Here is a 72,089-nt window from a genome sequence, read left to right as displayed (position 1 = left end):
AGATGCCGCCGAGTCCGGTCCTCATCTGAGCTTAGCTGTTGGAGTACTTGGGCTTGAAGCGCAGCATGGCAGACGATGGCCGAGATGGTACTGCCCGGCTGCCGAGCTCCTAGGAGAATGGGCAGGCAGTTAGGTTAGGTGGTGCTCAGCAAGGTTTATGCTGACAGATGGGATAGTAGTGCCACGTGTTGAGAGGACACTGGGAGTAGATTTGGGGCGCAGAAGGTATATAAACACGTCTGCGCCCCCCATACGCAGACAGACGAACACTCTGTAAGGAATTTCTTACACTAAAACACTCTCCCTTCTCTCTATTCCCTCTAAGGTGTGTGCTAACTTGACCGTCGGAGGGTTTTCCGGCCACACACCGCCGGGTAGCTCACTGCTATTGTGCTCGCAGGTGATCGGACAGAAACGGAGCTTGGAAGAAAGTAGTACGGGCTTGCCGGAATATTTGCTCCCCGTACAATAAGCTACAAGTGCAACCATGTTAGTTTAATAACATTGGGATTATAATATAATCGGTTAGTTTGACAATTCAACAGCTAACAATGTTTTATGCAGGTGTGAAGGTGCATGTCATGCATGGAAAGATCACAATTACATTACACCTAAAAAAGATTAAAAAAAATAAATTAAAAAAATGCACAATTTTGACGCACTTTCAATGTTTGAATGCGTGGGATTGGTTGGCTCAATTTATTTGGTAAATAGACAACAATTTAGCATAAATGAAGTACCTTTGCATCATTGTGCCATAATCATAATCAGTCAGACCCTATGCAATTAGGCTATCATCGAATGAGTGATGTATCGGGGAATTTGTATAGAGATTAATAAAAAATAACTATACTTGGATCTTAATCTAAGGTAGCCTAGAGATGACTCTAACCTCACGACATAGTGCTGGTCAGGACAATCAGTCGTATTAAAGACTAAAGAGGATTAGAGCAACCAGTTCAGAGATGAAGTATTTCTTTTTCTTTTTTTTGTGGATAACAAAAGTATGTTATGAATGAGTTGTGATCAAGATAGAAAGAGAAATAAAAAAATCAGAAGACCTAAATGATAGAATCATATACCTTTGCTCTTCTTTGAAGTAATCTTTGATGCATGGAGTGGAGAGCATTTTCACTGGCATATAGTAAACTGGGAATCTTGCCCCAAGGTCCCAAGCATACGGCACGCTACTTCAAGCAATTTCCCTGAAACAAAACATTATAGAATCAATTATATTAGCCCTTTTTGAATCAGTGTGTGTATATCTAGGTTAGTACACCTTTCTTTAACTTCAATTAAAAAAAAAAAATTAAGAAGCACAAGCACGGGCACGATAACACAACAATTTTTTAGTAATACATAGCATGATAAGTGGGGGATACGTGCAAAATATATACTTTCATATATTTATGATAGGTCCTATATATAAATATTTCATTTAAAAACATAAAACAAATACAAATTTCTAAAGTACTAATTTCATTTAGAAATTATAAGCATGAATCTACACGTGTCGGGAAGTGTCCAACAACATCAGTTTCCAAAACAGACATGCATCCTCTCAGATCTCTCTTAGTTTAAAAAAAAAAAATTAAAAAAAAAAAGAAAAGAAACCGTGTTCACGATAGCCCATAGGCTTCTTGTTAATAAAAACATAATGCTAAACTATTTATAATCTTGATACATTTTCTACATATCCCAAAACACTTTTAACACATTACAATATACTTTCTATACATCAACCAACATTTTTTGTTAGCATTTTCCAAAAAAAAAATTATGGATCACCCAAAAGCAACCCAATAACTTCTATTAGTTTAAGAAAGTAACATCACTCCAATAAAACAAGTAGGACAAAACTGTCATTATAAAGCATGTATGAATGATGCTATACAATTAGCATCAAAATTAATTACAATAATAAGAGAACTCAATGGGTAGGCTTCCAGGCTTCTTCACAATCAGTCAGATCAGATGCTCTTCTGACAGCTAGAATTGGGAAGATGCTAGGGTACAGAGAGAAGATCAAATTATATATACAAAAATGTTACACCAATTCAATGATTTGGATCTTTAATAAGGCAGTTGCAATTTTTGTATTATAATATAAACTGGGTCCAAACTTCAGCATGGTGGCCATGAAACTATATACTTAATGTTGTTATATTAAAATAATAATGACAATGAAAACAAAACAAATCAAACCCATATGCGTATTATATAAAGCAAACTGTTAGCATAAGAAAGAAAGATAATAGCTTGGTAGTAGGAGGTGAGTCAATCAAGATCCCTGAACAAAACTCTATTCTATGATCTCATAGTGGTGGGACTTCTTGTATTGTTTCATCTTTTTGGCTTTATGTTTGCTTAATCCGAAAACAACCATTCAGCTAACATTTCTATCTCGCGCCGACACTCGACTACCTTACCATACTTGGCCGGTTTGGCTTTTCCAGAGGCAAAAGCATTCCTACCTACTGTATGTTATGACATGGACGACATGACTGCCTGGGTATCTTGTGAAATTTCTCAGTAAATTCCATGTCAAGATGGGGTGTCATTTTTTAAGTGCTCCTACTGTACCATAAAAGGTGAAATTTTCCGGGTGTAAACACAAAGAACGTCTTCATTTATGAGTTACAGATTCATAAGGACATTAAACAAAATTACTGAATGCCGTGTGTGAGGGGGCCAATGTCACAAAAAAATCTATAAATGAGGCTCGCATAAGTCTCACTCAAATGAGGAGTCTCAGATTTATTTGTGACATTACCATATACTACATTGAATAGTTGCTCCAACTACCAATTGATACTTCATGGTAGAGATCTCAAAACCTATCCCATCTAATACAACATCATCGAAAAGGAAACTTGGTAAAACCATGTCTTTTTCTGACTCCAACGCCTTTAGTCCCTAACCCTTTTCTCTTATCACAACAACCAAATAGATAATCACTACACATCAAGCAAAAATATCGTTCTTCCCCTAAATTACAAAAATAGGGCAAGAAGTGCCACTCAAGAACTCAATAACCTACTTTTAATCCTAAAAACTAACAATAATGCCATGGAGATATCAATTTTTTATTATGCATAACCCATAACAATAATGCATATTTTTTTAATTATAAAAAAAAAAATACGATTATTAAATCAATACATTGGCAACAAACAATTCAAATGATTCTAAAGGCCTTTTTTTTAGATGGGAAATGATATCTAAAATGAAACTTTTGAATTGTAGGATATTAAAAAAAGACACATTATTGTAAAACTAACATTTTTTATTATGCAAAACCCATAATGCATATTTTTTTAATTATGAAAAAAAATACGATTATTAAATCAATACATTGGCAACAAACAATTCAAATGATTCTAAAGGCCTTTTTTTTTAGATGGGAAATTATATCTAAATTGAAACTTTTAAATTGTAGGATATTAAAAAAAGACACATTATTGTAAAACTAACTCGAAATGTTTAGATGACCCCCCAAAAAAAATACTTCTTCAATTTTTGAGGACCTAAAAAAAGAATAAACAACCATCACGGGGCCAAAACTACTACCTACAAAAATGGAAAATATCATTTTAGTGAAAAATAGGGAAAATATTTACAAATTAATGAAAAACTTTGCTATATTAAAAGTCAAATTCATAAAAATAAAAAAAAAATTCATGAAATTGATATTTATTTTTTAACTTTTCACTTATTTTCCCTTGAAAAAAAAAAAAATTGACCACAAAAAGACAGTTTTATCCTCTGACCATTCCTGACCCACCGACAAACACAGTCCCACTCCATCCCCCCCCCCCTACCCATCACCGGCATTCCCAATTTCCACCGGCCAAACAGAAAATTCCGGCGTCACCCAGAACACAAAAATCAACAAACAGCCCTCAAATTTCAGTAATCAAGCAATGAAAAAGCTAAAAAACATACCTCTTCTAGGCTTGGCCACAACTTTAACAACAGTTTTCGATTGGATCTTCGTCTCCGGTTTCCCCTCCTCCGCCGGAAACAACACGCCGTCGATCCCCTGAACCGAAATCCGGCCGTCGATGTAAATATCTGGGTCGAACAAGTACGCCGAAGCATCACCATCTCCGAATTTCACAGACCCATCAGCCTCCTGAGCCACAACCTTGTGGGTTAATCTCAGGGTATCGTATTTCACCTTCGAGAACCTCCTCACCGCATTGTACATGCTCTCTTCGGTCTGGTACTCTGGGATTATGTGGTAGTACATGATCTGTTCCGGAGCACCTGGTTCGCTCAGCTGATCGGTTGTCAGCTTTGCCATAGCTTCGTCGTTCGGTGCCAAAACTGTTAGAACATAGCCTTCAGAGACGAGTTTACCCATTTCAGTGGCTAAGTTCGTCAGATTCACCAGAATGTCGGCCATTTCGTTGTACCCGCCATAGTGGAGGAGGGTCTGGATGAAGTCCTTGACCTGGGTTTCGCCGTCGAAGTGGTGGCGTGGTCCGCCGGGTCCAGGCGCCGGAGCAGGGGCCAAAGATGGTCCGGGAGCCATGGCGTCGTAAATCGGGAGAACCGGCGGCGAACCGGCCGGAACCGGCGGCGGAACCTTTTTCAGGCGGTGGGTCCGGGGGTCTACCTCCGGTGCACCCTCCGGTTTCACGGCGGAGATCGATTCCAAGCTCCGCCGCTTGTTGAAGTCTTGTTGTACGGAGTCTGGGATTAACAACCGTTCGATCCCGTGGATGAGTCCGTCTGGACGGACCAGATCGTCCGGGCGGACCACCCTTGCCGCGGATAACTCAACTGGGTGGTTCGCAAGCGTGTTGTGCTGGGTTGAGTCAGTAATTGAGTCCGGCCACTCGCTGAACCCAATCCTCTTGGGGACTATGTGATAGAGCAAGAGGGTCTGGAGAGATTTGAGATTCCTGGGTTCGAGCAAGAATCGCTTGAACTCTGGGTCAAGGTCGCGCTCGATGGCTTCGTTTTGAGGTGCGAAAATGGTGATATTGTAATGAGACACAGCTTGTTCCAAAGTCTGCAAAAGGAGGGCCTTTTCGACGAGCTCGGCGAGTTCGGTGTAGTGGGAGTCGAGGAGAGCGAGGAGGACTGAGTTGGAATTGATTTGGGGCTGTTTTTGGGCAAATGTAGGGGTGAGCTGAGGTGTAATGAAGAGGAGGAAGAGGAGAGAGAATAAGAGTTTGGGCGCCATGGAAGAGAACATTGTTGAAGCTGTTGGCGGTGGTCTGTTGTATTGAAGAAAAAAGAGGCTTTATTCACTTCCAAGGCACCGTGACAGTGTGGCGTTTTTTTATTTTATTTTTTATTTTTTGAGGCTGCTGTGCTGTGTATATTTAACGGCGTCGGTCGGTTGTTTGATGTGGTGAATAACAGGAAGGAAAGGCTAGGATTCGCACGTGTTAAGGATTGCAAAGCAACTCCTCTACCCAATGCTATTCGCCCTTTCCCTCCGCCCATGTATTGGTCTTATTTGTGATTATATATATTAATTAAAAACTTAAATAGTTATTAAATTATCAAATTATTTTTTCTAATTTTTTTATATATATTTTTCCGTAAAAAATTTAAAAATTATTAAAATAATTTATTTCTAAATAAAACCTAATTATATCAAATTTGATGTAATTTTTTCTTATAAGTTGAGATTTATAAAGGTCTATTTTAGAAAGATGGTTACAAGTTGACTTTTTAAATTTTTTTGATACTTTTTGAAAAAATATATAATAAATATGAGAGATGATATTATTCAAAATAAATTAAAAATTAATTTTTAACTTTTAACTGGCTTCCCAGAAGAAGCCTAAATGTGAGTTTCAATTTATATAAAAATATTTCCCTCGGATTCTTTAATGAAATTATGTGTATGTAGACAACTGTTTGTTGAGTCAAGAAGAGTAAAAACTGAGACTTTAGGCAAAAAAATTAACAAATTGATGGGCAAATAAATACAAATACACGAGGATTAGGATGAGGGGGGAAAAATATAAAATCATAGATGAATTTACATTTTTGTCTTTGTAGACACTCCATTTTTGACCGTTCTCAAGACTTGGACGCCACAGGTTGATTACTTGAGGACGAAGGCTATGTTGTACAAAGGTTCGATTTCTTTGGCAAGGAAAGCGTCAAATCCTAACCTTACACCCCATTTTTAGACCCAAAAAAATTTAGACCTTAAAACCCTCTCTTTCAAAATATTTTTGAAAAAAGTTTCTACGATGTTCTGAGGCTCGCATTTCGTTAAATGTTGCGCTTTTCGGTAAACCAAGCAAGGACAAAGTGGAAATAAATGAAAGAGATGTGAAATTTTTTAAAAATCTTTCAAAACACCTTATTTAAAGGTTTGGAGTTGAAGAAAATAAAAGGGGAGAGAAGAAACCAAGTTGGGGAAGAAGTTGAGCATAAATCGTTAAGAGAGAATCGAACAGCCCTCACTAAATCAGGTCTATCCTTTTGTACACTTGGATTTCAGCTATGATGCCATCACTGTTGGAAAGTAGACATCTGGGGCTTCATTTTACACTCAAAAATCTCCTAAAGCCGAGTTCGGATGAGGGAGATATGGCTGGTTGAAGTTTGGCATCAATCCGATTAGGACCGAAACTGAGTAGTCTTGACTAAAATGAGCATATCTTTTTTCACACTTGGAATTTTGATGTGAGGCTTCCACCATTGGAAAGAAGACTTCTGGGGCTTCAATTTAGGCTCAAGAATGACTTGCAAAGGAGTCCAGATGAAGAAGATATGCCCATTTAAAATTGGACCTAGAGAGCAAATTTTTGTGGTCGGCCACTTAATGGCTTGTCGGCCACGGGTGTGGCCGGTCAGCCACCAATGATGGCCGGTCGGCCACTGGTGCAAGGAAAGCTTAGATTTTGCAGATATTTACCTCCAGTTATCTCCCACAAGCTCCAGCTGTCTGTTTTGTTGATATTATTCTCTATTGTTTTGAAGGTTAGAAAGATTTGGGACCTCTCTCTCTACAATCCTCTCTCTCTACAATTCTCTCTCTCTAGATTTCTCTCTCTCTTGCCCTTTTGTGCATACAAGTAGAGATACACTTCTAGTTTGCCTATCAACCCTTAACCAAAGTTGCTTATCTTTGGGCTGAGATTCCTTGGGACCTCGTTTGAGCTTTAGAAGGTGATTTTAACTTGGTTTGGTGCATCATTTGTGCCTAAAGTGTGCTTGGTTTCAAGAGGTATAACTTTTACCTTTTAAGCTTGTTTTTCATACTTGTTTTTACCATCTTTTTGTACTGTTTTGGGGTGGTTTTGAACTGAAAAAACATCTATTTTTGTGGCTTAAAAGTGTTGGTTTAAGGCCATTTCAAGTTAGGGGATGGTTCACCCTTCTTACTCATTTGTTGTTAAAGCTTTTGTGCCATCTTTCCTCACCTTCAAATCAAACTTTTTGGGCCTTTAAACCACTGAAATTCAGAGGTTTATCAATGACAAAAATCCTATTTTGAAGTCCAAAATTAGAAGGGTTAGCCTCCCCTCCTTGTTGTCTTGCTTGCATGTCTAGTTGTCTTATGTGTTAACTTTTTTTTTATAGTTTAATTTAGCTTATTTTCAGCATGTTTTGCCTCTGATTTCGACTGCTTTAGCTCTGTTTTGGGCTGTTTGTGTTGTATGAGTAGTCTTTTGTATAGTTGTAGTGTAAAGGGCTTCACTAGCTTAGTGTTTTAGGCTTTTAAACATGAATTGCATGAGTTGCTTGCATGTTTTAGTGTCATTTTGCACTCCATTTCAGCACTGAAATCTCTGCCATCTCCCTCTATTCTTCACTCTTTCATTTATTTTGAAAATGGTTTTCAACCCCTTGTTGACTTGAGTGTGAAATTGAGTCATTCATGCTTAATGGTTTAATCCCCTCAGGGGTTCATTATCAACAACATGAGGTCTCTTTCATGCTTAAGGCACTTGTGGTTTAAGCCCACTTTCCATTAGAGGACACTCACCTTTTGGACTAATCAATTAAGGAATGGATTGGTAATCTAAAATGAGTAAACAAAAATCAACAAGTAAAAGAGGCAAGATTGAGCATCTTCGTGTTGCATTGCATGTGTTTAGATCGGACGTTAATTCGAACACGAGGAAAATGGGACGTTTCATACTCAAAGTGATGAAACGTGGCACTTTCCTTGGTCGCCATCACCCTTGATCATACATGATAGGGTTGTGGCTTTGTTGAGTCTTGTTTTGCACTCATCAAGCTTGTACAAGCTTGGCTCCTTAGTCATCTGCATGGAAAATGCTTGGTTGATGGTTTGAGGGCCTAGAGTTGCACTCCTTTGAACTTGTGTGATGATAAGGAGGATAACAGTACACACACTCCTTGAGAATACATTGTTTTGCCTCTGTTTGCTCTCTGTTGCAGTAAAATAGGAAGTTCAGGACAACAGTGACCGACAGCCACCAGCAGTAGCCGATCGGCCACCAATGGTAGCCGACCGGCCATCAATGAAAAAAGTTGCTCAGTGTGTTCCTAAGGTGGATCAGAATTGTTCTGGGAGTTGGCACAATTTTCAGTGATCAAACATGTGAAAACAGAGGCTGCAATGGCAAGGCGGTGACATTTTCAGGTGGAGAAGCCGAACATGCATGCATCCCTCGTCCCTCGAGGCCATTTAACTGCTTTATTTAGTTAATTAGTGGTAGCTAATTTACTTACTTTGTAACTAGATAGTTAAAGGGCCTGTTTGGTAACGTTTACGTTTTCAGTTTATATTTACAAAAAATTTATAAACTGGTTTTTGTTTATTTTTCGTTTATTTTTAGAAAAACATAAACTACAAATGCGTTTGGTTTAGACAAAATGTTTAAAAAAGTTTAAAAATATAAAAAAGAGTGAGAAATGGCAAGTGGTGGCGGCAGAAGACGGTGATGGAAAATGATGGCGATTGGTGGTGACAGAAGACGGTGGTGGAAAATGGTAGTGAATGGGTAGTGGTGGTGGTGGTGGGTGGATGGGTGACGGTGGCGGGTGATAGCGAGTGGGTGGTGGCGGGTGGTGGGTGGTGGTGGTAGGTGGGTGACGGATGGTGGTGGGTGGGTGGTGATGGTGGCGGGTAGGTAACGGGTGGTGGTAGTGGGTGGGTGGGTGACGGTGGCATGTAGTGGGTGGTAGCGAGTGGGTGGTGGTGGCAAGTGGGTGGCGGATGGTGAGTGGTGGTGGGTGGCGGATGGCGGATGGCGGGTGGTGGTGCATGGTGGCGAGTGGGTGGTGGTGGCGGGTAAGTAACGGGTGGTGGTGGTGGTGGTGGTGGTGGGTGGGTGGATGACTGTGGCGGGTGGTGGGTGGTAGCGAGTGGGTGGTAGTGGTGGATGGTGGTAGCGGGTGGGTGGCAAGTGGCTGGTGGTGGCAGGTGGTGGATGGTGGTGGCGAGTAGGTGGTGAGTGGTGGTGGCGAGTAGGTGGCGGGTGGTAGTGGCGGGCGGTGGATGGTAGTGGCCGGTGGTGGGTGGTGGTGAGTGGGTGGTGGCTGGTGGTGGTGGCGGCGAGGGGTGGGTGGTGGTGGCGAGGGGTGGGTGGTGGTGGCGAGTGGTGGTGGCGAGGGGTGGGTGGTGGTGGCGAGTGGGTGGTGGCTGGTGGCTGGTGGGTGACAGGTGGTTGGTGGTGGCGGGTGGTGGGTGGTGGTGAGTGGTGGTGGCAGGTGGGATTGGTGGGTGGTGGTGGCGGAAGACGGTGGTGGAAAATGGTGGCGGGTGGTGGCTAGTGTTAGGTAGTAAAAAAAAAAAAAAAAAACTCAAACTCAAAACGCAAACTCATTTTTTGAGTTTACATTTTTTGGCTAAATTTATAAACTGAAACCATTAATTTATAAATCAAAAATTTATCAAACAAGTTTTTATTTGAGTTTTTAAAATTTTTGTAAATATAAACTGAAAACATAAGTGTTACCAAACAGCACCAAAGTGTTTAGCTAATTAATTCGTTTTGTAATATTTAATTAGCTTAGAATAAGTTAGCTAAGTAGTTTCATTTTGTAATAGTTAGCTTAATTAGCGTAGCTAGTTAGTTAGCTTATCCATTCGGACCCTCCTTCGCAGGGCCTAATATTGTAATAAGTGTGCGTGCATGCGTGTGTGCATGTCTTCCAACCCCGCGTCTTTCTCCTTTTTATTTAATCGCTTTCGATGGTTAGATTAGAGACATTTTCAATTAGCATACCTTATGCTCGCATGTTTGCATCTATCCATTTGTTTTGCATGCACCGAGACTCGGCGCATCATTCAAACTGCATTGTCAATTTTAATACTTCTTTGAATACGTGTTTCAAAGTATGCTATAAAAGTGTTACAAATACCATGATTAGGTAACCGAGCCCATATAGTCGCATTATTACATATGTTCCATTAGTCATTTAACATAGTTAGGAATCATGCATTATTTTCTAACTCATGTTTTCCTAGCTTGGAGTACTAGGTGAGTTTTTACGCTTTAGCACAATCGCATGAAATGTGAATGATGCCATGTCTAGCATGTTTGCCATGAGACTATGTGCTTACTTGCTAAACTGCATGAATGCCTGTGGATGAAGACTTGTTGTTTGAATTGGGACAATTCAATGAATGTGAGTTTTAAGCTCACTTTGGTTGTGGCAAATCATGTTGTAAACCCATTATGTTTGGTGGCAAAACCACATCTTTAAGCCCACTTGTGGGTGGCAAATTCAAACCATTTTCGAAACAAACATGAGTTGAATTATTCCAAGTCTTGCGACTAGTCTATACTTGCTTGTGTGCGTCACATAGTAAATTTAGCTAATAACCGGAATAAGAACGCATAATGTTTATAAAAGAGCATATCATGATTAGTAGAGACCGATCTTTGATCGGGCGAGCGGGGGTGCTCATTTCAAAACCTTCCCCTCTCGTACCTAAGTTCTCGGGCCAAGGCAACTTTGGTGATGACGGACACGTGGCCTTCGGCACGAGTTAGGGTTTCCTAAATTTCTCTAGAAACAAAATATTTAGGTGGCGACTTTGTAATCTGGCAAAGCATTCTAATTTTAGCATTATTTGATTGAAAATCGTTTTTTCAAAACGATTTGCTGGATTTGGACTCTTTGGTGATTATCAGTTTCACATTGTACTTGTGAGACTAGATTCAGAACCATGGGAGTCCCAATTGTGAGGCCTTTCATTTCAAACCCTTTTCGAAAGGCGAGACGCGGAAAAAGGTGAGTCTACAGTCCCTCAAAACAAAAAAATTATCTCCTTCGTTCTTCATTTTTTCTCACTAATTTATTTATTTATTTTTGTCTCAAATCCCATTTTTTGGTAGTTCCCCCTTAAATCAAATAAAATTTTAATATATGTCTCAATTAAGTGAGATCCAACTATATAAAATTTTCCCATCACTGTCATTTATCAAATGTTATATAATTGGTTAAAATAATAATTAAAATTTTCATTATCCATATTTTTAAAGAACTATCGTAAAAACAAAAACATAGTAATTTACATTTATGAAAATTATTTTTTTAACAATTTTGTACTATAAAAAAACAAAAATTAACTTAAAAGTTTAATTGAATGATGAAAACAATTTGCAAATCAAAATCTTAACTTGGTCACCAACGCTCACTAATATCCTTTTTTTATATTTATTTTAATATCTTAGTAGCAAATTCTAATATGCATTCCCTTTAAAGGGGTGTATCATATGCACTTCTAGTTATGTCATTTTCTTTTTTAGTTATGACTAATTTTCTTCTTTAATTATGACATTATTTTATTTATAGTTCGTGATATCTTTAGTTATGCCACGTGTTATGTTTAGTTATGTCAATTTTTTTTTTTAATTATAACTCAAAAAGTATGAAATTATATCATATTCTTATTTAGTTATAAGATGCATATGGTACATACCATTTAAGGAGTGTGTACCATAATATTTCCTTTAAGTACACATATATTAAATAAATTTTAAAAATAAAAAATAATTAAAATATTAAAAATATTCTTAAAAATAAAAATACAAATTAAAATTTAAAAAATTATTTGTATAAACTCAAAATAAATTTCGGTAGTGTTTAGTTTAGTTTTGGAAACGTGATTCTAATAAAATTATTTCAAAACTCTTTTTTAAACTCATAATTAAATATACAATTCAAAATTCAATTTAAAAACTATTTCCAAAACACATAACCAAACACAACTCAAAGCTCAATTAAAAAATAGGTGGCGCTAATGCTACGCATGGAAAATATGAAGCCACACACATTTATTGTGCAGTAGCTTGAAATGACACTCTTATCCTCATATGACATCAGCTATAATTTGACAACTCATTCTTCACACAATTTTCCTAAACTGCCCCTTTGTGTGATTTTTTGTTTGCCCAACTACCTAGAATTTCTATCAGTCATTCACTTTTCCTTTTATTTTGTTAAATATATTTGTATATATCTGATAATATATTTGTATATATCTGTTATAGAATATATTCTCTGTATATACTTATCTTCTCTCCTATATAAAGGGGTGTGTACCTAATCATTCATAATATATTAAATACAAGAGTTTCTCTTTTTTCTTCTATTTTTACTCTCATAACATGGTATCAGAGCCTAGGGTTTTTTTTCGTAGCCTTCTCTTCTTTTTCATCATGTTTCTTTTTTGTCTGACAGATTGCTTTCCTCTCACGTTGGTTTCTGCGTATTTGATCCTTTCCTGTTTCAACGATTAGACCACACCAGCTTCTTCATCTCTTCAAGACGAAGCCAACGCCACCAGAATCATCTCCATACGACGTTCTACGCGCCTTCACGTGCTGCCAGAATATTGGACACGCGTTGTGCCATTTTCCTACTTGCCCTACGCGGCTCATATTCGTCTCGCATTATCGTGCACCGCGGCCTCATCTGCTAACGTGAGCCGCGTGTTTCTGACGTCAACTCTGGTTTCATACACCACAGCTGCTCCTCTTGCTATTGTGTGTCGCGCATCTCTGCTAACGTGCGCCGCGCTTGCTGACGTCATCCTTCTTGCTGGTTCCGTACGCCGCTGCTGCTCCTCTTGCTATCGTGTGCCGCGCGTGGTGACATCATCCTCCTTGTTGTGGCATTAGCCCTAGTTGACCAAATTGGTCAAACCACTTTGACTAGCCATTTCACTGCCTTTCTAGTCATGTTTTTGGCCCGTTCAGACTATGTCCCAACTGTTTTCGGCCTCCTGAATCTGCTAGTGTGTTCTGTTCTAGCAAAATTAGCCTCTACAAAACACTTTCTTGTTTTTTTGCCTAGTTTGAGCATCATAGATCGTTCTGACAACATCCATATGATGACCCCGCCACATATAATATTTTACATTTAATTAATTCTAATTCTGATTTAATTGTAGAATTCTCAATAAAAGTGAAATTATCGAATTGAATTATTTTAATTTCGAGTATCGAACTATATGAGAGTTTAATTAAATATCCGATTCAGTTTAGTAAAGTTGAAATTTTATTAATTGGGTCCGAATTGAAGTTGATTAAGTTATAAAAAGAAAACAAAATATATATATATATATATATAAATAAATAAATATGTAAAATAATATATTCAATTACATAGCTATATGTGCTAAATGTAATCTAATTTGACATTGGGTTATCAAATATGTGATTAATATATTATTTGAGGCCAAATGAATACAACTATGAGATTATGAGAATAGTTGGGCCAAATGGTAATATAGTGAAAGGTGTGCCATGAGTTGGACCCATATGAGATAAGCCATCTGTTAAGCCTATGAAATAAGTGGCATGAATCAGCAATTAGAGTGATTAATTATGGGGTGAGTCACCACTGTAAGCTCTAGTATAAAATGATGAATATGAAGCCACGAAACCAAAGAAAAAAAAGAGAGACAGAAAAGAGGAAGAAAATAGTATCGAGAAGCCAGCGTAAATAGTAGAGAAATAGTAAGAATTAACATTAAGGTGAGTTATATTATACCTTGAGTCATCATAATATATTTTACGTATGTTTTAAATTACCATAATTTATTTTATACAAGTTATGTTTTATAACTTATATTTATATTTCAATTACGTTAATTATTTTCTGAACTCTATTTGCTTATATTGAAACCCATGAATATGTTTGTTTAAATTTTAGAAATTATTTGATAATGATTTTGTAAGCAATTATTTTCTATAAATACCACCACGGGAGTTTCATACCTTAGGGGACTTAAATAACCATTGGCCTCTGTTTGGCTATTTTGTGATCCTCTATTTGTCATGAATCCATTGACCTCTATTCTGATTGTCACTTTGGTGACCTTTGTTCTATTTTGTTCGGTACCGTGATTATGATTATTAGCTCATATAATTTTCGCATTCTGCTTCTGATATTTAAAATTAGTTATGTATTTCAGTTACCAAACTAATCTCTGTTTAGCCAAATAATTATCCATAGTAATTTTTGTACCCTCATGCTCACTGTATAATATTTCTCACTCTACCATATGCTTATAGCTGTTAACCACTTTCAGGTAGCGTGTCAAGACCAGTGCATGGGGTAGGCACAAGGCATTTTGTAGTCATAGTACAACTCTGGTATTGCAATCGAATAGAAGCTCCAATATATACGTTGTTGTTATACTTAAATAAAGATTTTGGTACCCTTTTATTTTACTCCGCTGCATTATTAATTTATTATGACTTCAGTTATTATCTTGTCGCGACGCCGAACCTCTGGGTATCGGGTTTGGGTCGTAACAATCCATTCCATCTCTGTTACACTTGATGGGTCCAACTATGTTCTCTAGGCCCAAGCTCTTTCTGAATTCATCAAAGGGAAGCGGCTTTGGCGTATTATCACTAGTACTCTTTCTAAACCCATCCAGTAAAAAAAATAAACTACCTCTGCTTTCAATGAGCGTCTTGATGAATGGGAATGGAAAAACTACCAGATTCTCTCAGGGTTCAGGGCTACTTCTGTTCTTTCCATTAACCTTCAGTTTGGCTGCTTTCAGGATAATGATTCCATTGTCTCTCCAGCCAAGGCAATTTGGGATTTCTTGAAGGACCGCTATCAGACTACTGGACAAGCTCACCGATATCAACTCCTACAAACTCTTCATCACATGCGCCAAGAGCCTGGTTAGTCTATCAATGATTTTTTAATCCCAGAAGTCATCTGTCTAGGACAAGTTGACTCTTTTTAAACCTACTTGGACACATTCTGAGGATACACAGTTATTTATTGTTCATCGCAATCATCAGCGACTATTGCAGTTTCTTATGGCTCTTTATAGCACCTTTGAACCTGTGCGTGCTTCCTTGCTCCATCGTTTGCCTTTACCAACTTTGGAGCAAGCCATTACCGAACTCTTGTCTGAAGAAACTCATTTTGGGATGCCCAAAACTCCAAACTTGGATTCTGTTCTTGCTTCGCCATCATCACGGGGTTCTTCATCTTCACAGCCTCCTAGCTCATGCATTTATTGTCACAATCGTGGCCTACCTGCCAATCTTTCTTTACTTCAGTGCCAAGTTCGTGAATGCTTGACTTGCCACAAGATTGCTCCAGGTCATCTCCAAAGCAATTGTCCTCGAGCTCCCCTTGTTTTTTCATCTAAGAAAGGGTCTTCACGTTCTAGGCATCAGTCCAAATATGCTCCTGGTTCTCGTCTTGCTGCTACTGTTGTTGCACCAAAAAGTTCTTGCACTCACCACTCTACTGATCCTGTTACTCTATCATTTTCTACGGATGATGTTGAGTCCATTATCCAACAGGTGCTTGCCAAATCCGGTACTCTTCATTCTCCTGCTCTTTTAGTCACATCAGGTAATCCTTCATGGTATTTTGATTCCGCCTGTTGTAATCATATGACCTCTGATTCTACTATATTTTCTTCTATCTCATCTCCTCTTTTGTTCCCCCTATACGTATGCTGATGGTTTTCATATGTCTATTAGTCACATTGGTCAAATTTCTACTTCCACTGTATCTCTTTCTAATGTTTATCACATTCATGCTCTTAAATTAAACCTTATCTCTATTGGTCAATTGTGTGAACTTGGTCTCATTGTCACTTTTTCTGCTAATGGTTGTTTGGTGCAGAACCCTCAAATGAAACAGATCCTTGGGATAGGCCGTAGGCATGGATGTCTGTTCGAGCTTCTTCATCTTCTCCTTTTATCTACATCATCCATTGCTACTTCTGCTGCCTCTTCCGCTGCTTCTACTTCTATGTCTTCTTTTCACCTTTGGCATTGTCATTTAGGACATGTCTCTTTTAGTTGTTTAAAAATTTTGGTTTCTAGTGGTCAATTAGGTCGTGTTAGTTTTGAAAATGTTGATTATCAAATTGCTAAACAACCTACATTACCTTTTAATAAAAGTAATTCTCTTTCTATTGCCCTGTTTGCTCTTGTGTATTCAGATATCTGGGGACCTTTCCCCATCTCGACCATGGGGAGTCTTAATATTTTGTGATTTTTGTTGATGATTTTTCTCGTTGTACTTGAATTTTTCTTCTCAAAAATCGGTCTGAACTTAAACAAATTTATTATGATTTCTCTGCATGGTCCACACTCAGTTTTCTCAAACTATTAAAATCTTTCGTTCTAATAACACTATTGAATACTTGGATTTTGATTTTCTTTCCTTTCTTTGGGCACGTGGTACCCAAACTCATCGTTCTTATGCAGGCACGTCCCAACAAAATGGTTGCGCTGAAAGAAAACATCGTCATATTCTAGACACTACTCGGGCCCTTCTCATCTCCTCTTATTGTCCAGAAAAGTTCTGGGGAAAAGCTGCTCTCACTCCTGTCTACACCATAAATCATGTGCCTACTCCTCTCATAGCTAACCTCTCTCCTTATGAACGTTTGCATGGTTCTCCTCCTACATACACCACTCTTAAATTTTTGGGCTCTGCTTGTTTTGTTTTCCCTTAACCTCATGAACACATTAAACTAGAACCTCGTTCTTGTCTTTGTTGTTTTCTGGGGTATGGTATAGAACATAAAGGGTATCGTTGTTGGGATCCAGTCTCTAAACGTCTTCGTATTTCTCGTCAAGTGATTTTCTGGGAACACAAAATGTTCTCTACTTTGTCTAAGTTTCACCTACCAAAGTCCACCCATTCTCTATTTTTTATTGATCTTTCGATAGACTTGATGTCTCATGAATTTGATGCAGATTCTAGCCCTACACCTTCATAGCTGCCTATGCCTACCGTCAATCATGAGGTTTCTGTATCTAACAATGGTCCTATGCCTTCTCTATTACCTCCTGTGGAGCCTCCTTCATTCTCTCCAGTAGAGCTTTCTCTATCCCTACCACCATCTCCTTTAGCAGATCGTCATTCGACTTGAGTAAAATAACTTCATGTTATTCTCAATGATTATATTGTTTACTACTTTTTCCTCTCATGAGCCTACTTCCTATCATGAGGCTTGTTCTAACCCTCTTTAACAGCAAGCTATGACTAATGAACTGCAGGCTTTGGATAAAACTCATACTTTGGACGTGGTCGATCTTTCTCCTGGCAAGACTGTTGTTAGTTGTAAATGGGTTTATAAGATCAAAACTTATTCTGATGGTTCCGTTGAGCGTTACAAAGCCCGTCTTGTTGCTCAAAGATTCACTCAAGAGTGTGGGATTGATTATGAGGAAACATTTGCTCCTGTTGCTCGTCTTACCTCAGTTCGCAGCTTATTAGCCGTTGCTAGTGCTCACCACTGGAGTCTTTGTTAGATGGATGTCAAGAACTCCTTTCTTAATGGTGATCTCACTGAGGAAGTTTATATGCAACCTCCGCCTGGTTCCTCTGTTCCATCCATCAAAGTTTGCAAACTTCGTCGTGCTTTGTATGGGTTGAAACAAGCTCCTCGTGCCTGGTTTGCCAAGTTTAGTTCTACCATTCATGCCTTTGGCTTCTCCTCTAGTGCCTATGATTTTGCCTTATTTATACGGCAGACAGAGCATGGTATTATTATTCCTCTTCTCTATGTGGATGATATGACCATCACTGGCGATGACATAGTAGGTATCTCTAATCTCAAACAGTTTCTCAGTTACCAATTTGAGATGAAAGATTTGGGTTTACTTAGCTACTTCCTCGGCTTGGAAATTTCTCATGATCCTTCTGGTTACTTTCTCACCCAGGCCAAGTATATCTCTGATCTCTTGAATCATGCTGGTTTTACTGATAGCAAAACTATTACTACTCCAGTGGATCCTCAGACTCATCTCACACCTCTGGATGGTCACCTAATATCTGATGCTACTTTATATAGTCAGTTAGTTGGCAGTCTTGTCTATTTCACAGTTACTTGTCCAGACATTGCCTATATTGTTCACATTGTCAGTCAGTTCATGGTTGTTCCTCGCTCTCCACACTATGATGCTCTAGTTCACATTTTGCACTATCTAAAAGGCACTATGTTCCATGGTTTTCACTATTCAGCACACTCTTCTCTACAGTTACATGCTTTTTCTGTTGCCGATTGGGCAGGGGATCCTACTGATCGCCACTCTACTATAGGGTTCTCCTTCTTCTTGGGTAATTCTCTCATTGCATGGCGTAGTAAGAAGCAAATTCCTGTTGCTCGTTCTAGTACTGAGGCTTAGTTTCGTGCTCTTGCGGATCCTACTCAAGAGCTTGTGTGGCTTCGTTGGCTTCTTACTGATATGGAAATTCCCCATCTTGCTGCTTCTAACCTCTATTGTGACAATCAGAGTGCTATTCAAATTACACATAATGATATCTTCCATGATCGTGCCAAACATATTGAGATTGATTATCACTTCATCTGGCAACACGTTACTAGTGGCACTGTTCGTTTTATCTTTGTTACCTCTGCCGGTCAAACAGCTGACATGTTCACTAAGGCTCATCCTCCAGGACGATTTTCTAATTTACTTTTCAAGCTCAACTTAATATTTGCATTACCACCTTGAGCTTGAAGATAGGTGTTAAAATATATTTTTATATATCTGATAATTTATTTGTATATATCTGTTATAGAGCATATTCTCTATATATACTTATCTTCTCTCCTATATAAAGGAGTGTATACCTATTCATTCATAATATATTGAATACAAGAGTTTCTCTTTTCTCTTCTATTTTTAGTCTTATAACACATGTCATTTTGACGTGACAACTGTGACAACCCTCACCTCTGATTACTGCTAAACTGTGACTGAATATGATAAGTAACTGATTAGGAGGAAATCCTAAACTGATTGCATGAGTGTATTATTTGTAAATGCATTTCTATCTGTTTGACTATTAAATAATATGTTCATGTTTTATCTTTAAATTGCGAATTGAAGGTCCTATTGGCGACTGAATCAAAAATCGATTGGTATTTTATGTTAATTAGAATTTATGTGATTTTATGGTAGTTTTAACTTAAATTTGATTTGGAATGACTAAATTGGATTAAATAATGTAAATTACATTAGTTCAAGTAAATTACCAAAATGCCATTAGTGGGCCACTTTCATAAATCATCTTGAGACTTGATTATATGTCAATTTGTTCATCTTCTTGAGGGCAAAACCGTGAGCAAGAGAGGAAGAGTAAGAGGAAATTTAGTTTTTCAAGAATTTGGCTTGGAGACTTAGAAAATTTGAAGGTTGATTGCATATTTGAGCTTCTATACCTAAAATTGAAGACCTAAGGTAGGAAATTACCTTATTGATTGTGAATTCTAGTTGGTTTTTGCATGGTTCATGAGTCATTACTGATCTAAGTTAAGAATTGCTTTAAAGAGTTGATTTGAGTAGCTAAATCATGCATGCATGTACACATTGTTGAGTTTTGAGGTTGATTTCATAGAAATCCTCACATGCATGTCTACATTCTAGCTATGGTCCATGAATTCATCATGTTTTCGAGTGAATTGACTCATTTGATCAAGTATTTGAAGCTTTGATTTCAATTGAACACTTGCATGTTACATATACATTATGTTCATGAAGTTTTGTTTGGATTTGTATTTAATTGAACTCCCTTTAGGCCTTGATTTTGCAAATTGATCTTTGAAACATGTCATATTATGAGTTTCAAAGTGCTTTCCAGAAAATTGGGCCAAAAGAATCGAATTTGATGCTTTAAATGTTGAATTTGAGCTTGGAGGTTCAATCTAGAAGTTCCAAATTTTGGACCCACGCTCGAGCGTAAGACTTCACGCTCGAGCGTACACTCTGAGTACATGCATTCCGCTCGAGCGGGAAAAGTAACACTCGAGCGTGAAATGCGTGTATCCAGTACTTTTCATGTGTTTACAGTCCGCTCGAGCGAGGGAATGCACGCTCGAGCGAGGACTTGTGTCTCACGCTCGAGTGGAGGTCGAGCGCCCATCGAGCGTGAATTACATACAACCAGTACTTTTGCCTGAGTTTGCAGTCCGCTCGAGCGGGGAAAGTCACGCTTGAGCGGAGCTCCTTTGTCTGCATATCCGCTCGAGCGTAGGAAGCAACGCTCTAGCGGGACCCCCTGTTTTTTGAAAATTTTGAAAAGTGTTTTAAAGTGCATCTTTGAATCCTCTTTCCATCCTAGGCATTCCTAGGCCATGTTTAAGGCATCTTAATAAGGATATTGATGTAGAACCACACCGAGTCAAGTTAGGGGTTAAGTTATTAAACCCAAGTGTATAACTTAGTGTGTGTTCGTTCTATAACTGTAGGGTTGGCATCTGAGGACGCTCATTAGCTGCTTATAGCCCAGTGCTCTGTGAGTAACAATGTTGTAAAGATATGTTCAATTATGAATATTTTCTGAATGATCAACTGTTCTGTTTATTGAAACGTTATTGTTTAATGAACGAATGTTTGTCCTATTTGTAAACTATATTTGTGGCATTCTTAGCAACTTACTGTTACTGTACTGTTACTACTACTGTCACAGAGATCTCTGTCGGTTCCCAAGTTTGGAACCACTACTGTTACTGTTATGATGGCCATCAACTGACTGTTCGGTCTGTTAAGACCTACTGTACTGTTTTGCTATGGGATGTACCACATATGACCGCTATGGTTTCTAAACGACTGATATGACTGTTTAATTACTGAAAGGACATTCATTCTTAACCTTTTTATACAACTGTTATTAACTGGGTTTTAGCTCACTGTTTATATATATATGTAGGTGTCCAGGCACCGGACCGGAGCTAGGAGCGTCGGGTTAGCTCTCGTTCTGTCAAGCCAACCGTTGTGCCTTACTGCGAGGTTCCAAGTCGTTTTAAGCCAAGGCTGGTTTGGGGTGTTTTAGATTTCCCCTTTTGCCTTTGTTCTGTAATAAATGTTAAGACTTGCACTGTACTGTTGTGGTAGGGATTTGGTCCCTAACCTGGATGTTATGTGCACCCATTATGTATATACTATATTGGTTTGAATGTGAATATGTTCAGGAAAGTCTTTTTGCATTTAGAATGTCATAACTCATTGGACACCTATTATTTACTATTTTGGCTTCCGCTAGCCCCTGTACTCTGTATTACTGTCTTGACTGTCAAGCAGGCCTTCAGTAATCACGAATTACTGGCCGGTTACGGTACTAAACCCATAGGGGCAGGTTTAGGTTGTGACAATAACATAACCATTCAAAATAAAAAAAATCAAAACTCATCCAATTTTTTTGAAGTGTCCAACCTTGGTAAAAATATCGTCGTATAAAAAACATATATGGTAATAATATACAAACATAAGCTTTATATATATATTTTTTATACAAAATGAAATGATTTGTTGTTGTTATTTTCTTTTTAATTAAAACACTCACCATTGTTCTCATATGTATGAACTTTTTATTTGTAAATAACTTTCTAAATATAAATTGACAAACACAATTTTAAAATTAAAAAAAAAAATTCAATGTTAGGAGATTAACAATACTAGCAAGGAAATTTATACACCAAAAAAGTATTTTAATAAATGTTTTGAACATAAATTGTATAATATGTATATTCAAACTTAACGTGATGTGGGTCACACTCAAAATAAATTTGGTTCACATATTTTATTTTTAGATTTTTTTTTTAAAGTAAATAGTATTATTATACTAGTAGAAGATAATGATGATAATTATAAAATGGTGCATTTTAGTCACACATCATATCACTTAGTAAATTAATTCTCTTCTAACATGGTACTTGAAAAACTCTTGTAGGAAAATCACCATTAAACAAAAAACAATACCTCAACACTTATTCTTAACGAATCATACCAAAAAAAGACTGACTTTTATAACATGTTTAATTCACTTCCATCCAAACTAGATTGACATCCTTATAAACAATCAAAAGCACAACTTAAAAAAGAAATTGCAAAGCTAAAAGATGTAGTCCTCAAATGGTCTGCAAATGTTGATAATTTCTAGTCTCAGGAAAAAAAAAAAAAAAAAACAAACAAACAAACAAAAGACAAAAAACCCTAATAATATCTTCAAAAGATGTCAAACATTCATCCTTATAAAACATATACTTGTCCAGTTGTCCTAGTGCATAATAAGATACCTACCATCATCATATGCACAAACAAGAATTACATATATATAGAAAAGATTTTAGTGAAGTACTCAAACAATTAAATAATTTCTCATGAAAATGTAATATTTACAATGAATTTAGATAATAATTTTAAATTCAGTCAATTAAGAGTAAGAAATAAACTTGCCTTTAAGTCATCAATTCAACCAAAAGCAATCGATTGTAGTAGACACTGTGTTTAGGTTGACCACATCTATGTTGCTTTGATCATCATTTAGGTTAACCACATGATTTGGATTAACCTCTCTTCCCTTCGTTTTGGCTTGACATGTTCGACTGTTATGACCTACACCTTTACAAGTGCTACACTTCCTTGTTGGTCCTACAAACTCAAATTTTGAAGCATTCCGCCTTGTGGAACTAGATTCTTTCCCTTTTTTGGTCCCTGATGGACGTCCTCTATGAGGTTGAACATTTGGCTCAAGAAGCAATGGAAGTGATGGATTTACAAGTTGAGAAATTCTCTCCTGAGCATCTTCCTTCTGAATTATAGGCCACTCTTGATATTTATCTTCTAACTCATGAATTAGCCTTTGGAATTCACCCCCATCATTTTTTTCACCAGTAGACAAAGTCAAGGATCTTATATTAATCCTCCATCATGAATGTACTGCATCAAGAGGTAATGCCTTACCTTTCCAATTCATCATCTTATGTGCACAAGAAAGACCCATACTTGCCATGAAGTGTCCTGTGCATGTTGGATGCATTGTACCATTTGTTACCATTTCATACTTGTTAGGTCCCTTGATTGTCAAATCCGGATACAAAACCTTGAGTTGTAAAAATTATTTATTTTCTGTGTTTTTGTTCTTCCCGCTCGAGCGGGGACATTGACGCTCGAGCGGAGTTTGTGGTCTCTCAGTATATTGACAGGTCTGTAAAAGTACTGGAGTGCTTAATTTTGCGCTCGAGCGGGTCATGAAGCGCTCGAGCGGATCACTGTGTTTTTACACGTGTATTTTGTTGAAGCCGCTCGAGCGGGATGTTGGGCGCTCGAGCGGAGATCGCGGATTCAGGATTCCTATTTATATCTTTTTAGGTTGTTTTTAGGACTACTTTTTCTAGATCTTATTCAAGAGTCCTAGGGTTTTGTTTGGGGGGTTCTTCTGGAGTTTTGGTGAGTTTTCCTTGATGTCTTGAGAAGAGTTCTTCACTCATGATCTAAAATACATACATCAAGGAGTTGGTTTCTTTAAATTCAAGAGAGAGTTCTCTTCGGTGGATTCCGAAGATTTAAGCGTATAGTTTCAAAGGCGTTTGATCTTATACGTGGTCGTTCATTCGACAAGTGAGGTTGTGGAGTCAACTTCAGGATTGATCAGTTCCGAGACGAAGTCGTGGAGAAAGAGTTACAGAAGATTCGAAGACAAATTGACTGAGTTGGGTAATTTGTATGATATCTTTGTAATCTTTTTTACTTCAGTAGTGGATTGATTAGTGGCGTTTCGCCCGTGATTTTTTAATCACAGTTGGAGGTGTCCAATTGTGGTTTTTTCCACGTAAAAATCGTTTGTGTCGATTTATTAATTATTCTGAAAAAACAAACAGTCTAAATCACTTTCGTAAGTGCTTGTTGATTTAGATTGTGTGTTTTGGATTTCTGGGATTTGGAATATTTTAATCTTGATCTAATCACGAATCACTTAGGATTTTCAATTGGTATCAGAGCGGGTCACTCTTTTTTTAAAACAAATATAGGAGTGTGATTTTGTGTGACTAGTGATATGGATTCTATTCGTGAAGGTAACTCGACCCATAGACCGCCTTTACTCGATGGTACAAACTACTCGTATTGGAAAGCTCGTATGAGAGCATTTTTAAAATCCATCGATGAGAAAGTTTGGCACAACGTAATCTATGGGTGGAGTGAACCTACTGTCATCGTTGATGGTGTTAATATTCCTAAACCCCTTGATAAATGGGACACGAATGATTACCAAAACTCGAGTTGGAACAGCAAGGCTCTCAATTCCCTGTTTTGCTCCGTCACACCTGAAGAATTTCGTCGTATCTGCACGTGTGAGGTAGCAAAAGAGGCTTGGGACATTTTAGAAACGATTCACGAAGGTACTACTTCTGTCAAAAGGTCAAAACTTCAACGTCTCACATCCTCCTTTGAAACCCTTTTTATGTGCGATGAGGAGACGTTTGATGATTTCTATGCAAAACTTAGTGATATCGTGAATTCCTGTTTCACACTCGGGGAAAAAATCCCGGAAGCTAAAATTGTTGGAAAAATTTTGAGGTCTTTACCCAAGAGGTTCCAACCAAAAGTGACAGCCATTGAGGAGGCTCAGGATGTTGATACCCTCAAGCTTGATCAATTGATTGGAAACTTGCAGACTTATGAAGCCCACCAGATTTCAAAGAAAAAACAAAAAGAAAGTATGGCTTTCACTAGTGCTCATGAGTCTGCAAAAACTCCGGAGGTTGAATTTGATTTAGAGTCTGAAATGACGGCTATGTTTACTAAACAATTTAAAAAAAATTTGAAGAAAAAGAAGCCTAATTTCAGAGACCCTATTTCTAAAGACAAGAGTAATGAAAAACCCAAAACTTTTCCACCAAAACTTGCTCCAAAAACTGAAAAGAAGATTGTAAAGGGGCAAGGGGTCAAGTGCTATGAATGTCAAGGGTTTGGCCACATTGCCCTTGAATGCCCTTCGAAAAAGAATCGAAAGAAAATCTACACTGTAACTTGGGATGATGAAAGCGGGTCGGAGCAAGAACCCGAAGAACCTGAATCTGGAGAAGACGGGGATAGTGCTTTTATGGCATTTTGGTCCACTTTCACTCAAACTCTTCCAAAGCCAGCAGAGTTAGCTCGTGGTCAGAACCTGCATCATGCTCCTACTTTTGATGGGAGTAACTACCTGTTTTGGAAAATCAGAATGAGGGCTTTTCTGAGAGCTTTTGATCCAGAAGGCTGGCAGGCCATTGAAGAAGATACAGACAGGGCTGACAATCCGAGCAATTTGATAGCCCTTATCACTATTCGTAGAGCAATTTCTGCTGAAGAACAGCAACGGATTGTTCGTTGCACAAAGGCTAAAGAGGCATGGGAAATTTTGAGCCAATTCCTTGAAGGAGGAAATTCACTTTCACCACCATCCAGCAACCTTTCAGTCTTAGTTGCTAGATTGGAAGAGGCAAAGGAGAATGAAGAGCAAAAAGAGGATGATGAAACATCTGATGACAATGATGAGATCAATGGCGATGAACTACAACAAGCTTACGAAAAGCTATACGAGGAATCTCTGAATTTATCCAAAACCAACGACAAACTCTCTCTCAAGATCAAAACATGTGAGAGTGAGAATGTCAGGCTGAAAGGAGAACTTGTAGCAGCAAAGCAGAATATCGTCAAGATCTCGAGTGACAGGCAAGACTTATGTGGAAAACTACTATCCTGTGAAACTGAAAGGAATGAACTTCTGAAGGTGTATTCCACATACGAAGAAAAGCTTGAAAGTCTTGAGCTGTCACAAGCCAGATTGGAAGAGATAGTTTGTCAAAAAGATGAAGAGCTCCGTGTTGCTAGAGCCACTATTGCCATGTGGAACAAAGGTTCCAAATCTTTAGAAGACATCCTCGGGTCTTAACAAATGGGTTGCGACAAAAGCGGGTTAGGCTATGGTGCAACAGCTCACAAGGGACAGGCCTCTACTTCACATGACAAGAAGACTCAAGCAAAGGGAAAATTGCAGGTAGACCTGGCTGATCTCTCTCTTCACCTACCCAAAGAGGAAAGATCAACAAAAAGGAGGTAAAACCGGTTTTTATTTGTCATCACTGTGGTAGGTATGGCCACATTCGTCCTTATTGCTATGAATTGTTTGGTAAGGTGTCTCAAAAGAGTAGAAATTCAAATACTTTTTGGGCTAGGAGACAACCTTACATGTCTAGGCGGAATACCAAGACTAAAAAGATGTGGGTGAGAAAAGATGATTTGACTTGTTTAGTTGTTCACACTGCTTTAAAAGCACGTGATTCACACATGTGGTATCTTGATAGTGGGTGTTCTCGTCATATGTCCGGTAACAAATCCTACTTCACCTCTCTTGAAAAATATGAAGGAGGAATTGTTACCTTTGGAGATGGCGGCACTTCGAGAGTCATTGGTAAGGGCTCTATAAGTGTTGCTGGTCTTCCCAAGCTAGATAATGTTCTACTAGTTGATGGTCTTAAAGCAAATCTTTTAAGCATTAGTCAAATGTGTGATTCCCATCATGAAGTATTGTTTTCAAAAAATAAATGTGAAATTTTGGATAAAAAGGGAAATACTGTCTTACATGGGGTTCGCACATCTGATAACTGCTATGGGATTGTTACTACTAATGATCTCACTTGTCACTCTGTCATCATTAGTAACATTGACCTGTGGCATTAAAGATTAGGTCACATGAATTTCAATGACCTAACTAAGATAGCCAACAAAGAGCTTGTGAGGGGAATACCTAAACTGGGTAAGAATTTGAGCCATGTGTGTGGACCATGTCAACTTGGAAAGCAAACCCATGCCCCTCATCAAAAGGTGAATAGCTTTACAACCAAACGTCCTCTCGAATTGGTTCACATGGATTTAATGGGTCCTACTCGCACTGAAAGCATCGGAGGTAAAAGATACATTTTTTTTAACTGTTGATGATTTTACTCGATTTTCATGGGTAAATTTTTTAAAGGAAAAATCTAATACGTTTGATGCTTTCCAGGCCTTAGTCTTTAAAATCCAGAATGAACAAGGTATTTCCATTGATCGTATCATAAGAATCCGAACCGATCATGGTCGTGAGTTTGAAAATAGTTCGTTTTCGGATTTTTGTGATATACATGGAATTAAGCATGAATTTTCTGCACCCATTACTCCACAACAAAATGGAGTTGTTGAGAGGAAGAACAGGGTTGTTCAAGAAATGGCTAGGGTCATGCTCCTTAGTAAGAAACTTCCTCCAAAATTTTGGGCCGAAGCCATAAATACTGCTGTTTATGTCATAAATCGCGTGTATTTAAGGCCCGGCACTTTACAAACTCCATATGAATTGTGGAAGGGCTTGAAACCTAATGTAAAATACTTCAAAACTTTTGGGAGTAAGTGTTACATCTTCAAAGATAGAGAGCCTTTGGGCAAATTTGACTCCCGAAGTGATGAAGGTATTTTTCTAGGGTATTCAACCACTAGTAGGGCTTTTAGAGTCTATAACCTGCGAACTTCATCTTTAATGGAATCTATCAATGTGGTTATAGATGACACAGGTGCACCTGCTCCAGCAACAAATAAGGATGATAATGATGAGTCTCCAATCTTGGATACGGAATCACAAAATCAAGGAGAAGGTGCAGACCCATCACAAGAAATGGTTACCGAACCATTCTCACAGGTAAGGTCAAGTCCAAAGAGTGCTCCAAGGGACATCACTCCTGTTGCCCCTGTCACCACAAGTCCTGAGCTTAAACCATCAGCTAGGGTGAAACTGAATCATCTAGCTCAACAGGTGATTGGAAGTGTCTCGGATCAAATGAAAACCCGAAGATAGATTCGGGATGAGGTATCATATATGTGTTATGTTTCTTTAATTGAACCTAAGAATTTTAAAGAGGCCTTGCTAGATGATAGTTGGGTCAATGCTATGCATGAAGAATTAGGTCAATTTGAACGTAACAAAGTTTGGACTCTAGTTCCCAGACCTAGAGACATGAATGTGATAGGTACCAAGTGGATCTTTAAAAATAAATCTGATGAGAATGGTACAGTTGTTAGGAACAAAGCTAGGTTGGTTGCTCAAGGCTACACACAAGTAGAGGGTGTTAACTATGATGAGACGTTTGCCCCAGTTGCACGTCTCGAATCCATTCGAATTTTACTTGGTGTTGCATGTTTTCTTGGCTTTAAATTGTTTCAAATGGATGTGAAAAGTGCTTTTCTGAATGGGTACTTGAAAGAAGAGGCATATGTTGAGCAACCAAAAGGGTTTGAGGACCCTAAATGTCCTAATCATGTCTACAAGTTAGACAAGGCTTTGTATGGTTTGAAACAAGCCCCTCGAGCTTGGTATGATAGACTCACTACATTTCTTCTTGATAATGATTTTCAAAGGGGTAGTATGGATAAGACTTTATTTGTGAAACATACTAAGTCTCATATTCTTGTTGCTCAGATTTATGTTGATGATATTGTGTTTGGATCCACTGCTGAACATCTTGTGAAATATTTTTCGGATTGCATGACACATGAATTTGAGATGAGCATGATGGGAGAGTTGTCTTATTTTTTGGGTCTTCAAATTAAACAGTCTCCTTCAGGTATTTTTGTGTCTCAGTCTAAGTATGCGAAAAATCTGGTGTCTAAGTTTGGTCTTGAGTCTGCCAAGCATGCATGTACTCCCATGAGCACCAGTCTTCACCTCTCCAAAGATTCCTTTGGTTTTGATGTTGATCCTACCCTTTATAGGAGTATGATAGGGAGTCTTTTGTAACTCACAGCCAGTCGACCTGATATTGCTTTCAGTGTAGGAGTTTGTGCCCGTTACCAAGCTAGTCCTAAAGAGTCTCATCTTCTTGCTGTCAAACGCATCATTAAATATGTTAATGGGACTTTGGGGTATGGGGTTTGGTTTTCTACTGATACTACAGCTGAGATTACTGGTTTTTCTGATGCCGACTGGGCAGGGTGTGCTGATGATAGGAAAAGTACATCCGGGGGGTGTTTTTACCTTGGGAATAATCTGGTTTCCTGGCATAGTAAAAAGCAAAATGCCATCTCTCTTTCAACTGCTGAGGCTGAGTACATTGCTGCAGGGAGTTGTTGTGCACAGATGCTGTGGATGAAGCAAATGCTTCATGATTATGGAATAGAACAGAACACTCTTACTCTTTTTTGTGATAACACAAGTGCCATAAACATTTCAAAAAATCTTGTCCAGCACTCTTGCACCAAACACATTGACATTCGTCATCATTTTATTCGAGAGTTAGTGGAAGAGGGCCTTATTGTTCTTGAGCATATTCCCACTGAGCACCAAAAAGCTGATATTTTTACAAAACCCCTTGATCTTCTTCGGTTTGAGTTCCTTAGAAAGACCTTGGGTGTCATGCTCGATCACTAGACTGTTACTTGTTACTTGAGTAGGTGTAAGTGTTTTGCCCTTTGTATGCTTGGATGTCATAATCTCATTGTCATTGATATCTGTTGTACTTGCATCCAACTTTTTATGTACACTACTCATGCTGCTTACAAGATTTCATTGTTCATTGGTCATAGCTCATTTTGAATGCCCATGCTCATTAACCTCATGATCTCATTCTGTACACATCCTTGAGATTAATTGTTGCAAGGGATTCCGCACATGTGATCAAAGTTCTCTATGGACCACTAACAGTGTTTCTTGTACTTTTACAGTGAAATTGACCGATACTAGCATATCATGAGTGATGTTGAGACTCTTAACCATCTATCATCTGTTTTCACTTCCACGGTTTCTCCCTCAGTTCCTTGAAGTCCGGGCATTAGGAAAAGGCTACCTCAGAGGCACCAACCAGGCCATCCTTTATGATTCCATTCTTCTCTGGTTTGGTTTCCATACTCTTGGGAGTGAAAGCCACCAGTGAGTGCCCACAAGAAAAATAAATAAATAAAAAAAAGAAAAAAAAAAGGATTCATTGATTGAGGGGGAGCCTCCGCTTTTACTCAACAAATACCCCGTGATTCCTAGTGGTTTGACTTTTCTCTGTATTGTTGAGTTGCTCTTGATGGAGGTCCAGCCATCCGATCACTACTAGGATTAACTCTAGCTCAGTGACCTCTCATGGATTGCACACACACACATTTTTTTGTGAGCTCTCATGTTGGATTTTGAGTTGTACATTCTCATGTAGCTTATGATCATTGATTATCTTTTATCTGCTTTGCTCATGATGTTCAGTGTCATTTTGTTTTCACAACTGCAAGTTTCCAGACTTCATGAATTGCGGATTATCTCATCTTAGTATTCAATTCTGGCTGAATGTGCGCATCTACTTTTGTTTCGGGTCTCATCTCTTGTTATTGAGTATTTTGTTTTTATTTAAAAAGAAAAAAAAGAAAAAAAAAAAGGTCCCGCTCGAGCGGAACTTTGTACGCTCGAGCGTATTTTTTCGTCCTGCAGTAGTTTGCTCTTTGCTTTACAGTTCTGAGAGAGGTATTTTTACGCTCGAGCGTCCTTATTCGAGCTCGAGCGGGTGTCAGCTTGCCTTGAATCACGCTCGAGCGTTCATTACTACGCTCGAGCGGACTGATTTTATATAAAACTCCCTCCCTTGACTCTTCAGGTCATTTTTTTCTATCTCCTCTTCAGTTGCTCTGACCTAGGGTTTTGCTCGTGGGCTTTGCGTGGTCGATTTCACCTTTCTTCCTCCTCTTCCTTACTGATTTCCCTTTTGGTAAGTTTTGCCCTCTCTTCTCCTCTGTTTTGTCTGTTATTTCGGCATTTTTGGGGATTGTATTTCGGTTTTTTGTTTTCTTTTGTGTTTCTTTGTTGTTCCCCTTTCTCTCACACACACTTTCACTACATGGTCTGGTCTTCCTCATGTTGCATTTCATGTTTATGTGTATGCAGTCAGTGTTGTCCATTCAACCTAGGGTTCAGTGTTCACCATGTTTGAAGTTTTGTGTTTGTGCTACCTGTTTGAGCCCCTGTTTTTGTCCACAAGATGGAGAAGTGTTGCCATATGCAGTTCTATTTGTTTTTATATCAGTGTTTAGCTTCACTTGGTCATTGATTTTCTGCCATTGGCATTCTGCACATTTTTGCATTCTGCATTTCCTTGAACTTTGTCATCCATGATTATGCATTTTGTGTTCAATGTTACTAATGATCTCTGTCTTGTCCCTGTTTTTGCTCTTTGGGTTTGGTTTCTTTTTGGCTTTGTTGGGTTTTCTGGTATTAGTCATTTCTCATCTCATCATGTCTGCCCCTAAACGCCGAAAGGCAACTGTGTCTCGTCCTACCTTTAATTCTGAGAGGTTTCAAAATGCTAAGCAAGACAAGTTGTTTCATAAATCTTTTGAGGCTCGCACTGTTCACCTAAAACGGACTGTCCAGCCTAACACTTTCGAGTCCATCCCTATCCGCCATTTGTTTGATCCTCTAGGTGGTGATTTGGTATTGTCATTTTCTGGGCGTCAAAATCTCGACTGGATCCGAGAATTTTACTGTAATATTGAGCAAATTAGTGATGTTGAGCCTTCATTTACTACTTGGGTTCGATCCAAATCCATTTCCGTCACCCCAGCTCTCATTCGCCATCTTCTTAAGATTGATCAAGTGTACCCTCAACACTATCCTTTTCCTGTCCCCGGTCGTCCTACCTGTGATTTCAATCATGTGACTGAGGTACTTTGTGGTTCTTCACGTCCTTGGCCTACAGGCGCTTTGATTAAACAGTTTAAACTTCTTCCGAGTTTAGACTGCTTAATCTGATTGTTTGTGCCAACATCCTTGTGACCACTCACTCCTCCGAAATTAATCAAGACCAAGGTTTTGTGTTATTCTGTATCGCCCGTCATATGTCTATTGATCTCGCTTCCTTGATTATTCGGAAAATGATAGGTGTCTCTGGGAATAGACAGTTAGGGCTTCCTTATGGGTGTTTGATTAATCGTCTTTTGTCTGACCTTGGGGTTCGGGTGTTCGAGAATGATGAGTTTGCCTTCCCCTCCCGACCATTCACAAAGAAAACTGTCTCACAGAGTCGGGCTCATGTTAAGGGGGAGTCTTCTCGGGCTGATCCTTCTGCAGGTACCACTGCTGGCCTTGCTGAGGAGGCTAAATATAATGCTGCCGCCGCCGGGGGTGAGGAGGATCCTACTCCACCAGTTCCACCTCGCACTTTTCCTGATCAGCTTCAGCACTTTGAGGAGGCTATGACCCGGAGGTTAGACTTTCTCGATGCCCGTTTTGATGCCTTTGATGGTCGTCTTGGTCAGATGGAGCAGACTGCCGCTCACACTACTTCGCAGCTGGATCACATCATTTCCTTGCTGACGCTTCAGCCGCCCCCTTCTCCACCTGGTGCTTGATTTCTTGCTTTCTTCATTCCCGGTCAAAAAGGGGGAGAGTTTGGTTCTTGCTGTGATATTGATGGTATATTTGCTGTGATATTGATGGTATATTGTATTGATGGTACTCTGGTGATTCTATTTTGTTTTGTTCATATGGATATTTTGTTCTCTTGGTTATGTCACATGGATATTTTGTTCATATGAATATTTTGTTCCTTTGGTTCTATTGGATGGATACATTTTGATATATTCTTATATAGTTCCACAAGTTTTGGTTTTTCTGGTATGTTGCTAGTCTTTTCACAGGTGAATGTTGGATGAAGAATTGGATTGATGGACCGATATATGGCAAGATTGGAAAGATTGTTTGTTTATAGAGTTGTTTTGAGTATTTTTAGTATTTGTTTTTAATCTTGTCTAGTGCGTGTGTTTAAGGACATTTGTTTAGAAAGGTTTTGTCCGGGAATTGACAAAGGGGGAGATTGTTAGGTCCCTTGATTGTCAAATCCGGATACAAAACCTTGAGTTGTAAAAATTATTTATTTTCTGTGTTTTTGTTCTTCCCGCTCGAGCGGGGACATTGACGCTCGAGCGGAGTTTGTGGTCTCTCAGTATATTGACAGGTCTGTAAAAGTACTGGAGTGCGTAATTTTGCGCTCGAGCGGATCATGAAGCGCTCGAGCGGATCACTGTGTTTTTACACGCGTATTTTGTTGAAGCCGCTCGAGCGGGATGTTGGGCGCTCGAGCGGAGATCGCGGATTCAGGATTCCTATTTATATCTTTTTAGGTTGTTTTTAGGACTACTTTTTCTAGATCTTATTCAAGAGTCCTAGGGTTTTGTTTGGGGGGTTCTTCTGGAGTTTTGGTGAGTTTTCCTTGATGTCTTGAGAAGAGTTCTTCACTCATGATCTAAAATACATACATCAAGGAGTTGGTTTCTTTAAATTCAAGAGAGAGTTCTCTTCGGTGGATTCCGAAGATTTAAGCGTATAGTTTCAAAAGGCGTTTGATCTTATACGTGGTCGTTCATTCGACAAGTGAGGTTGTGGAGTCAACTTCAGGATTGATCAGTTCCGAGACGAAGTCGTGGAGAAAGAGTTACAGAAGATTCGAAGACAAATTGACTGAGTTGGGTAATTTGTATGATATCTTTGTAATCTTTTTTACTTCAGTAGTGGATTGATTAGTGGCGTTTCGCCCGTGGTTTTTTAATCACAGTTGGAGGTGTCCAATTGTGATTTTTTCCACGTAAAAATTGTTTGTGTCGATTTATTAATTATTCTGAAAAATCAAACAGTCTAAATCACTTTCGTAAGTGCTTGTTGATTTAGATTGTGTGTTTTGGATTTCTGGGATTTGGAATATTTTAATCTTGATCTAATCACGAATCACTTAGGATTTTCAATACTGTTTAAGTAGCTCTTCCATGGCAAATGCTGACACAGTATTGATAAGGTCCTTGAAGAAATGAGCATTGCATTTGTGAGGTATTTGGATCCTTTCACTTGAGAGTTGTGCCTTTATCTCTTTATATTCATTTTCAATTGCAAGGCATATCTTGTTCTTCACTCGATGAAGATCACTAGTTGAAACTTGTAAATATTTCTTGAGTTTTCCATGTGCACCTTCAACCCTTGAAGAAACCCGATTTCCAAAATGAGCAAACTTTTCAGTCCATCCATTCACAAACCGTTCTTTAAATGGAAGCTACGTCTTTTGAATATAACATAAAACTTCTTTCTTCTCTTTATACAATAGCTCAAAAAACTTCCAAACTTCTTCATATGTTGCTTCATCTTGAGAGTCTATAACTTGTCTCCAAGTACACAAAAATGTGCTCCAATCTTCTTGAGTTTCAAAGTAAGACTTGCAATTCGCCAAAATATTTTTCTCAATGTGCCACACACATAAAAGATTCTTAGTTGTTGGAAAGACAACTTGTATAGCATTCATTAATGCCAATTCCTTATCAGATACGCTGACAGAAAGATGACCAATGGGACCCAATAGCTTACTAAACATTTTGTAAAGCCCAAACATAATATTTTTCTCCCTCTTTATCCAAAAAAGCAAAACAAGAGTAAAATGAAGTGTTGAAACTTGAAACACCAATTATGTCAAGAAGTGGCATCTTGTATTTGTTAGTCTTATAAGTGCAATCCATCACAAAAACATTCGAGTAACTCCTTGTCAACATGATTGAAAAAGGGTGTGCAAAAAATAGATGTGTCAAATGACCATCTTGATTATGTGCAACATTAAAAGTAAAATCACCTTGACGAAGTTCTTCAAACAATGCTTGTATCATAGTTCGCCCTGCCAAGTTATCCTTGTGAAGTTTAGCCTTCATATTGTATATAGTCCTTGATACCGCTTGAAGCTTCAGATTCCTTTGTTTAAGTGAAGGAAGAATTTGGTGTGGTGGTATCCCCGATCTCATCATTTCTTCAATGCTCAAAACTTCTTCTTTGGATAAACGACGACAAGAAGGATGTCCGGACTTGTCACTAGAAAGCTCATGATTATGTGAGCTATTTTTTACTTCAAGCACCCAAAACCCATCACTTTGTCTCTTACTTTGAATTTCAAAGAAACAATTAATAAGGCGAGTAGCCATTTGCCTTTGTCGATGCTCCATAGGAACATGCCACTTATTTCGATAACAACCACCTCTATCACAATCAATGGTCACATATCTATCTTTTTTGGAGTTTTTAATAGATATTGCATACCCTTGCATTAAGAAAAATACGTGGACGGTATCCAGGAGCTCTTCACGAGAATGAAATTTCCAACCAATATTTCCAAGTATCTCATTTTGTCCATTTTCTTCCCTTCCCTGACTTTGTATGTTTATTCCATCTTGTTCAATTTGATCACTTAACCTTTCATTGACACACTTAATTGATTGTTCAATATTCATGATTCTTCCTTACGAGATCTACATTATAAAGAAATACACAACCAATTGTCACATATTCATGTTATAAAATTGATTAAAATAATTCTATAAATAAATAATTAAAAATCAACTATTTACGATATGTTTGGTTTATTATAATGCAATGAAAAAGATAATGATCATCAATATTCATTCCTACGTTTGGTTAACTAAAAAAAATAGAAAATACATTATATAAATGGAATCATCATTCACTATTGAAAGGGAATAGTCACTTCATAAGGATGCTAAAGAATGATAATTCCATTTCAATCCATCTTCTTTCATTGAACCAAACACTACCTTAGAGTTAAAAGGTAACCTCAAATTAATGTTTTTTTTTTTTTTTTTAATTTCATTTTATTGTTAATCATCTCATGAACCCAAAAAAAAATCTTAAATCATGTAAGCCTAAAAATTATATAGTTCATTCGTATATCTTCATAGAAAATTCTAAAACTCCCATAAAATAAATCATAATAAAAAACTAAATCAATTCTAAATATTTAAATACAAATAGATAGTAGAGTATATATACATGAAGGTGGTGTTTGTTTTGAGCGATTGAGGGGTGAGATTGGACTATTAATCTATTCGGACTAATAGTCCGTTGTTTGGTTCAAAAATTTTGCACTGGACTATTAGTCCCAAATCCATTGGACTATTATGTCCCATAGGGGGATGGGACACAAATGGAGGGATAAAGGGATATGAGATTAGGTAGTAAAATGACCATTTTGACCATCTACTATTTAATTATGAATTATATTTAGTAAAATTCAATAAAATTTAAATGTCTCAATTTAAAAATAAAATAATTTAATTTAATTTTCATTGATGTTTTATTTATTTAATTTTTAAAATAATTTTTTATAGATATTTTATTGATGTTTTATTTTAAAATTTTGTTTATATTTTATTTAATTTTATTATTTAAATTTTAATAGATGTTTTATTTAATTATTATTATTTTTTAAAATGAATTTATTTAAAATTTTAATTAAAAAATGACATATATTTTTGTTGATATCTTATTTATTTGATTTTTAAAAAATAAATTTAATTAATTGTGTAAAAAATAAAATAAAATAAATTTTTATTTAATCTAGTTAAAAATAATTAAAATATTAAAGATATGTTTAATATTGCAAGTAATTGAAAATGGTAATATTTGAACATTTATCATTCTCCAGAATATCCCAAACAATCATAGGATTCATATCATATCCAATCAAATAGTCATTTTCTGACATTTATTCCCATGACTAAACAAACATGGGATACAAATCCAGTTCAATTAAATAGTCCGGGAACAATATATCCTAAGACTAACAGTCCGGTGAATTCCAATCCCCCTTATCCAATCTGTCTAAACAAACACACCCGAGAGGTGGGAGAGAGACCAATTTTCTTGAGTCGGAAAATGATTGTCACGTCAAATTGGGATGAAAGGAAAAGTGAATGAGTGATAAAATTCTGGATAGTTAGGCAAACAAAAAGTCACACAAAGGGATAGTTTAAGAAAATTGTGTAAAGAATGAATAGTCAAATTATAACTGATGTCATATGAAGATAAGAGTGTTATTTCAAGCTACTGCATAATAAACGTGCGTGGTTCCATACTTTCCATGTGTAGCATTAGTGCCACCTTTAAAAATTCTTTTCAAAACTATAAGCAAACTCTTTTTAAAACTCTATTTAAATATTTTTTTTTTGTTTTGGTCTTAAAATTATTTTTTATTTTATATTTTTTTGAAAAAATATAAAATTTCAAAAAACATTTTGTTTATTTTTATTTTTGAAGAAAAATATTTTTTTATTTTTTTAAATTTTTTCAAAAAAAATATTTTGTGATTTTTTAAAGTATTGTCCAAATAATTTATTATAATTTAGATATATATGGGCGATTCAAAAAAATTTAAAATTTTAAAAAATAATAAATATTTAAAATATTAAAAAAATCTTAAAAAATAGTTAAAATATTAAAAAAAATTTTAAAAAATTAAAAAGAAAATAAAAATTATACATTTAAAATAAAAAAAAATACAACCCATTTTAAATTTTTAAATATTTTTAAAAAATACAGTGCACATGTAATAAATACAACACATTTTAAAAAATAAATATTAACAATAAAAAATATTTACCCAAAAAATATAAAATTTATAAAATTTAAAAATAAATAAATCTAAAAAATTTCAAAATATAACTAATTTTTTTTTTTCAAAATTTATAACTAAATAAATTTAATCTAATTTTTAAACTTAAATAACAATACTGAGCCTATGTTTGGGAAGTGAGTTTTGTGATTTTTTTAGTTAAAATAATTACAAAAAATAAAATAAATTTTTTAGTCTAATAAGATAAAACATCACATTCAATCTATAATTATTACATTATTTTTTTTTACAAAAAATCAAAAAAATTAAAAAAATTAAAAACTCTTTTTAAACCAAACTTTTTAATCTTAAACTTAAAAAAAAAAAAAAAACCAAGTCATTTTCCAAACGAACCAATGAACTTTTTCCTTTCAAGTCTCATTACTCAAAACACAATTACACGCTCAAATCAGGGTTCTAAAAGACAATTCCAACTCCACACTCCTTCCTCGTTTCTCTCGTTTTTCTCTCAATCGGTATACAATCCAAACGCAGTGTGAGTTTATTCTCTCGATCGCGTAGATTTGCAGAATCCCTCTCTCTCTCTCTCCGATTCGCCGATCGTTCGGTCAGTCACCTCCATCGATGTCTCTCGCGAAGTCTCCACCATCACAAACTGCTACCACAGTCAATGACTGTACAACAACGCGGTTCACATGGAAAATTGAAAATTTTTCAAGGTTGAATACTAAGAAGCACTACTCCGAAATTTTCACTATTGAAGGATACAAATGGTACTAGTTTGATCCCTAAATTCTTCTTCTTAGATCAGTGAACTTAATTTGGATCTCAATTTACAGATCAATCTTTAAAACACTACTTATATGTATATATATTTGTTTGTATTGATGCGTTGAGAACAGGCGAGTACTTGTGTTCCCAAAGGGGAACAACGTCGAGCATTTGTCGATCTATCTGGATGTTGCGGATTCGAAATCGTTGCCCCATCAATGGAGTAAATTCGCCCAATTCAGCATAGGTGTGATCAATCAAATCCATGACAAGTCTACTATCTGGAAATGTAAGCTTTTGTGGTGTTTATACATTAAACTAATTCTGGGTTCTGTTTTGTTGTCGTTTTTAATAAAAGTGTACTGTCATGTATTGTCATGCTATTAGCCATTTTACCTATCTAAAAAATTATTATTCTTAGTGCATTAGAGTTGAAAAAAAAAAATTATAGTATGCATTTTAACTAACGGACATTATATACCAAGCTGGTTGGAGATTGCCCAAACACATTATTCTTAAAAAATTCAGCTATGAAAAATATTAACCATTTGATTTGTCAAACATAATTTTGAAACTTTTTTTTAGGGTTAATTATATTGACCTCCTTAGAGATTTGGAAAAAAATATAGCAAGTTTTACAGTTTTGACATAATTACATTATACTCTTTTAAGATTTTAATTCACATAACTATTATCCCTTTTTATCGCTAATTCGTTAGTCATGTCGATAGAAATTGATGTTGTCATCTATTTTATCTCTGTATTTTCACTTTATTTGTATTAATTTTGATCACTTTAACTTTACTAAAAAAGTAGTTAATGTAGTTATATCAAATTGTGGGGCTACTTGCAGTTTCTCCAAAATTCAGTATAATTTACCCTTTTTTTAAAGTATCCTGCCCATGAAGGCTCCGTTTGGCAAGGAAGGTTGGGGCTAAAATAGCCATGAAAGACAAAATAGGCTATTTTAGCCACAACAAACAAAACATCACATTCAACCCATAATCATTACACTCTTCTCTCACAAAAAAAAGTCAAAAAAGCCGAAAAGCAAAAAAGTCCTTCCCAAACCAAACTTTTTAGCCCAGGCTAAAATAGCCAAAAAAGCCAAAAAGCCAAAAAGCCAACCTACTTCCCAAACGGAGGCTTATTGAATGACCTCGGTTTTTGGTATATGTAATATCTATGGTGAAACACATCAAATATTGATAGCACGTCTTTACCAAGTAATAGTTGTTGCTGATACGTTTGTAGTTCAATGACATAATGGGGGTGTTTGGTAGAATTTTTTTAAGCCTCCGTTTGGGAAGTGGGTTGGCTTTTTGGTTTTTTGGTTTTCTTGACTATATGAGCCTGGGCTCAAAAGCTTAGTTTGGGAAGGGCTTTTGGCTTTTTGGCTTTTTTGATTTTTTTGTGAGAGAAGAGTGTAATGATTATGGGGTTGGATTGGATGTTTTGTCTGTTGTGGCTCATGAGCCTATTCTGTCTTTTATGGCTCATTGAGCCAAAAAAGCTCAATGAGCCCTTGCCAAACCAACCCCTTATGGTTTCTAACTTTTAAAAAGTTATTTTGGACTGTTTGGTTAAACTTATTTTAAACAGCTTCTGATTCTAACAACTTATTTTAAGTCAAAAAAGTTGATTCTGAGAAGTTGCTCACCCCTTGCTTCTGATTATCAGTTTCTGCTGTGGACATGTTAATTTACGGTTATACTCTTAGATTTTTTTATTTTTTATTTTTTTAAAAATAAAAAAAGACCCAAATGGACTATTAAATATTATTATTATTTTTTATGAAAAATGTAGACAAATAGTGAATAATAAAAATAAAAATTAATTGAAAAAGCCACTTCACAGCTTATTTAACAAACATTATTCAGCAACTTAAATCTATAATTCAGCAGCTATACCAGACAGATTAACAGCTTCTGATTAAAGTTATAATCTATAATCTGTTAAGTTATAATCTATAATTTATAATCTGTTTTAACAGGTACACCAAACAGTACCAATGTTATCACTACTTGGGTAGTTTAGGACTTGAGTTCAACTCCATTAGGGGTGAATGAAGTTGTGATTGTTGCCCTTGTTGTATGGTACTTACTATGTGGGTGTTTGGGAAGTGACTATTTTATAAGTTTTTAAACTTTTTGGCTATTTTAGTTGGCTATTTTAGTTTTTGTGTTTGGAAAGATGGGATGGATTTTTATTTGAGTTGGTGTATTAAAAAATGTGTTGAAATGATATTTGAAATTAAAATGACAAATTTGTCCCTAATTTTACTTTTTTTCAAAATTGATGTAAAGGGGCAAAAGTGTAATTTACTCCAGTGGGACAGTCAGAATGGTGACAGTGGTAGGCTGCAGTGTTTGATGAATGTAGGCTGCAGAGCTACAATTTATTTATTTATTTATTTTAAATATAAATCAATGTTTCACCTACTGTTCAAGGCTAAAAGGCTAAAATAAAACTTGACGCTAAAATAGCCTGTACTCCCACGCCCCCGTTTGTTTGGAGTTGTGGAGGGGATTGGGTTTGATAGTGAGGAGGGGATTGAAAATGAAGTGTTTGTTTTGGGAGATGGGAGGGGATTAGTAATCCCTTGGTATTAGTAAGGAGGAGGAAAGGAGATTGGTAAGGAGGAGGTAGAGATGGTATTAGAAAAATAGTGAGGGGATTAGAATTTTTTTTATTTTTTATATATTGGGAATTTTTTTTAAAATATAATGTTTATTTTTTTTTATTTGTTTTATTATTTTATATAAAAATAATTTAACAATTTCTCACTATTAATCCCCTCACTATCAATCCCCTCACTATTAATTCCCTCACTATCAATCTCCTCCATTCTATCTCCCAAAACAAACGGGCCCAGTTCCCAAACACCACCTATGTGTTTAGTTAAATGTTCAGTTTGAAGTAGTTCTCATAATATATATATGTCTAGTCATGTTCCTGTGTCCTTTGAGCTTGAGATTGGATAATTTCAATTAGGGGTGAGCAGCGGATATACCGATCCGTCAAAATCGACCGAACCGAACCGATCTGCCGCATTTTGAACGGATGCATGATGACGAACGGACGGTTGCGGATTGATTTTCTCCAATCCGCCAATTTGGCGGACGGATGGCGGATTTGAGATTCCTTTGGCCGCAACCGAACCGCCAAACCGCGAGCACCTCTAATAATTTACAAGGCTTTATGTTTTCAATTTATTTAAATATTTTGTTTGTGTTTTCAATTGAAAAAGAGTTTAAATATTCTATTGAAAAAAAAATTTCAACTTGAATATATTTTTTGAATTGAAAAAAATAAACGTATTATTTATCTATATTTTTTGATTTTTAAATTTAACTCTAAAAATGATAAATAGAAAATATGATATATGCTGGTTGATTTTTGTTTTTAAAAACATATATAAATGTAACAATACAGAGATATATTATTGCCCTGTTCATGGTTTTGGTGGTTTGAATTGTTATTATATTTTAAGAATCACAGATTGTAATACTTTATGTGGATGAATCATACTGTGATTGTAATATGTGCATGAGCCATGCAGTGATTGTGATATTCTAAAATTTCAAACTTTCTTTTTTTGGATGAGATATACAATGATTGTAATAGTTTTTTAAGTCATTGACAGTAATATTTTTATTATTTTTTTTTTGAAGAAGTGCACAAGTTGAATTTTGTTGAAAATTTATAAAATCTTAAACCGCCAAACCGATTCGCATCCATCCGTCAAACCGCCAATCCGCTCAATCCACATCCGCTGGATTGGCGGACGGATGCGGATAGATTTTCTCCAATCCGCCAATCTAGCGGACGGATGACGGATTAAAGGTTTCATGGCCGCAACCGATCCGCGCCCATCCCTAATTCCAATGCTTGGTCACTACCCAGTCTGATACATGTATTTGAGTACATGCACATGAGGATTTTTAAATTGGCATGCTGTTGGGCCCGTGGGGGCCACCACGGGTCCCGTTTTGATAATCTGAACCGTTCAATGGGTAGAACTTGTCGAGTACTATATGCTTGTAAAAAATCACGTTGATCGGATATCGATAGCTATCTGAACAAAATAGTTTTGTATCATCTGTTAATTGTTTTACAGTCTATTTTTTTTTATACAAAACTGATTTGATCACATAGCTATTGATATCCGATCAACGTGATTTTTTACAGGCATGTAGTACTCGACGATTTCTACACATTGAACGGTTCGGATTATCAAAATGGGCCCAAAAAAGGGCCCCATGGGCCGAACTGGATGGTTCCAGTCTTGATCTTAACTTGAGACAAGCTGGACCCTTTTAAATTATATAAATCTGCCAATGAGATTCTAATTTTTTATTTTTTTATTTATTTTATTATTATTTTTTATTTTTTATTTTTTTATGTTGTCACCTAACAATTGTTGGTTTACTGCCTAGTGTAAAATTAAATCTACAAGTGGAAGACTAAGAGAGCATGTTGCATAGTATGGCACAAGCAATGTTTAACCCATCCATGAAAGGGTCTTTGGCACCAAGGTGTCATAAAGGCATTGCATTGATTAGAGGTAGATGACACTTATAAATTCCCACTAAATTTTGTTCATCCCAAGTTCATGACACTGGTTGATTTCCTATCCATTTCGGCTCCCTCCGTAGTATTGTTTTTGCCACTATGTCTCTACGGGGATTTTTTTAATCTATCTTTGTTGAGTTGCACTATTGATCTTATTTCCAAGGTTTCTTGTTTTACAAATTCACTCTGTATCAGCTGAAGAGGCATAAAACTCCTATGGGGTGAAAACATTATTTATTTGTTCTTCGAATGTATAAGCTCAATGCTATGTTCTTTTTTGTCCATGATGCTGTTGCATTGTAGTCACTAGATGACAACTCTCCCTCTCTCTCTCTCTCTCTCTCTCTATGAGGGAATGGAGTTTGCGCTTTGGGCAAATTTTGCTGCAAGACCTTGTTTTTATGGCATTGGAAGTTTAAGTTCATATTTATGTGATTTTTTAAAGTTTTAAGTTCAAAATATGTTCTTTATTCATGATTACCCAAGGGTGGGTGGGGGAGTATGGGGTAATTTCAGCAGAAAAACAGTTGGTTTTGCTGATGGAAAACTTAAACTTTCAATTGAATAAAATGCTTGAAATGTTGGTTTGGTTTGGAACTTTGCTTAATGTTAAACAGATAGAAATTTGTGCAAACTTGTATCTTATGCTTCCTTGCTGCTTTGTAGATTTAACATGCAGGCAAGTGCCTATGTGTGGACGCCCACCGACCTCTCCTAGGTGTAGTGAATTACTGGTCTGGTGCTAATTGTGATGCTCTTTGTTTTACAGACACACAACACCACTTCAATGAAAGAGAAATTGATTGGGGTTTCACTTCTTTCATGCCTCTTAGCGAACTACATGATTCTTGTAAAGGTTACTTGGTAAATGATACTGTTATAGTTGAAGCTGATGTTTCCGTCCGCTGCTCACAAGACTCGAAAAAGGAGACTGGTTCAGTGGGACTTAAAAACCACAAAGCTGAGCAGGAGGGCCACAAGGAGTCATCTCAGTCTCCATCACAGGAGAATAACTCAAAAAATGTGGTAGACAATGCTCCTCCCGGCAAAATCAGATTTTTGTCATACTGGGTCTCTCCCGAGGCATCCTTGGTACTTGAAAGGATTCACAACCGTTACAAGGGCACGTTTGCCAAATTCTCCATGACTAGTGTTCTTGTACAAACAGTGTTTCTTGAATCATTTGCTTCATTCATTGAGTCGATGTCAACTACTAGGATCTGTGAGGTGAATAAGGAAGCACTGTGTGTGGCTGTCAAGGACTTTGAGCATGTCGGGCTGGACTTGTCCTGGCTGAAGCAGAGACTGGACCAAGCGAAGATGGTGAACAAACGCTCGGAGTTGCTTGCCTCTATTGATTCCTATGAAAAAACTATTGAACATACTCGAGCTAAGCTTCGTGAGCTCAAAGAAGGGCTTGCCAAGGCTAAGGCAGAAGTGGAGGTTTCAGTGAGAGACTTGCCCAAATCACTTGGAGTAAACGATTCTTTTTTTGAGGGTCTTTTGTCATTTCCCAAATCTTAAATCCAAACAGAGTCTAAGGATAGTATAATGCTTGATACAATGTGTGTTTATATTTGGGCAATAGTTGTGGCCTTATTTTGTTTTCTTGCTTGGAGGGTGTATTGTGTGAAATCCAAACATAGCCTTAGGATAGTACAGTGCTTGATTCAATGTCTGATCTGATTATACTTTCTTAGGAATAAAGCTTAAGACCCCCAGATGGGATACTGGGGGTCACTCCTGATTGGCCAAAAAAAATATATATATATATTTTTGGTTTCAGCCACTGGCAGAGCGCCATGTGGCATGGGGGGGGGGGGGGTGGGGTGGTCACTAGAGTGCCCCAGCTGGGGGTCCGAATCACGGCTGCTTTCTTAGAGGGGTATGCTGAAGACTTTGGTGTTGTGAATGGGCATTTTGATGTACAGTGCAGGTTGCTTGTAGGGGATTGTTGTTGCTATTACCACTCTGGTTGTTGCAGAAAGATTAAATCATGTGGCTCCAATGGTAGCAAGTGGACCAAAACGATCCTTTCTTGCAATGATGGATCCAGAGGGGCCAGTAACACCTGATAAATTTGAAAAAGTTTTCCTATTATATTAATAATTAGTAAGATAGTGCCAAAATTAAAGGTTTTGCAGGTTCGTACTCTATGTTAACTTCATGACAATTTTACAAATAGTTTGCTAATTGTGTTTTATTAAATATTAATCTTTGTGCTTGCCAATTTTTGCCTTAGGATATATGGTTTTTATTGTGGTGCATTATTAGGGATATATATAATTTTTCTTTTTCTGAGAATATATATAATCCTAAGTTGTTTTTAATCTTGTATTTAAAATTTTCACTTTGATTAAAATCAACCATCTCGCCTTTGATAGGTTCAATTTGTTTAAAAATACTATTATTTAAAAAGTAAAAAATAAAAAAAAAAAGTCTCAAAGCCCTTTTTTACCATTAGCAAAAATTGTTTCAATTGCATGTCATAAAGAATTCGAACAACTGCTTCAAATACAGTATCAAGAAGTATTGCTTGTGGAACCTCAATATCCACGTATGAAACTTAAATATCCATGGGCTTATTAGCTAAATGGTAATTGGCACATACAATACGTCCAGCCGTTTCTCATGGATTTTCATAACCTTGCTGTGCAAAATTGGGATATGCATAGCAATATGGAAATTTATCGTACGTGAATAAAGAAGACAATCCTGTTGATAAAATTTGTTTTAATATTACATTAATTTGTTGATACCTCTTATTTCAACATCAATTATTGAGGGAGGGTGTTTGGAAAGAGATTTGGATTAAAATAGTTAGCTAAAAAATAAATTAAATTAAAATAATTAGTAAGATAAAATATCACATTTAATTTATGATCATTTTATTTTTTTTCAAAATTATAAAATCAACTATAAAAAAAAAAAAATTAACCAACTTTATAAAAATAACTTTTTTTAACGGATTAAAATAATCAAAAAGATAAATAGTAAACTTTCAAATAAGGCTTTGTTTCTCTTTGACAATGCGAGTATTGACCGTGATGGACACAATATTTTTAAGGTTAAATTATAAATACACTTCCTGAGATTTGTTTAAAATACGAATTATTTTTTGTAGTTTGAAAAATTATAAATACTTCTCTTTCAAAAATTTTTATTTAACAGAATTAACTGAAAAAATAAAATTTTTAACTATTCTCCTATACAATAATAACATTATCTGAATTATTAATTGAAATAAAATTTTAACATCATTAACAACTGTTAATTAATTTAATGATTTATTAACAAAATGACTTATTTATTATGAAATTAAAAACTTTAAGGGGCATATTATAATTTTTAAAACTACAAAGTATAATTCGTAATTTAAATAAATCTTACAGATGTATTTCAAATTTATCCTATTTTTAAAAATAAATTTAATATTACTTATTAAAACGAATAATCTATCTAATTTTAATAGATAGATAAGAATATAGAATAATGATTACTATTTTTTATTTTTGTAATTTTTTTTAATTTTTATATTCACCCAGAAGCATCATAGTTTCTGGGTCGCACATATAGTCAACTGTCAACTGATACTCCACAGTGATCTCTCTCTCTCTCTCTAAATCTAACTGATCGGGCCGACTACCACTCACATCACAGTTGCCCCCATGTCTCTCTCTACGCCTCCTCCACCACATTGGCCGTCAACGCGCTTCACATGGAGAATCGAAAACTTCCCGAGGCTGAAAATTAAGAAACTCTACGCCAAAATTTTCGATCCAATCGGTACTTTTGATCTCTAACTTGTTAATATATGTAGTTTGTTCTTGATTTTGAGACCCTAATCTACTGATCATGAAGATTTTGTTTATTTTGGGGCCAGGCGATTAGGTAGCATTTGGTAATATTTACGTTTTTTTGTTTATGTTTATAAAAATTTTATAAACTGATTTTTGTTTATTTTTTAAAAAATATAAATTATAAACACGTTTGGTTTGAACAAAATATTTTAAAAAAATTTAAAAACATAAACTAAAAAATATGTTTGTTCAGGTTTAAAATATTTATATTTATTTTTATTATTTATGACAATGGAATCACACAAATTATAATTGAAAAAAATTAATTAAAAAAATAATTGAAAAAAAATTAATTAAAAAAATTAATTGAAAAAAAATTATTTCAAAAAAAACTAATTAAAAAATAATTGAAAAAAAATTAATTGGAAAAAAAAAATTAATAAAAAAAAAGATTAATTGAAAAAAAATTATTTGAAAAAAAATTTATTTGAAAAAAAAATTGAAAACTGATGGGAAAGAAATAAACCTTCTCGTATAATCTTGTTGATCAAGTCTGCGTTCCTCTGTACGTCGTTGCTTTATCACCTGAAAACACAAACGTGAGCTAGCCGGCGAGTGTGTGCCGGAAACCTCTCCGATGCCTAAGTCAGCAAGCTCGACAAATAGACAAAAGCTCTGTGTATTCAGAAAGCAAAGTTGTGTATTACCTCTCCAAAGGTGATGTTTGTGAGCTTTTATAGGTTTCGTGTGGCACAATCCTAGTAGGACTTCTACACCTCCATGCAAAGTCCTCCTAGGATTTATACTCCTGAAAGATAATACTTATTCTTCAACACCCCCCTCGCTGCTTAAACCAAGTGAGATTGTTTTTACCATGGCCGAACTCCAACATGACCGAAGTAATCATGGCTATGCTGAGCCGTAGAGTAGGCCGAACTATCCTTAGTTCGGTTCTTCCTTTCGCTACACCTTTATCTCGGTTCCCTCATTGTACAAACCATGGTGTGTTTAGACCGAGCTACCGAGTAGCAAGGTTCTGACCGTTCTAACCACAATACGCCATGACCGGGCTAACTCTGAGACCGGCCTAACTATAAGTTACTTTCGGACCGGAGTAACATTACATTTCTCTCGGGCCGGAGTAATTTTGTACCTCTTTTGGGCTGGAGTAACTTTTACGGTCTTTTTACTCAGCCCTTCGTATTGTGGGCCATAATGACCATCTCCCAGCTCGGCCCAATTTTCACAAAAATTACCCTCTCAATTGCCCCTTAATTTCATCTGCGCAGCATGATAAGGATTACCTGTCTATCAGCCGAGCTAAAGTTTTTAAGCCTTTCCAGCCGAGCTAAAAAACCCTTTAGCCTTTCCAGCCGAGCTAAAACTCTTAAGCATTCCAGCCGAGCTAATTTCACACCGGGCTCTGCTTATCCGGTCAAAACGTCTCTTCAATCACAGCAACTGAATCGCTTCTTATTCCAATGACACGTGGTAGGCACTGATTGACTGAGGACAGCTGTCACGCCGTTCTTCGTACTTCGTGAAATTTGAACAGTCTCGCCCTTTTTCCCTTTCCCTAAAACAAATCTCTTCATTTTGACACACGTTGCAACTTCTCTCTCTCTGAGCCTCCATTGTTTCTTTATTTTTTGAGCTCGTGTTCTCCATTGCTGCTATTCTCCCTCCAGCTCTTGCCTCCTCACCTGGTAAGCACTGTACATCTTACTTTGTTTTCGTATTTAGCTTTCTGTGTTTTGTTTCCTGTGTTTTTGCAAAACATATTTTTCTATTTTGCTTTGCTTTGTACTTTTATGGAAAAAACTTAACAATAGAACACATGAGTATATGAAATATCCTGTAGAAAACTGGTTTTTGATCCAAAATCATGATGCAACCAAACTAGGATACTGTTTAAGCTAGGTAAAGGTCTGGTCAGCTTACAACCGGATTAACACTTTATGTTTACACCAGTAGCTTTGAATAAGTCAAACCACTTCTTGATAGACCCTAGTCGAGGTAACCAACCGAACTAAGTTTGCACTTAGCATACTGAGATACCTGAACTCCAACCGATCTAGGCCTTTGGGGCTAAACCAGCTTTCTTAGTTTTTTAGACGGAACTCAGAAAGCTGCCCCTAGGCGATCAACCGGTCAAACAGAACCGTTTCCACAAGCGAAATATCTAGATGCTTGCCAAGCCCGAACTAATAAAAGCTCTGCTCAAGCCGAGCTACCAATCACCTTGCAGAAACCGAGATAGAAACTGTGGCATCCACATAGCCGAAGTAGGGCTCCTATTTTTTACTTTTATTTTGTAGCACGGTTCAATGATCTGTGCTTTAACCCCTTTGTTTTCTACTTTGCAGACTTAGGTTGCCCTGGCACTCCTCTGCGCGCCCAACCGTGCTACTGAGCACAATTTTCGGACCGAACTAATTAATCATAAATTATACAATAAATGGGGAAGTATAGGTTTCTAGTCGAGACGCCAGGTGGTCTAGCCAAATTCCGAAGGGATTATGGCATACCTGACGATGTACACCTTACCCTGGCAGAAAAAGATGTCATACCCTGGGGAAATGAAGGCTTTGTCCCCTTCACCCTCTTGTCCATAATTGAAACCGGATTACGATTTCCTGTCCAACCCTTGATTTGTGAGTTTTTTAGGCAAACCAGACTATGTCCAACCCAACTGTCCACCAATTCATACCGTATAATAATGGGAATAACCGAACTAAACCGCCAAGCTGGTCTTAACCTCGGTCTGGCCGAAATCTTCCACCAATACTCCATTGGTTCAAAAGAAGATGGGTGGGTCTACTATTTAAGAATACGCCGTCGCCGAGAGAAGATAATAAAATATACACCGGATAAAGACTTAAACGGTGACGATTTTTTCTGGGTGTCTAGGAACTTTGAGGATCATCAAGCCCAGATTCCTGGCCGACGTATAAACTGGAAAAAAGGAGAACCCGGTATATTTACTTCTATTTTCTTGCGTGCTTTACTATATTTCGGTTTTTCAATCTTTCAGCCGAACTAACAGTTGTCTTCTTTCGCAGATTTCGCCCACCTCCATTCTCTATACAGCTACCCAGATCTAGCGACCTTGCGTGCCGCACTACGGTATCCAGAACGTAGTTGGGCCAAGCTGCTAAAGTTCGAGCCGACCTATCGATACAGCGGCCGCCGAAAAGCGAGGGTGACCGACTTTCTGCTAGAGGAGGCCCCAAAACCGGACCCAACCTTGCCAGAAATCAGATTAATCCCACTGACCGCTGAAGAAGAAATGGCTAAAAGGAACAGAGTAAGGGCGCTTCTAACCGAAACTAACAGACCTGAGGTACCACAAACCGGTCAGACGACTGAGACCGTGGTAGCCCTTCCATCCCAGCAGCCATCTTCATCTCGGGCGAACAAGCGTGCCCGGACAAGCCAAACCGAGCAACGCCTAGTCGACGAAGACGAGTCTATCCTTTCATCAAGCCCTCAACCCAGCCTTCAACCGGAGCAATCTGACCGAGCCGACTCCTCCAAATGGGCTCCAATTCTCACCTTTCAAAACTGAAATATCCAGGAAACTGACTCGGTTGTTGCTGAGAAGGATCACTTGATGGCTTTTAATCTAGCCAAGAGTGTTTGCCTTCCAAAAGATATGGAGCACCACAACAAGCAACTAAACACCGAGCTGAAGGCCATTCGGTCATCAACAAAATCAATGATCCTGGTAGGTGGCTCTCTGTTTTCTTTGTCTAACTTTTTCCCAACTGTTAGTCCGGTTAAAGAGAGTCACTACTCTTTTTGCAGGCCATTCAGAAGAACAATATTGCGCATAGGAAAGTGCTGGAGCTACGGAAAACAACGAGACATGCAATGGCGGAAGCCGAAGCCAAGACTGCCGAACTAAAACGTTCTCAACAAAAAATGGCCGAGCTGGAGGCCGATGTAACTCGTCTAACCGGACTAGTTGCCTCGGCTGACAGTTATAAACGGCGAGCTGTTACCGAAGTAAAAGACAAATATTTGTGGGAGATGACACAGCTTGAGGGCGCCAAAGATGGCGAAATAACAGTTCTGAAGAAGAAGGCTGAGGACGCCGAGGTGAAGGGTTTTAAGGATAGCGAGGCTGCGTACATCCAACAGTGTGAAGCTGCGAGGGACTTGTTCTTCAAATGCGGCTGGAGGGGTGCTGTGGAGCAGCTCGGTTGTGGGCTTGACACCGATGTCTACAATGCTCCGCAGTATTTCATTCCAGCCTCACTGGCGGAGTATGTTGCCGACCTCCAGAAAAAATTTCTTGAAGCGTCTGACGATGAAGACGAAGATGAGCAAACTGAGACTCCGGTTGTCAACGCGGCTGTCAACGATCAATTAGCTCGGTTGGAGCCAGTAGTCGAAGACTTGACGACCGAAAATGTGCTTCCAACAGAGACCATGCTTCCAACTGAGACTGTTCGCCCCTCTGAAACCGGAGTCGGTGTTGATATTGAAGCCGATCTCGATGATCTTTTTGACTAATTTTGTATTTTTCTTTTTCTTGGACTTGTAACCGGGCTGCGGTCCCTCCTGTGTACCTCTTTAATGAAAATCTTCTTTTGTGCTCAACTCTTATTCCGGTTTTGATTTGTATGCTTGCATTTGTAATGTCTTCTATTACTCCAACTGCTATTTCGGTTTACTCTGTATGGTTGTACCTGTACTGACTTTGCTATAGCTTCTATTGCTCCAATCGTTACCTCGGTTTACTTTTCAGTTTGTGCTTGCTTTCTAACTGTAATTAGAACGAAACACAATATTTTTCGGCCGAGGTACTTCATTCCGGTCTTAACCGTGCTGTTTGACTGACCTTACTAGCCAACCACTCTTTTGCCGATATAATTACTTCGGCTAAAGAGTACTAAGAGTTGGTTTAATCCAGCCAACCACTCTTTAGCCGATGTCCTTTCTTCGGCTAAAGAGTACTAAGGGTTGGTTTAATCCAGCCAACCACTCTTTAGCCGATGTCCTTACTTCGGCTAAAGAGTACTAAGAGTTGGTTTAATCCAGCCAACCACTCTTTCGCCGATGTCCTTTCTTCGGCTAAAGAGTACTAAGGGCATGTTTGATTGGAGGGATTAAAGCATGGGATTGGGATTATTAATCCGTGGGCCCAATTATCCTATGTTTGTTTTGACACTTTGGTTTAGGATTATTAATCCAATGGATAATTAATCCAACAAATTTGTAGGATTATTAGTAATGGGGTAGGGGTGGGATAGTTAACACCACACTAATTTGATAGGATTATTAATACTTCACTAATAGTGAAGTGAATCAAACATGACCTAAGGGTTGGTTTAATCCAGCCAACCACTCTTTAGCCGATGTCCTTTCTTCGGCTAAAGAGTACTAAGAGTTGGTTTAATCCAGCCAACCACTCTTTAGCCGATGTCCTTTCTTCGGTTAAAGAGTACTAAGGGTTGGTTTAATCCAGTCAACCACTCTTTAGCCGATGTCCTTACTTCGGCTAAAGAGTACTAAGAGTTGGTTTAATCCAGCCAACCACTCTTTAGCCGATGTCCTTTCTTCGGCTAAAGGGTACTAAGGGTTGGTTTAATCCAGCCAACCACTCTTTAGCCGATGTCCTTACTTCGGCTAAAGAGTATTAAGAGTTGGTTTAATCTAGCCAACCACTCTTTAGCCAATGTCCTTTTTTCGGCTAAAGAGTACTAAGAGTTGGTTTAATCCAGCCAACCACTCTTTAGCCGGTGTCCTTTCTTCGGCTAAAGAGTACTAAGGGTTGGTTTAATCCAGCCAACCACTCTTTAGCCGATGTCCTTACTTCGGCTAAAGAGTACTAAGGGTTGGTTTAATCCAGCCAACCACTCTTTAGCCGATGTCCTTTCTTCGGCTAAAGAGTACTAAGAGTTGGTCTAACCCAGCCAACCTTTAAGTTTTTCCAGCCAACTTAGAATAAAATGTTTGATTATTCCGACCAAACGTCCTGCAGCCTGGATCCTTATCCTGGGCTTAAGAGGGGTGTTGGTCTATTCTAGCCAACCTCTAAGTTGGTTTTTCCAGCCAACTTAGAATAAAATGTTTGGTTATTCCGACCAAACGTCCTGTAGCCTGGATCCTTATCCTGGGCTTAGGGGGGGTGTTGGTTTATTCCAGCCAACCTCTAAGTTGGTTTTTCCAACCAACTTAGAATAAAATATTTGGTTGTTCCGACCAAACGTCCTGCAGCCTGGATCCTTATCCTGGGCTTAGGAGGGGTGTTGGTTTATTCCAGCCAACCTCTAAGTTAGTTTTTCCAACCAACTTAAAATAAAATGTTTGCAATGTACCTAACTTCACTAAAGCTAACTTTTACAGAGAACAACTTATACTGAAAAGGATCGATTGTTTTTATTGAGGATAGAAAAAATTACACATGTTTGAAAAGAAGAAAGCTAAAAATAAAATAGCTTGAGATTGGCAGTGTTCCATGGCCTAGGGATTGCTTTGCCATCCTTGTCTTCTAGGTGGTATGCCCATTTGCCTGCTAACCCAACCACTTTGTAAGGACCTTCCCAATTTGGCCCTAACTTGCCATCCCCTGGTATCAAGGTGTTTCCCATCACTTTGCGCAGTACCCAATCCCCGATCTTGAATTGTCTTGGATGCACCGCTTTGTTGTATTTCCTAGATAACTCTTGCTGGTATGAGGCAATGTGAACCAGTGCTCTTTCTCTTCTTTCTTCCGCAAGGTCGAGCTCCAATGCTATGGCTTCTCCGTTCAAGTCTGGATCAAAATTTTCACTTCGAATTGTGGGGAGGCCAACTTCTAGTGGGATTACTGCTTCCATACCGTAGGCTAAGGAGAATGGTGTTTCTCCTGTTGACCGCCGAGGTGTGGTGCGGTAAGCCCATAAAACATGAGGAAGTTCTTCCGCCCATTGCCTTTGGCTTTCTCCAACCTTTTCTTCAACCCATCCAAGACTACCCTGTTTGAAGCTTCTGCCTGTCCATTTGCTTGGGGATATACCGGTGTAGAATTATAGAACTCTATCTTGTATTCTTCACAAAAGCCTCTGAAGATTCTGCCGTCGAACTGAGTGCCATTGTCTGAAATTAGGGCTTTTGGTATGCCAAACCGAGTGATGATGTTTTGCCAGACGAACTTCTTCACATCTTTTTCCTTGATTGATGCCAATGCTTCTGCTTCCACCCATTTTGTGAAGTAGTCTGTTGCTGCGAGAAAGAACTTCCTGTTTCCGGGTGCTGTTGGAAGTGGTCCTACTATGTCCAAGCCCCACATTGCAAAAGGCCATGGGCTAGTCAATGGTAGGAGTTCTCTAGCTGGTTGATGTATTTGGTGTGCGAATTTCTGGCATTTCTCGCACTTCTTCACATATTTCTCCGAGTCTGCCTGCATGTATGGCCACCAGTATCCTTGCGAAATGGCCCTGTAAGCTAGCGATCTTCCACCTTGATGGCTTCTGCACACCCCTTCGTGTATTTCGAACAAGAATGCTTCCACTTTGCTGGGATGAACACACTTTAGGTAAGGTCCTGAGAATGACTTTTTCTATAATGCCAAAGATGGGGAGAGCCAAAATCGCTGCGACTTCGCTCTTATTCTGTTGGCTTCTTTTTTCTCTTCTGGTAAGATGCCGTCTTTTAAGAACAGGATGATGGGATCCATCCAAGAGGGGCCTAGTTCTGCGCAACATACCTCTTCTGCTTCGGGGTCTTCAATGCTTGGCCTAGGTAGGTAGTCGATCAGTAGTGGATGAGGGATGGAGGTATCTGCCATTGAGGCGAGGCCTGCTAGTTCGTCTGCTCTGCTGTTTTCCTTCCTGCCAATTTGTTCTATCCTTACTACTTCGAATTTCTTGATCTCTATTCTGACCAATTCTTGGTACTTGGCCATCCTGTCATCCTTTGCTTCATAGTCGCCAGAAATTTGGTTTACCACCAGCTGTGAGTCGCTGTAGACCATTAATTCGGTGGCCTTCATGTAGTATGCTGATTTGAGTCCTGCAAGAAGCGCTTCATATTCCGCTTCATTGTTTGATGCTGGGAAGCCAAGGTTGATTGCTTGCTCCACAACCAGGCCGTCTAGTGAGATGAGGACAATGCCGAGCCCTGCTCTATGCCGGTTGGATGCTCCATCCACGAAGAGCTTCCACATCTCTCCAACGAACAACTTCCAGCAAATGGAGGGGTCAGATGATGTCGTCGGGTCAAGAATATTGCTGGTGTTTTCTTCAAGGTCCATGCTTGCTGTCTGCCCCTCGCTATCTGATTGTATCAAGTCTTTATTTGTTGGTGAGTCTTGGTTTGCTTCTTTCTTGCTGTCTTCAGTCTGGTCTACCTTGGAGTCTGACTAGGTGCCTTCTGCTAGGGGTTGCGCTATTCTGGTGTCAACTTCCATCCCTAATTCGGTTGTGTCGGTTAGGTCGACTGGGCAGATATGATGACTTCCAGGAGTAAACTCTGCGACGAAGTCTGCCAAAGATTGGGCCTTTACTGCGGTTCTGGGTTGGAACTTGTTGTCGAATTGTCCCAACTCTACTGCCCACTTCAAGATTCGCCCAAAAAAGTTCGCCCTCTTAAACAAAGTTTTTAGTGGAAAAGCTGTGAGGACGACTATGGTGTGGGCGTGAAAGTAGTGTGCCAATTTCCTGGAGGCCATTATTAAGGCCAATGCTAATTTTTCCAGTGGTAAATACCTTGTTTCGGCCCCTAGCAATGTCTTGCTGACATAATAGATGGGCAGATGCTGGATTCCTTCTGCACGAACCAACACTGCGCTAATTGCGTGTTGAGAGACTGCCAGGTACAAGAAGAGTTCTTCACCAGGTACTGGGGTAACAAGCAGTGGTGGGGAAGACATGTATTCCTTCAAGCTTTCCAGAGCTTGATCGCATTCTTCATCCCACTCAAACTTGGCTTTCAAGGCATGAAAAAATGGTCGTAGTCTATCTGATGACCGACTTATGAACCGATTGAGCGCAGCTGCCATGGCGGTGAGATGCTGCACTTCCTTTACCGAGTTTGGTCTCTCCAAATCCTGGATTGCTTTGATCTGAGAGGGGTCTGCTTCTATACCCCGATTGGTCACAAGGAAGCCCAGGAATTTGCTAGACCCTACTCTAAATGCACATTTGGATGCATTGAGGTGCAGTTTGTGTTTTTTCAAGATCTCAAACATCTCGCCTAGGTCCTTGAGATGGTCATTCTCATCCTTGCTCTTGACCACTATGTCGTCGATGTAAGCCTCCATTGTTTTGCCTAACAGTGGTTCAAACATCTTGGTGACCATCCGTTGGAATGTTGCCCCAGCGTTCTTTAGGCCAAAGGGCATGACCTTATAACAGTATAGTCCTCTTGGAGTTGTAAACGATGTGACCTCCTGGTCTGGTTCATGCATGGCGATCTGGTGGTAGCCTCTCTATGCATCCAGAAAGCTAAGTCGATTGTGCCCCGCCGTTAGGTCTACCAGTTGATCTATCCTTGGTAGAGGAAAGCTGTCTTTTGGGCACGCCCTGTTGACTGTTTTGTAGTCGACGCAGACACGCCGCTTGCCATTCTTCTTTGGCACTACGACTGTGTTGGAGATCCATCTTGGGTAGTGCACTTCTCTAATTGCTCCTGCCTCCAGCAGGTTACCTACTTCTTCTGCCACTATCTCGGCATGGTGGAGTGCCGATCTGCGTGTTCGTTGGATGATTGGTCTGGCAGATGGGTGGACATTAAGTTGGTGACTGATGAAGTTTGGATCAATGCCTGGCATGTCGTAGGGCGTCCAGGCGAACACTTCGATGTTAGAGGTTAAGAATTCTAAGACCTCTAATCTCTCAGTGCTGGACAACGACGAACCGAGCAAAAAGAACTTATCCGGGTTCTTTTCATCTATTCTTACCTCTACCAAGTCCTCCACTGTTTTCTGATCAGCCGCTTTGCCGACATCTGCGAATAGCTCATTGCTCTCAGGTTCTTCCACCGAATGAACGTATCCTTTGGCAGCACGGCTGCCGTTCACCGTGACGAAGCATTGCTTTGACATGATCTGATCTCCATAGACTTCTTCAATTACCCCGGTATCGTTGGGGAACCGCATTACTTGGTGGTAGGATGATGCCACTGATCGCATGACATGCAGCCATGTTCTGCCCAAGATGATGTTATAAGTGGAGGGGACCTTCAATACCCAGAACTCCACTTGTTTCGTCACGCTTCTTGCTCTAACTGGAAGAATTATTTTGCCGACGGGCCATTCTGGCATGGAGTTGAATCCAATTAGGGGAGATACGGCAGGCGCCAAGTCTTTGTCTTGCAGCTTCAATTGTTTAAATATTTCGTAGTACATGATTTCACATGAACTACCTTGGTCAATCAGAATCCGCTTGACGTCAAAATCCTTGACTCGGAGAGTGACGACCAGGGCGTCGTTGTGAGGGCAGTATATTCATTCCAAGTCTTTATCCGAAAAAGACATGACGTTTGTTGCCTCTGTCTTCCCCTTCTTGATGGCAGGTTGGGCACTTAGCACCTCTCTAAAGTGCTCAGCCTTTTTAATTGATCCCTTGAGCTCGCATACACGCTCAGGTTCAAAAACTCCATGTATTACATTGATAATGCCTTGAGGCGGGGCGTCGATTGGCATCTCATTGGGGTTATTATGGTCCTGGAGGGCTGGCTGCGTCCCTCCTTCAATGTATTTATCCAAGTGACCTGCCGCTACCAACTCCTCCAGGTGCTGTCTCAATGGTGTACAATTCTCAGTGCGGTGCCCCTTTTCTTTATGGAAGGTGCACCGCGATCTTTCGTCGTAGTCCTTCTGTGCTTCTCCCAGCTTGGCTGGCCACTTGACAAAAGGCTCATCTCTTATTTCGCTCAGAATCCGATATATCGGTTTCTTGAACACCGTGGTTATGGCAGTGCAGATTCTCAACCATCGTTTATCCGGGTCTTCTCCGTTATCTCGTCTGCCACGTCCGTTTCTGTTACTTTGATCTACCGTGTTGACCTTTGCTGAGGTCTTCTTTTCTGGTACTGTGGTCGCCTCAGATTTTGCTTTGGCACGTGCGCCATCCTCTTCTACCCTGATGTGCTGATGCACTCTTTCCATCAAGGCTTCCATGGTGAGGGGTGGCGTCATGGTGATCGAGTCCCTTAGTCTGTTCCCGACTGGAAGGCCTCTTTTATATTGTGCAATGGTGAGATTGGTGGGGCAGTTCCTAATCTGATTGAATGTCTCCCAGTAACGACTATTGTAGGATCTTAGGGTCTCTTTATCGCCCATGTCGATGGAGAGTAGCTGGTCGATCTCCACCGGGGTTTTAGTGTTTGTTCGGAACCTTGTTACGAACGCCTCTGCCAATTGCGCCCAAGAAGCTATGCTGCCCTCTGGAAGTTTCTCGAACCAAGTCAAGCCTAGGTCGCCAAGGCTAGATGGGAAGAGTATGCACATTAAGGCCTCGTTTCGCCTGTATACAGCCATGACCTGGCGAAAGTGGCTCAAGTGTGAGTAGGGATCCGTCTTCCCTTCATATGTAGTGAATTTGGGCTGAAGGAAGCCTGATGGTAGGGTCGCGTTTTCAATCGCCGGAACAAACGGCGAAGTTTGCAGCCTTGCTAATGCTTTGTCCGTTGGTTCGTAGGTAAGGCGCGGTATTGGCATTCCAACCTCGACGCTTCCATGCGTCCGAGGAGCCAACCGCTGTAAGGCAGAAACTCTGTGTGGATCTTGTGCCCTGGCATCCTCCTTGCATCGTGCCTTTTCTTCGAGCACGGTTCATAAGTCGGATGATCTGGGTAACTCCGTCTGTCTAGATCTGGTTTGGTGCGTATGTGAGGGCCAATACGTGCTTCCTTCTGTGTATGATCTCTCAGATCTCGTCCTCTCAGACGTGGAGTGACGAGTTCTGGAAGACCTGGATTGAGTATCGCCTGTCCTGAGGCTTCTGCTCTCTCTTTGCGAGGGTGTGGTATTCCTACTACGATTTTCTGAGTGGCGAGGGGGCGTCTTGTTTTTGCGCCCCTCTCCTGTCGCCACTTCTTTTCTCTTCATCTGGCACTTCAAGGCCTCTATGTCTGCCGCCATCTTCCTTATTAATTCATCTTGCTCCTTCACGTGGTCTTCCAGAGCTTGAGGATCAATCCTCCGCCTTTGCCTGTCAGGACTTTGCGAACGAGAGTGACGGGGGCTGTTAGTCCGCCTCCCCCTAGTATCCCTCCTGGTGTTATGTCGTTGGGGCTCTAAATCTGTCATGGGAGGGATAGAAGGTAGTCCTTCACGCCTTGCACCCCCATCTGGTGTTTGCCCGTCGATGGCGGACTGTGGTAATTCTTCAATGTGTGCCATTGTTCCTAAAGAGGTAAAGCTTGATCAAGAGGTTTTGTCCTGTCTGATTTTCCCACAGACGGCGCCAATTGTACGGGAAAGAAATAAACTTTCTCGTATAATCCTGTTGATCAAGTCTGCGCTCCTCTGTACGTCGTCGCTTTATCACCTGAAAACACAAACGTGAGCTAGCCGGCGGGTGTGTGCCGGAAACCTCTCCGATGCCTAAGTCAGCAATCTCGACAAATAGACAAAAGCTCTGTGTATTCAGAAAGCAAAGTTGTGTGTTACCTCTCCAAAGGTGATATTTGTGAGCTTTTATAGGTTTCGTGTGGCACAATCCTAGTAGGACTTCTACACCTCCATGGAGAGTCCTCATAAGATTCATACTCTTGAAAGATAATGCTTATCCTTCAACACCCCCCTCACTGCTTAAACCAAGTGAGATGGTTTTTACCATGGCCGAACTCCAACATGACCGAAGTAATCATGGCTATGCTGAGCCGCAGAGTAGGCCGAACTATCCTTAGTTCGGTTCTTCCTTTCGTTACACCTTTATCTCGGTTCCCCCATTGTACAAACCATGGTGTGTTTAGACCGAGCTACCGAGTAGCAAGATTTTGACCGTTCTAACCACAATACGCCATGACCGGGCTAACTCTGAGACCGACCTAACTATAAGTTACTTCTGGACCGGAGTAACATTACATTTCTCTCGGGCCAGAGTAATTTTGTACCTCTTTTGGACCGGAGTAACTTTTACGGTCTTTTTACTCAGCCCTTCGTATTGTGGGCCATAATGACCATCTCCCAGCTCAGCCAAATTTTCACAAAAATTACCCTCTCAGAAAACGTAAACTCATTTTTTGAGTTTACGTTTTTTTCTTAAATTTATAAACTGAGACAACTATTTATAAATTAAAAAAAATTATCAAACAAGCTTTTATGATAATTTTTAAATTTTTATAAATATAAATTAAAAATTAAATGGTTACCAACAGAGCCTTATATTTCCAAAGTGGAACAACACGACGAAGCATTTGTTGGTGTATAATGTTCCGGATTCGGAAACGTTGTCGTATGGTTGGAGTAGATCCGCTCACTTCAGCTTAGCTCTCATCAATCATCTTCATGGTGACCTTACAGTGAGGAAAGGTAAGCTTTTTTTTAATGGTGTTCAATATATTGGGATTATAATAGTTTTTTTAATGAATGAAAAGAAAAAAAAATTATAATAATTTAGTTCATTAAATAAAAAAAATCTTATAAATCTTTGCATTAGAAACTTATGTGTGGTTTTATTTCTACGGACCAAAAATTAAGTAATATGATGAACAATTTCATATTTTAGAGCGAGTGATTTGTAATTAGTTAATGATTATAGAAGATGGGAGAGATAATCATTTATATGTTTTAATAGATTATCACGTTATTAGATTTAAAAAGGGAGTCTAAGGGTTAGTTTAGCATAAACTAAATAATACAAAAAGTTAAAAAGTCATTATCCTATTTAAGTCACATCATCTTATTTAAATCACATCACTTCTCTAACACATCACATTAAACCCAACCCAAACTCAATCCATATAAATCAATAAATAAAAAAATACATTTTTTTAAAACATTCCAAACCAACTCAAAACCTATAATAGCACTGCTCAAAATTTAATATTTTACTTACACAACCACCATATAAAAATATCCCCACCTTTTTCAACCTTCAAATCAAATCCTTTTAAGTCTAACCCTAACTCGCCACCGCCATCCCAACAACTCCGACCATCACCACCACAAACTCCACCACTGCAAACCCCCACACCTCTGTGATCCCCATTGTCGTAAACCCCCACCACAGTGAAACCCTCCTTCACCGCGTACCCAGTGCCTGAGAAGGAGTTGGGGGAACTTCAACGTTGGAGATGGCGTTGGGGGAGGATTGATGACACTAGAAAATGGGTGGGGGTGGCTAGGAATGCTGCCAATAGAGGGGTAGGGGATTAGGGTTTAACCATGCATAGAAAATTTGAGAGCGATAATGTCGAACAAATGACATTTTGTGCAAACTTGCATCTTGTACTTCTTTTTTTCTTTATGGATTTAACACTCAGGCAAGTGCTTCGGTATGGAGGTCCACCAGCCTCCTAGGTGTGGATTGGGATTCTCTATGTAATTCTTCTTGCAATAATCTTGCAATACTATTTTAAGTAAGTGATTAAAATCTAAAATGTAATCAATTGTATTTAAGTAGATGGTTTAAATTCAAAACACAATCATTCTTGCAATAATCTTGATCATTTCAAGACTATTGCAAGAAAGCATTGTAGAGAATCCTATTCCGTGGCCTACAGCCCTTTGACTTTCATACCAGCATTACTTGCTTGGTGTTAATTTGTGAAGCTTTTCATTCTACAGACACACAACACGAGTTCAATCGACATAAAAGCGATTGGGGTTACACTTATTTCATACCTCTTGGTGAACTGTTTGATCCCAGTAGAGGTTATTTGTTGGATGATACTATTATAGTTGAAACTGATATTGCCGTTCCGTCACGTGATTCAAAGGAGAGTGGTTCTCAAGAGGAGTCTCAGCATCCATCCTAGGACAATAACTCGGGAAATGTAGTTGACACTACTGCCATTTCTGGAGAAGAAGTTAGCTCTGTTGAGTCAGTTTGGCAAGGTCTTGCTTTGACAGAGGCTTCTTCTGTCGATAAGGAAGCAAAACGAATCCATTCTGAATCCACTCTTTACACAAGCTTCTCCAGGAGCTCTCCTCCTCAGCAGGCCGCCAAACCTATTTTGGGCACTCAGGGCTCAAGCGAAGCAACCCCAGTTGCTGCCACTTCTACCGTTACTCAAGCTGGTGGTCATGCTTCCAGTGGCCAAGCCTCAGACAATGCTAGAGGATGCAATATTGGCAAAGTCAGATTTTTGTCTTACAGGGTTCCTTCCGAGGCATCCCTGTTACTCAAAAGGATCTACGGCCTTCATAAGGACACTTTCACCAAATTCTTGATGAAAGGTCACATTCTGCAAACAACGCTACTTGAGTCGTTCGCTTCGTTCACTGAGTCGATATCAAACACTAAGGTCCATGATGAGGAAGCACTACGCTTGGCTGCAATTTCAATTGAGGACTTTGAGCAAGTTGGGTTGGACTTGTCATGGCTGAAGCAGAGGTTGGACAAAGTAAAGAGAGTGATCAAACACACGGAGTCACTTACCTTTGTTGATTTGTGTGAAAGTGCTCTAAAAGTGGCTCGAGCTAAGGTTCGCGAACTCGAAGAATCGCTTGTCAAGGCTAGGGCAGAAGTGGGGGTTGGGTCCAGGGACTTGCCCAAATCACTTGGAGTTGATGATTCTGTACTCAAGGATATCGTAGAACATTAGCATAAATATTTTCATTTTGCTAGGAAGTCCTCTTTATTAATTTGCATAGTACTGTGTTCTATGGTCTTAGATTGTAAATATTTTTAGGTGTGTATGGCACATATGTCTTTTGGGTCTGGTTGTATTTTAAATTTTAAGCTTTATTTTTTGCCTTAAAAATTGTGTACTGCTGGAGTCATTTTGTTTATTGTAGAACTACCTCTTACCCATGAGCTACCCAGGAGTAGGGGCAAATTGATGGATTTGGACAGGTTTGGTCGACGTCCCAGTCCCCACTGCTGCAAAACTTGCCTATTATCCCATGCACTCGAGAGCCAAAAAAAAAAGAAAAAAAAAAAAGGAATAAGTGTAATTTGTGGACGGCTGCAACTACAATTTGTGCTTGGCCCAAGTACAACTTGGGCATGGGATGAGAATACAAGTTCTTTGGGTTGTTACACTTGTCAGTAGTATCACTAACAAATTACACTTTCGCAAAGCATGTTTTGTTGTAAGTGGGTTTTTTTTTTTTAAAGGAGGGGGTTCGAGGGAGATCGGTTTGTGATGGCTAGGGATGATAAACGAATCAAACAATTAATTGTAAAATTTTAAATTGTCAAATCAGTTTGCATCTATTCATCAATCCGCATTCATCGAATTGACGGACGGATGCGGATTGATTTTCTCCAATCTGTCAATCTGGTGGACGAATGGCAGATTGGAGGTTCCATGGCCACAGCCGATATGCATCCGCCCCTAATAAGTATGTCCTTAATGAAACTCAAGACCTTGAGGCCCTGTTTGTTTTGGGAGATAGCGGTGAAATTGGGATTAAGATGGAGGTGGGACCAATTATATGTTGTGTTTATTTTGAGAGATTGAGAGGGGATTCATAATCTCATGGGATTAGAATAGACCTTGGTGTTAGGATTGAGATGGAGGAGGTGTAGATGGTATTAGGAAAAAAGTCCCATGGGAATTAGGTTTTTTTATTTTTTATTTTTTTATTTACATGTTAGGCATTTTTTTTTAACATTAATGTTTAATATTTTTGTATTTTTTATTAAGTAAAAATCATAATTTTATTTGTTTAATATTTTATATTTCTTTTATAGGGTAATAATTTAACAACTACCATCCAAACAAACATAATTTTATTTAATCCACTCACTATCAACCCCCTCACTAACAATCCCTTCACTATTAATTCTCGCACTATCAATCTCCTCCATTCTACCTCTGAAAACAAACGGGACCTGAGTTCAAAACTTGTTTATGATATATATAATAATTGTAACATGTATAAAATTGTCACGTGGCATGAAGAGAATAAAGTTTTACTAAACCAATTTAAACCTTCTCTTAATAATAGGATTGATATTTTAAAGAGTACTGTTATTAGCACCTTCCATTTTTCTTTGGACCCTCACATTTTCTTTATTTTTTTATTATAATTTTGTCCTAACACCAATTTACATTTTTATCCATCTCCATCCTTCCAACCTTAACCCTAACCTTCACCTCCACTCCATTCCACTCTGGCCGGCTAGCAGTCTTTCCCCCTTGTCTTTCTTCTTTTTCTTCTTCTTTAGCGCCATGGCCGTTGATTTACAATTCTCAACTCGATTCGAGTACTTGATTTCGCTAACATTCTTGTAGAACAGAGGTAACATGCCTGAACTGTGCTTCACGCGCATTCCATAGCGTTTTAAGTTTTGATTCAAATGAAGCCAAAGAAGGATTAGAACCAACACTATAATTAGGCAAACAAAGCATAGTCCGATCACGAGGTAGAGTCTTAGCCTGATGAATGGCGTCTTGGAGTTGAGACTGTGGAACAGAAAGGTGTTGGAGTTGTGGTGATCGCTAGAAATTGCCATTGTTTCCGGCGAGAGAGAGAGAGAGAGAGAGAGAGAGAGAGAGAGAGAGAATTAAGAGAAGAGAGTGTTGAGTGATTGACAAGGTGAGACAGAGCTGCCGGAGGCGGTGGTTGGGAGTGGGGGCTAGGGTTTGGCTCTGGAATCAAGTGTGTAATTAGTATTAAGGTAGGGGTTCAAAGAAAAATAGGGGAGTTTCTATTTGCACACACCATTTCCTCTTTGTACATATCTTTCTTAGTTCACACACCAAAAAAAAAAAAAAATTTACTCTTTACACGCACTTTATTCCAATTATACCCCCATATTTAAAGCATACACACACAACTTTCCAACACACTCAATCCACCCACCTTCCTTTACCTTTTTCATTCTCCAAACCCTAACTCTAAACCAACTACCACCCACTACAGCCACCATCGGCAACATTATGCCTTCCATCGCAGTCGCCGCTTCCAATCATCTCCCCATCATTCCCTCCATCTACCATCGCAGCCCACACACCCGTCTAACCCTTCTACCCACCACCCTTCGTTCCTGCTACTACCGCCATCGCAGTGGTGCTCCACCATCGCGACACACCCGCCGTTCGTTAAACTAGGGTCGAAAATAACACATCGATTCGACCATCAACATCCGAACAAAACACATTGGTTCGACCTTTAATATCTGAACAAAACACATTGGTTTGACACTGTACTTCTGAATCAATATGTTTGGTTTGAGGTGAGCAAAAAGTGGAAGCGATGACGATTCGCTTGGCGGCCGCAAAGAGAGAGAGAGAGAGAGAGAGAGAGAGAGAGAGAGAGAGAGAGAGAGAGAGAGTTGCAGATGACGGGAAGAGTGAGTGAGAAGCTGCAAAGGGGAATGAGGTGAGGGAAGAGGCTTCGATAGAAGAAAAGAGGGACTGGGGAGTGTGAGCAACAAGCGACAAGGTGGAGAGAGGCTTCGATTCGAGAAGAGAGGGCTGGTAGGGGAGGCGACGGAGGGGGTGGCGGCCAACGGTGGGGATGATTAAGGTTAGGGTTTTGGTTGAAGAAGAAAGGGATTGTGCGTTTGATAGTATTCAAAAAATAGAAGGCTGTGTTTGGTTGTATTCTCCAAATATATTTCTACCCTTCTATTTGCGTTTGATGTTTGTCGTTTGTTTACAGTTTTCAAAATATAATTCCACCACATATTTCAAAATGCAACTTTACTTCCCATTTGGCAGATTTCTCCATTCGTTCTCCACTTTGAAAAGTTTCCAAACGGTCTTCTCCATTTTTGAAAAGCTTCACGTGCAAAGAAATTGTGTCCTTCAAATCTAAACCAAAACCATGAACCTTCTTCCCACCCATAAATTCGCATCCATTAGCTCCCACAAATCAACTAAATTTTAGTTTGTGCGTTGTGGAAGTTTCATCCTCCGGGCAATGAAACAACAACAAGAACAAGGTAAAGTAAATCACAAATTTCTCTCAAAATATACATGGGTTGTATATATAACTCACTGATTTTCTGCTTCATTCCCAAATTCATCCCAAATATATTTGTCTCATGCCAAATTTGTGAAGCGTATTCTCGAATCAGACGCTTACCAAAAAAGTGCACATCCACCGTCTTTACCCACTTCGTCACCAGTTACAACTATTCTACTCCTACTGCTCTGGTATGTATATCCTTCAATAGATCTGCCATGGAATAGTAGAAATGGGTTCTGATCTATCCAAACGATGCTGTGAGCCGGTCAACCGCCAAGACAACTGGCTAGTCGTCTTTCCAATCTTCCGGCCGATCAACCTCTATTGCATCTCTCCCATCTCTGGGTAGACCGCCACGCACCCCTTTGATGCTTCTCTTCTTTTGTTCTCCTTTTGCTTATTGTCTATTGCATACACTTTATATAGAGCACTCATTCACAAATTTTTTGCAATTAACATTCTACTTTTTTTTTTGTTTATTTGTTTTTCCCAGCACTATTTAACAACTTCAATTTATGAATCTTTTATTCAAACTGAAACATAATTGTTAATTGTAAATGATTCTTACATTGATTTTGAAAACTGTAGTTATATGATAAAATAAATACACAGGACTTATGTTGTTATTTTTTAATATCCACTTAGTTTATATATGAATTGTGTATTGTTAGATGGATGGCAACAATTCAGATGATAATCAAGACACAAGAATGTGGAGCTCCAAAATTGAAATTAAGCTAATAAATATGTTGAGAGAAGAGGTACCAAAAAATCAAACAAATGGTCGTAGTATTGTGTGGACAGTTAGGCATTGAAATCATTTTGCAAGCGAGTTGCAAAATCTATATGGGTTCTAATACACACCAAAATAGGTGCGACAAAAATATCATCGACTGAAAGCTGATTATCAAACTTTCAAGCGACTGCAGGCACAGATCAGTCTGGGATAGGATCTCCCATTGTAGGAACGGTTGTTGCACCTGATGAATTTTGAGATAAGGTATTGAATTAACCTGTACCCTTTTCAATTTGTTTTGTAAAATTTATCACACATACAATACGCTTATTTTCAAAATTTTCAATTGATGTAGGCAATAAAAAATGTAAAGAAATTCAGGAGAAAATGATTTGAGTATTTTCAAGAAATGACCGAAATTGTTGAAAATTACTGTGCCACAGGGGCCTTGGCCCGTGTATCCACAGAAGAAGCCCTTGACTTCGATGAAGATGATGAAATGCTTAATGAATTTTGGTCGCCTGAAGCTAGTGGGAGTAATACGGCTGAAGCCATTGCTGTTGACTCATTCGGCGATGAGTACATGGAACCATTGAAAGGCAAAAGTCACAAGAGGGGCCTTTCAAATAGCCAGATTGACAGTGGTCGTTTGAAAAGGTCACAGTCAAGTGGCTTTGATGATGTTTGTGCAGCTTTCACTACCTACGTATAGGCAAAAATAGAATAGTCCCGTGCACGATCAACAGACACGGAGGCTGTAAGTGCATGTAGTGGTGACTATTCCTTTGATGCATATCAAGATGCCCTGCTAGAGCTTGGGGACATACCACTGGTCCAGTACATTAGGGCACTGACACTATTCAAAGACAAGGAGTGGCAGAGGTTTTTTATGCGTATTCTTGCGCATATACGCCTAGCTATGATCCTAGCTTTGTAGTCAAGGAAGAAGTTATGGCGAGATAGATATTTTTGGCACCTAATGACATGCTCTTTTTTATGTTTATTTGTCTGGGCTTTTCTTTTTATGTTGATTTGTATATTTTTTTGACACTGTTTTTATTTTATATTTAGATGTAATTTTATTCTTCTGCGTTCATTCATGTCCATTTTCTTATTTCTGCTGCAAATTTCAATTTTACACACAACATACAATAATGGTAATAGTTATCATGTTGTTAATTATTTATTATAATTATGCTTTTATTGTCATGTAGCCGAAACAGTATGTCATCCGACACAGAAAACAATGCAATGGTAAGCTCATTAGAGGAGGACGTGATTATTGAAGATTTTATGGACTTTTTGATGATTGCTTTCATAAATGAACATATGAATGCGTCAACCAGCAGACGACCGCAACGAACTTGTCCATTCAAATGTGATGATTACATATTTAGTTTATTAAATGGCCATCCTAAAACAATGACGAACATCATGCGAATGGATGCCCTGTTACGATCCAAACCCGCCCCTATAGGTTTAGCATCGTAACCGGTCAAAAATCTTGGGATTACCGAAGGCCTTTGAACAGATTAAACAAAATTAAGGGGCCAACGGAAGTAAATACATAAATATAATTGTCCAATGAGCTGTGTTGACTTATATGAGACATACAACTTTAAACATTCACATACATATATCATAACATCATCATTACGCCAACCCAATGCAGTTAGAACAAAAAGGGGCTTAGCCCTGTATATAAAATAAACAAAAGACATTAAGAGCTTAAAACTCGGTCACAAAACATCTTGATCATATTGACTTTCAGGAACCTCCACGTGACGCACGATGGTTGGCTTGACAAAACAGAAGTCGAACAAAAGCCCTTAGGCCTAATCTTGCATACGCTCACCTACATATATATGTATATACAAACAATGAGTTAAAACCCAGTGAATAGCATTAAGGTAAAGCGGTTAGTGAACGAATTCCGAAATTTTATAATCATTAAAAAAATCATAACAAAATCAATTCTCATATCCGAACATAATAATGGTACATCCAATAAAACATATCACATCGTCATCCGATTAGAGTAATCGATTCCGGATACCAATTAAACACATCACCACTTTGACAAGTGGCTAACGAAATCTCGTCATCACATTTATGTCATGGACCGACATCAACATGATGTTCTCTATGACTTGAGACTATTTATGGAAGCTATAATAGATTTCAAACATAGGACATTCGTTCACGTAAACAAATATCATTTCAGAAATCATAACTTATTAAATCACATTTGGAACATAATTCATATGAATATATCTTTACAATAACATTACTCACAGTTGGCTTCCAGAAACGGTTGGTCAGTCTTTGAGTCTTGACCTACAAACACAAATGTACATAGCACAAAACATGTCTTATTATTACTCATTCATATGGTGATACATGGCTTCGCTTTCTTGCTTTAACTTCTTATCCATTCTATGTCACATAACTTGTTCATATTGAGCCACATACTTGGATTCGACACATATTTCTAATTCACTTATGTATGTTGTTTCTTATTTTATTAATCCTTAATGACTTATAAATCATGCCTAAGAATGCCCGAAAAAATATGGGAGCGAAGATATGTACTTAAAACATCTTTTGAAAACATGTTGAAAATAAGTTGTTGGCTAGAGCTAGCTTTTCGTCACTAGAGCCAGTTGAAGGCAAAAATTGAGCTTCCTCGAGCCACCATATGGTTGCTCAACCCAGCTTTTGCAGAGTTCAAAATACTGGGAGCTCGCAATGTTGGCTTGAGCCACCACTTGGTCGCTTGAGCCAGCTGTGAATTTTTTAGGTTTTAAAACACAAAGTTTGGGCTCCAAAAATGTATTATAACTTGTAGAAGCTTACATGGCCATTCCAAACTCATGAAAACACTTAATTAACATTTAGAAACTTCTTTAAAATCATGAATTAAAGACCAATTTACTAAATCAAAGCTCAAAACTTTCATGCATGCAAGATTTGTAACCCCTTTTTATCTCATATTCTTCAAAACATGGATTTAAGCTCCAAAACAATATAATTCATGAAGTAGAACTCTTGAAGCTTTTAGAAATTAATGATGCATGTATAAATTAGCTTCCAAATCATTATGGGTGATAGAATTCAAACTCAAGAATGGCAAAATCATGCATACACGTAGAGTTACATCAAATTCTTTTTCCAAAGCTCATAAAACATGGAATTCACTCCCAAAGCTTTGTGAATTATGCATGCATGTACAATTCATCTTCTAAATTCAACATGGATGACACGAATCATGTTCAAAATGATGAAATTAAACTAAACTAAGCATGCATGTATGGATTGACTTTAAATTCATAATCTTTAGTTCAATTCTTGCACATAATCACAAATTCCTCTTGAATTGATCTAATTGATGGCTTAAACTCATAATTAAGTCTTGAATTCTCACCTAGAGCCTTGAATAAGCCAAATTCTTGTATATCTTAGAGCTTCTCTTCTTAATCTTCAAGAATCAAGCCTTAATCTTCCAATTCTCTAGCTTTCTCTCTCTAAAAGTGAACTCACTCTCTCTCTAGAATACAATCTCAAATTTTGCTCTCAAAATGGTGAAGTTGAGCTCACAAATGAGTTCTAGACTCAAACACACCACATGTATATAGGTATAATAGCATATTACAATAATTAAAATATTTGGCCAACCAAACACAACTTAATTAAGTAAACTGAATCAATTTTTAATAAAAATTTTCCATATGATTCTAAAAATTCTGAATAATATATTGATGTAACCAATTTCAGTTTCGAATGCCGATAAGGCTTTCAATTTTCATATCAAAGGAGATTTCACAACAGATATTACTACAATTAACAGATAGAAAGCCAAATAACATACAAAATACATGATAAACACATAATTTATTTTAATCACTTAATTAACATTCTTAATTACAGATTAGAAATTAATTATAAATCGGGGCTGTTACATGCCCAAACATTTATTTTGTTAAAAGACACCTACTTCAAAATGGTTTTACCGAAACCGAACATATGCATATCGGTCTCGAGGAATTGCTTGGCATTTTTTTGTACACATTCGAACAAAATGACCGGCATAGACTACTAGCCGATAGATTTCAACAATCCACTGAAATTATTTGTCGGCACATCAAAATCATTATGCGGGCACTGTGCAAGCTTGTATCAACAGTTATCAAACCATATAACCAAGACGAGATACCGGCAAAAATTTTAAATGATAGGAGGTTTTTTCCCTGGTTCAAGGTATGCCTATATGTTTATCCTATAAATTTGTAATAACATTAACGAAGGAATTTTGTTGCTATGCTTTGAAAGTAATATCTAGATTTGTTTCGTGTTTAATGTCAAACTAATATATTTCAAGTAGGATTGTGTCGGTGCTCTCGATGACACATTGGTGGATGCGTGGGTCCCTGCCTCAAGACATAATATATTCCGTGGTCTCAAAGCCACAGTATCACAAAATGTACTCGCAGCTTACGACTTCGATATGTTGTTCATATTTATCAATTTAGGATGGGAAGGAAGCTCTCATGACAATGCAATTTTAGTTGACTCAATTACAAGAGCTGATCTACATTTCTCACACCCACCCATGGTGAGTGTATAAAAATAACACACTGTACTCTCTTAAATGTTGATATTTGTGTACATGTATTTAACAAATCATTACAAACATTATTTAAATGTAGGTAAATATTATTTAGTAGATGCCGATTTCACGAACATGCTTGGATTTCTTACCCCATTTTGTTCCCAACACTATCACTTGCAAGAGTTTCATGGCCGTTATTATTCTGGACCCAATGAATTGTTTAACCATCGACATTCGTCGTTACACAATGTCATAGAAAGAACATTTGGTGCTCTGAAAAAGTGATTTCCAGTATTGTAGTCCATGCCAAATTACAAGTCCACACGACAAGGACCTCTCGTGATTGCATGTTATGTAGTGTACAATTGGATCCGTTTGCATGCAGTTAGGGATCCATTCTTCATGGAAGCTGATAACGAAATGACGGCAAAGTAGCAGCAGACGGGTTTGTTTGAGGCCAAGTTGACTATGTTAACATGTCACAACACGAGTTGACGTACCAATCGAACTTGAGGGATGCAATTACTACTGCTATGTAGGAAAATCATGTTGGCCAGGGATAAATTTGTGATGTGAAGAAATAAATGTGAATTTAGTAGTATTGTACGTATTATTAAATTCATTTGTACATTTATAATGTGTAAATTGCAATTGTAGTTTGAACCATGCTCTTTAAAAGTGTTTTTTTTTAAAAATGAAATTGTCCATTTTTTTTTTGTCACTCCTCAGTATAGTACAATAATATTGTCATTATATTTGTCTCCGATAGTAGTATGGTTCAAATAGTTATGTGTTCAAATTAGTTCGCTCATATTTTTCAGAATTATATTGGTGTGAAATTTTTTTTCAGAATTAAATTCTCCATTTTTTTTTCTTTTTTGTCCAAAATTTTTTTTAATTAAATTTTAGATTAATTGTAAATAGTACTATAAATAAATAAATAAATAAGGTAAGGA

The 72,089-nt window shown here is 38.2% G+C and overlaps 3 protein-coding genes across 7 annotated transcripts in view; 2 read left to right on the top strand and 1 right to left on the bottom strand.

Annotated features, from left to right (window-relative positions):
- LOC114287685 (fasciclin-like arabinogalactan protein 15) overlaps positions 1 to 5,457 on the bottom strand; it is a 7,775-nt gene extending 2,318 nt beyond the window's left edge. For 2 of the 5 annotated variants that reach the window (XR_003637983.2, XR_003637982.2), the window contains exons 1-2: positions 3,946 to 5,299; positions 1,083 to 1,205 (exon numbers count right to left, since the gene is read on the bottom strand). Coding sequence is in view for 3 of the 5 variants with exons in the window: in XM_028231128.2 (XP_028086929.1) it covers positions 1,132 to 1,205; positions 3,946 to 5,206 (1,335 nt within the window). In the remaining 2 variants the exon portion in view is untranslated. Of the gene's footprint in view, positions 1 to 1,082; positions 1,206 to 3,945 lie in introns of all 5 variants that reach the window. The other 3 variants (XM_028231128.2, XM_028231129.2, XM_028231130.2) reach the window with 3 other exon arrangements.
- Positions 5,458 to 38,011: 32,554 nt separating this feature from the next.
- Positions 38,012 to 44,638, top strand: LOC114287687 (MATH domain and coiled-coil domain-containing protein At3g58250). Its single transcript, XM_028231132.2, has 3 exons — positions 38,012 to 38,391; positions 38,521 to 38,678; positions 43,734 to 44,638. The coding sequence occupies exons 1-3, from the start codon at positions 38,243 to 38,245 to the stop codon at positions 44,486 to 44,488; spliced, it is 1,062 nt and encodes a 353-aa protein (XP_028086933.2). The 5' UTR covers positions 38,012 to 38,242; the 3' UTR covers positions 44,489 to 44,638.
- Positions 44,639 to 51,407: 6,769 nt separating this feature from the next.
- On the top strand, positions 51,408 to 62,469 carry LOC145806822 (MATH domain and coiled-coil domain-containing protein At3g58250-like). The gene is made up of 4 exons (XM_082904829.1): positions 51,408 to 51,446; positions 60,079 to 60,232; positions 61,490 to 61,648; positions 61,703 to 62,469. Exons 1-4 carry the CDS (start codon positions 51,408 to 51,410, stop codon positions 62,467 to 62,469), a joined length of 1,119 nt encoding a protein of 372 aa, XP_082760955.1.
- Positions 62,470 to 72,089: the final 9,620 nt, after the last annotated feature.

The sequence above is a fragment of the Camellia sinensis genome, chromosome 1, assembly GCF_055761805.1.
Source record: "Camellia sinensis isolate YWXY chromosome 1, ASM5576180v1, whole genome shotgun sequence".
Lineage (NCBI taxonomy): Eukaryota > Viridiplantae > Streptophyta > Magnoliopsida > Ericales > Theaceae > Camellia > Camellia sinensis.
The sequence above is the reverse complement of the archived record's forward strand: the minus strand, read 5'-3'. Positions and strand labels throughout refer to the sequence as shown.

What these genes read in the sequence shown, in the direction of transcription:
- LOC114287687 (XM_028231132.2), top strand. Translation starts at nt 38,243, where the DNA reads ATGTCTCTCGCGAAGTCTCCACCATCACAAACTGCTACCACAGTCAAT. An exon ending in ACTATTGAAGGATACAAATG is followed by an intron (nt 38,392 to 38,520) that starts GTACTAGTTTGA and finishes CGTTGAGAACAG; the next exon opens with GCGAGTACTTGTGTTCCCAA. An exon ending in CAAGTCTACTATCTGGAAAT is followed by an intron (nt 38,679 to 43,733) that starts GTAAGCTTTTGT and finishes TTTGTTTTACAG; the next exon opens with ACACACAACACCACTTCAAT.
- LOC145806822 (XM_082904829.1), top strand. Translation starts at nt 51,408, where the DNA reads ATGTCTTCTATTACTCCAACTGCTATTTCGGTTTACTCT. An exon ending in TGACCTTACAGTGAGGAAAG is followed by an intron (nt 60,233 to 61,489) that starts GTAAGCTTTTTT and finishes TTCATTCTACAG; the next exon opens with ACACACAACACGAGTTCAAT. An exon ending in ACGTGATTCAAAGGAGAGTG is followed by an intron (nt 61,649 to 61,702) that starts GTTCTCAAGAGG and finishes CGGGAAATGTAG; the next exon opens with TTGACACTACTGCCATTTCT.